This window comes from Lolium perenne, chromosome 6 (assembly GCF_019359855.2).
Source record: "Lolium perenne isolate Kyuss_39 chromosome 6, Kyuss_2.0, whole genome shotgun sequence".
Lineage (NCBI taxonomy): Eukaryota > Viridiplantae > Streptophyta > Magnoliopsida > Poales > Poaceae > Lolium > Lolium perenne.
Window position 1 is genome coordinate 218386961 of NC_067249.2, and position 72089 is coordinate 218459049.

A 72089-nucleotide genomic window follows, 5' to 3' on the forward strand; every position below is an offset into this window, starting at 1 on the left:
TTTCTAAAGAACCACAGATCTTATGATTGGCAAAAAACAAAAACACGGAGATTCTACATAAAAGTTGTTTGTATTTATTTTGAATTATTGGGTTGCAATTTTTGAAACTGCTCATGGCCAATATGAAAATCCTTGATCGCTCCATACCCACAAAGATCACGGTATTTTCAAAAATTCATAAAGTGGATTTGAAATTTAAAACATATCCTAATAATTCCATGATTTATTCTATTAACTTGCAAGATCTTGGAGCGAAAGAGCTTGTATTAGTCTCATGAAATAATACCGATAAACCTGTCGTTAACAAGAAATGAAGGTTTATCGTTCGTAGAGGATGCCATGTGGGACCCATGAGACAGATGGCGTCCTCAACGTTTCAAAGAAAAAGGCAAGTAGCCCGAAAATAGGGGTAAAAATAAATCCTACAAAGGAAACATTTATAGTTCATAGAGGTCGACATGTGGGACCGATCTGCCACCGCATCCTCATCATTTCGAAGTCGGCAGGATCGTAAGAAAAAGGCAAATAGCCGAAATTAGGGGTCAAAAATAAATCCAAAAAGGAAACTTTTATTCTTCATAGAGGATGACATGTGGGACCGACCTGCCAGAACGTCCTCATCGTTTCAAAGGCCGCAGGGATCAAAAGAAAAAAGGCAAATAGCCGTAAATTAGGTAAAAATAAATCCAACAAAGGAAAGGTTTGTTGTTCATAGAGGCTGACATGTGGGACCCATGAGCCAGCGGCGACCTCAATTTCAAAGGCGGCATATGATCGAAAAGAAAAAGGCAAGTTAGCAAAAATCAGGGGGTAAAAAAATCTAAGAAAAGAAACTTTATTGTACATAGAGGATGACATGCGGGTCCCATGAGCCAGCACCTTACTCAACGTTTCAGAGGCGGCATGAGATCAAAAGAAAAAGGAAACTGACCAAATATCAGGAGCAAAAAATAATCCAAGAAAAGAAACTTTTATTGTACATAGAGGATGACATATGGGTCCCACTTATACAAGCTCTTTCGCTCCAAGATCTTGCAAGTTGATTGTACATAGAGGATGACATGCGGGGCCCTTGTGTCAGCAGCTTAATCAACGTTTCCAAGGCGGCAGGGGATCAAAAGAAAAAGGAAATAGCCAAAAATAAGAGGGTGAAAAAAATCCAAGAAAAGAAACTTTTATAGTATAGAGGATGACATGTGGGTCCCATGAGCCAGCAGCTTCCTCAACGTTTCAGAGGCTGCATGAGATCGAAAGAAAAAGGCAAGTGACCAAAAATAAGAGGGTAAAAAAAAATCCAAGAAAAGAGACTTGATTGTACATAGAGGATGACATGCGGGTCCCATCAGTCAGCAGCTTACTCAACGTTTCCAAGGCGGCAGGGGATCAAAAGAAAATGGAAATAGCCAAAGATCAGAGGGTGAAAAAAATCCAAGAAAAGAAACTTTTGTAGTACATAGAGGATGACATGCGGGTCCCATGGGCCAGCAGGTTCCTCAACGTTTTCAAGGGCGGCATGAGATCGAAAGAAAAAGGCAAGTGACCAAAAATCGTAGGGGTGAAAAATAATCCAAGAAAAGAAACTTTTATTGTACATAGAGGATGACATGCTGTCCCAACGTTTTAAATGCGGCTTGAGATCTAAAGAAAAAGAAAGGAGACGTAAATTAGGGGGTTAAAAAAAATCCAAGAAAAGACACTTGATTGTACATAGAGGATGACATGCGGGTCCCACGAGTTAGCAGCTTACTCAACGTTTCCAAGGCGGCAGGGGATCAAAAGAAAAAGGAAATAGCCAAAAATCAGAGAGTGAAAAAAAACCCCTAGAAAATAAACTTTTGTAGTACATAGAGGATGACATGCGGGTCCCATGAGCCAGCAGGTTCCTCAACGTTTCAAACGTGGCATGAGATCGAAAGAAAAAGGCAAGTGACCAAATATCAGGAGCCAAAAATAATCCAAGAAAAGAAACTTGATTGTACATAGAGGATGACATGCGGGTCCCATTGTGCGGTAGTGGTCCCAACGTTTCAAATGCGGCTTGAGATCAAAAGAAAATGAAAGTAGCCAGAAATTAGGGGGTCAAAAAAAAACTCCAGGAAAGGAAAGCTTTATCGTTCATACAGGCTGACACGTGGGACCTATGAGCCAGCAGCTTACTAAACGTTTCAAAGGCGGCAGGGGATCAAAAGAAAAAGGAAATAGCCAAAAATCAGAGGGTGAAAAAAATCCAAGAAATCAAACTTTTATTGTACATAGAGGATGACATGCGGGTCCCATTTTGCAGCAGCGGTCTCAACGTTTCCGAGGCGGCACAGGACCAAAAGAAAAATGAAGTAGCCAGAAATCAGGGGGTGAAAAAAATCCAAGAAAAGAAAGATTTTAATTGGGCTGCATCTGGACATCTGGGCCTTCGAACTATCCTTCTGGGCCTTTTGACTCGTACAATTTCAGCCCACTCCAGAACATGAAAGTTCGGATTTTTCTCAAAAAAAAAACAGGAAAGTTCTATGCTTCGCCAAAACAAAAAACAAGGAGATTCAAGATATAAGTTGTAAAAATAAAGATTTATTTATCCATTTGCAATAGCTCAGAGCGAAATACACTGTTTATTGTCTGCAAAATAATCAAGATATCACATGTTTCTTGTACAGGGAGGCTGACATCAGGGACCCATGAGCCAGCAGCGTCGTCAACGTTTCAAAGGCGGCAGGGGATCGAAAATAAAAATAAACCAAATATCAGTTGGTAAAAAAATCCAAGAAAATAAAACATTTATCATTCTGAGAGGATGACATGCGGGACCGATGAGGCAAGAAAGCATCCTCAACGTTTCCAAGGCGGCAGGGGATCAAAGAAAAAAAAGGAAATAGCCAGAAATTAATTAGGGGTTCAAAATAAATCCATCAAAGGAAAGTTTTATTGTTCATAGAGGATGACATGTGGGACCGACCTGCCAACAGCGTCCTCATCGTTTCAAAGGGGGCAGGAGATCAAAAGAAAAAGGCAAATAGCCAGAAATTAGGGGTAAAAAATAACTCCAAGAAAGGAAACTTTTATTGTTCGTAGAGGATGACATGCGGGACCCATGAGCCAGCAGCTTACTTAACGTTTCAAAGGCGGCATGAGATCGAAAGAAAAAGGCAAGTGACAAAATATCAGGAGCCCAAGATAATCCAAGAAAATAATCTTTATTTACATAGAGGATGACATGCGGGTCCCATTTTGCAGCAGCGGTCCCAACGTTTCAAATGCGGCTTGAGATCAAAAGAAAAAGAAAGTAGCCAGAAATTAGGGGGTAAAAAAAACTCCAAGAAAAGAAAATTGATTGTACATAGAGGATGACATGCGGGTCCCACGAGTTAGCAGCTTACTCAACGTTTCCAAGGCGGCAGGGGATCAAAAGAAAAAGGAAATAGCCAAAAATCAGAGAGTGAAAAAGAAACCCCTAGAAAATAAACTTTTGTAGTACATAGAGGATGACATGCGGGTCCCATGAGCCAGCAGGTTCCTCAACGTTTCAAACGTGGCATGAGATCGAAAGAAAAAGGCAAGTGACCAAATATCAGGAGCCAAAAATAATCCAAGAAAAGAAAGTTGATGGACATAGAGGATGACATGCGGGTCCCAATTAGCAGCAGCGGTATCACCGTTTGAGAGGCTGCACGGGATCGAAAGAAAAAGGCAAGTGACCAAATATCAGGAGCCAAAAATAATCCAAGAAAAGAAATTTTATTGTACGTAGAGGATGACATGCGGGTCCCATTTTGCAGCAGCGGTCTCAACGTTTCCAAGGCGGCACAGAACCAAAAGAAAAATGAAGTAGCCAGAAATCAGGAGGTGAAAAAAATCCAAGAAGAAAGATTTCAATTGGGCTGCATCTGGACATCTGGGCCTTCGAACTATCCTGCTTGGCCTTTTGACTCGTACAATTTCAGCCCACTCCAAAACAGGAAAGTTCCGAATTTTCTAAAAAAACAGGAAAGTCCTATGCTTCGCAAAGACAAAAAAACAAGGAGATTCAACATATAAGTTTGTTTATGTAAAAATAAAGATTTAATTATCCGTTTGAAATAGCTCAGAGCGCAATACATTGTTTATTGTCTTCAAAATAATCAAGATATCATATGTTTCTTGTACGGGAGGTCGACATCGGGGACCCATGAGCCAACAAATAGTCCAACGTTTTAAAGGCGGCAGGGATGGAAAGAAAAATAAACCATAAATCTGTTGGTAAAAAATCCAAGAAAAGAAACATTTTCGTTCTGAGAGGATGACATGCGGGACCCATGAGGCAGCAGCATCCTCAGCGTTTATTGTTCATAGAGGTTGACATGTGGGACCCGTGAGCCAGCAGCGTCCTCAACATTTTAAAGGCTGCACGTGATCGAAAGAAAAAGTAAGCCAAAAATCGTTTGGTCAACAAAATCCAAGAAAATAAACATTTACCGTTCTGAGAGGATGACATGCGGGACCCATGAGGCAGCAGCATCCTCAACGATTCCAAGGCGGCAGGGGAAATATCCCGAAATTAATTAGGGGTTCAAAATAAATCCATCAAAGGAAACTTTTATTGTTCATAGAGGATGACATGTGGGACCGACCTGCCAACAGCGTCCTCATCGTTTCAGAGGGGGCAGGAGATCAAAAGAAAAAGGCAAATAGCCAGAAATTAGGGGTAAAAAATAACTCCAAGAAAGGAAACTTTTATTGTTCGTAGAGGATGACATGCGGGACCCATGAGCCAGCAGCTTACTCAACGTTTCAAGCGGCATGAGATCGAAAGAAAAAGGCAAGTGACAAAATATCAGGAGCCAAAGATAATCCAAGAAAAGAAACTTTATTGTACGTAGAGGATGACATGCGGGTCCCATGAGTCAGCAGCTTACCCAACGTTTCCAAGGCGGCAGGGGATCAAAAGAAAAAGGAAATAGCCAAAAATCAGAGGGTGAAAAAAAAATAAAGAAAATAAACTTTTATAGCACATAGAGGATGACATGCGGGTCCCATGAGCCAGCAGGTTCCTCAACGTTTCAAACGTGGCATGAGATCGAAAGAAAAAGGCAAGTGACCAAATATGAGGAGCCAAAAATAATTCAAGAAAAGAAAGTTTTATAGTACATAGAGGATGACATGCGGGTCCCATTTAGCAGCAGCGGTATCACCGTTTGAGAGGCGGCAGGGGATCGAAAGAAAAAGGCAAGTGACCAAATATGAGGTGCCAAAAAAATCCAAGAAAAGAAAGTTTTATAGTACATAGAGGATGACATGCGGGTCCCATTTAGCAGCAGCGGTATCACCGTTTGAGAGGCGGCAGGGGATCGAAAAAAAAAGGCAAGTAACCAAATATGAGGTGCCAAAAAAAACTCCAAGAAAAGAAAGTTTTATAGTACATAGAGGATGACATGCGGGTCCCATTTAGCAGCAGCGGTATCACCGTTTGAGAGGCGGCAGGGGATCGAAAAAAAAAGGCAAGTGACCAAATATGAGGTGCCAAAAAAAACTCTAAGAAAAGAAAGTTGATTGCACATAGAGGATGACATGCGGGTCCCATTTAGCAGCAGCGGTCTCAACGTTTCCAAGGCGGCAAGGGATCAAAAGAAAAAGGAAGTAGCCAGAAATCAGGGGGTCAAAAAAAATCCAAGAATAGAAAGAATTTTGGTTCATAGAGGATGACATGCGGGACCCATGATCCTGCATCGTAAACGGCTCGATCGGAGAACGTTGAACGAGATGGCGCGATCGAGAAAAAAAACAATGCCAGAGAGACTGCCATCTGGGCCCTACATCCCTCGGCGGTGCGGATTTGCGTTGACTCGGCCGGCGAACCCGAGATTTCGAGATAAACCACGTCCCGGGCCACCATACGCGACGTTTTGGCCGCTTTCGTCGGGCTAGGTGGCCTCAAAAACGAGAAAAAAAAAGTTTTGACATGCACCACGGAGGGACCCAAAATCGTCGGCCATGGTACACCAGCAACCACGGCGCGACTTCAACTTCGTCGGCCATGGCAACTTTTCTTGTAGTGCTTAAGGTACCACGAATGCAAGTTACGCATACATGTTGGTACCTTCCTGAGATTCTCGACCAAATCTTTCCCTTGAACAAACTGATATGCTCGTTCAGCGAAGGCGTAATCAGTTGCGTCTTGTCGAGAACTTTGAACGGTCTTCCCGTCAAACACCTTGAGAGGGGCGACCGATTGAACGGGTTGTTGTCCGAGCTGGTAGACACTGTGTATCCCTTTTATCTCCGTGATACCCGATTGAACGGGTTTTGTCGCCTCGATCATCTTGTCATACGACCTTTCAATAGAACGCGCATAGTCAGATGGCGGCGATGGTACAGGGTCATATAGATTGTCAACGGTACGCACAACTTTCACCGGATCTAGTGTCTTCTCGAAAGGTATCTCTGGCACTTTCGGTGCAAACCATTTCTTCAACTCGGCCTGAACGGCCTCCGCGTTTTCCTCTGGAGTTTTTTCCCAAGGTAACTTCTCAGTAGGCGGCAGTTGTTTCTCCTTTCTAGCTTTCTTCCTAGGCGGCGTACCGTTCCGCTTAACGGACGCTGTCTTACGTCGCGGAGGATCTCGAGATGGTGGACTCACGCTGGGGTCCCTCTCAGATAGGTGTGGACTTGGCTGCTCACCAGGACTGCCACCAGGAGGAGTCGATGGCATTTGCTGCTCATGTGTAGGAGTCGGTGGCCTTTGCAAAAGGACGACGTACTTCTTCGGCCATAGGGCGAAACCGTGCTTGACATCGGCCAGTGTCCTCTCATCTTCACCTCTAGGAATATCAAGCTCCACTGTTTCAAAACCTGGAACAACTTCATCCACCCCGACACGAACACAGCCAGGTGGAATGGGCATATGATGGTGCATTGCTCCATCTTCACTTGGGTACACATAGCCGACCGCCACCTTAACGGACGCGGTCCTGAATAACATATGTAGCTCGCAATCTGTCTTCTCCGTGACATAATCCACGGGGTAGCTTCCTCCACATCCGTCAAGATGCGAGGAACCGACACTGCTTCTTCGCTGAGATGGGGCAGCATCGGCTTGTGGATCCTGTAGAAACAGCGGCTGATCAGGTGCCCTCTGATTTCTCTCAAGAGCCTCCACCCTAGTTAACAATTTCGTTACAATGTCGGCGTCCTTTTTCTTCTTTCGCGAACGGCTTCTATAAGTGTCAGCGCTGTCCGGCCACGCTTCCTTCATGGTGAGACCTGGGCGAGCTCGTACCCGTCCAACATGTTCAGGGTTCCCCAGAGCGAGTGTCAGCTCGTCATTCTCTCGATCGGGAATGTACTCTCCTTTCGACCTTTTCAATTGCATCTACAAGCTTCTCTACAATTCCCTCAATTTTTTCCTTCCATTTTCCCTTCGCAACGATCAGCCCTGTCTTTGGGTCCAACCCTGCCCCATGAGCGAACAACCAGAACTTGGACCGTTCGGGCCAGTCCCATGTCTGTGGAGTGATTCCATGATCCATCAGTTTATTCTCAAACGCTGTCCACTTCGGAATGGCACTCTTGTAGCCACCTGACCCCAAATGATGCGGAAGTTTCTTCTTTGCAGCATTTTCGGTATTTTTCTTCGATCGGGACACAAAAGTAGATGATTTCTTATACTCCTTAAATGCGGCCCAGTGATCTTTTATCTTCACTAGATTATCATCGAATAATGGATCTTCATTCTTATATTTGTCCCATAAATTTTTCTTGAAGCTCTGGAATTGTATGGCCATCTTCTTCAATGTCCATTCCTTGACTTTATTCTTCTGGCCTTCCGTCATGTCTTCCGGTAGGCTGAACTTTGTCAGTAGCGTGTCCCAAAGAAATTTTTTCATCGTGTCGTTGACATAACTAGCACCACTCTCCGGGTTCTTCGGCTTATGCCACTCTTGAATGCTGATCGGTACATGGTCCCTAACAATAACTCCGGATTGACATGTAAATTTGCGGCAAAACTCCTTGGGATGAACTGGTTCACCATTATCCTTGAATGCCGTGAGGGCTAACCTGCCCTCGCCCTTTAGCACCCGCGTCGGGCCTCGTTTTGTTCTAACAGACTTGCTCGATGATCCAGAAGGCTAAAAGAAAAAATTATTCGTTAATAAGTGCAATACAAATAAATGAATGCATCTAGGGATGAACACAGACTAATTGATACATAGATATACACCTCGCCGGAGTTTGTGATGGACACTTCATTGTCTTTTCTAACTTGTTCAGACTCAAGTCCCTCGCCAAAATCATTCAGAAAGTCTTGGTACTCGTTGTCATCTCCATCGTCGGGTTCCGGACCACGGGCACTCTCATAGATCAATTTCTGCACCGCTTCTTCCCCCTCCTCATCTCGGACGAAGGTGCCGTCCTCCATACCTCAATGTCACTGCAAAATTAAGAAAGCAATTGTATTTCATTCATCATGTCATGATCATATAACAGATTGCTAGATGGATAACAATTGAAATGAAGAAAGCAAAAAAAACCCTAACGGACCAGAAACCCTCTCACTTTGCAAGTTTTATTTTGGATAATTCAGAGATGATGCCAATGATGCATGAGAATGCAAGATTTGAAATTCTCTCACTTTTCTGGTGAGAATAGACATAAAGTTTGTAGCATTTGGAATTGTAGAATTGAAGTTATGAATTATGCCATATTACTCAAATTAATTCAGATTTTAATTTTGTTCAAATTTTAGTTAATCAAAACCCAAAACTAAGTTCGTAGTTGGATAGAGCATGAAAAGCTGATCAATTTGGATATATCATATGTCAGATTTGGAATTCATAAAGTTGATTTTTAAATCAAAATAAAAAGGTGTTGTAAGTAAAACACTACAACAGTAAAGGATAAAGGAATTTTCCAAAAAGGTGGTTTAGTGCGCCGGCCAGGATTTGAACTCGTGATGTGCACACCACTTTGCAAGTTTTATTTTGGATAATTCAGAGATGATGCCAATGATGCATGAGAATGCAAGATTTGAAATCCTCTCACTTTTCTGGTGAGAATAGACATAAAGTTTGTAGCATTTGGAATTGTAGAATTGAAGTTATGAATTATGCCATATTACTCAAATTAATTCAGATTTTAATTTTGTTCAAATTTTAGTTAATCAAAACCCAAAACTAAGTTCGTAGTTGGATAGAGCATGAAAAGCTGATCAATTTGGATATATCATATGTCAGATTTGGAATTCATAAAGTTGGTTTTTAAATCAAAATAAAAAGGTGTTGTAAGTAAAACACTACAACAGTAAAGGATAAAGGAATTTTCCAAAAAGGTGGTTTAGTGCGCCGGCCAGGATTTGAACTCGTGATGTGCTGTGCAATGAAAGGAACAAAACCAGAGTCGTAAATGCAGTTGCAGAATTTGATAAGGTATGGACTTCGGACAAAGTAAGCTATGCAGCGCAGTTAACTGAATTAGACACTGAAATCTGAAAAACGTGACAGCTGCGGATTCCTGTAGATGCATTCCTGCACGAAATTTAAAGCGACGATGGCGACGAATCTGGGCAGAGTTACGAGGGTATCTCGACGAGTTGAGCAAGAAGAACATGCCGAGATTGTAAAGGAAGGGGAAAGGATGGATTTGGTGCACTGTGGAGGCGATGGCGCCCGTCGGAAGTCGGACCCGTGTGACAGCGACGAACAGCAGAAACTGAAAAAGGTTTCTGGTCCCAACTTCGAGCGACGATCGGGCGGCGTCTGTCCATCACCACACCACCCTCCCCACCACACCACCCTCCCCACCGCGGCTCCTATCGCAGGCGGAGAGCTGCTCAAGGGAGAGAGCCCCGACGAGAGGGCCGGCCCCATGAACGCCGACGCGGAGCTCTGGAACGGCCGCCTCGCGATGCTCGGCATCGTCGCACTCGCTGCCACGGAGTACCACACCGGCGCACCCTTCGTCGACGTCGCGCTCGCTGGCAGGGACATTTGACCGAACACCCTAAGGGCGTGGGCGTCCAGCAGGCGGCATTGGCGAGGCGGCGTCGGCGTCTGGGCGTCTGGGCGCGTCTGCGGCGAGGCGACATCGGCGAGGCGGCGTCGGCGAGGCGGCATCGGTGAGGGCGTCGGCGAGGCGGCATCGGCGAGGCCGCGTCGGCGTGCGCGTGAGCGGGGGAGGGAAAGAAAGCCGGGACGAAGGACTTACTGCGGCGCCAGGAGCGGGCGGCGGCCGACGGCGAGGCTGCGACGGCGACGGCGAGGAGCGCGCGTGGTCTCTGTGCGTGGACGACGGCGACGGCGAGGAGCGGCGCGGGATCTCTGTGTGTGGCGCGCAGAGGATTTGGGGGAATTTGGCCCGCGCCGCTAAGTTAAAACGTTAAGGAAGACCCTTTGGTACCGGTTGGTACCACCAACCGGTACGAAAGGCCTTTCGTACCGGTTGGTGATACCAACCGGTACCAAATGCTTTTACTGTTTTCTTTTCTTTTGCTGTTTTTTTACTTTTACTGTTTTCTTCTTTCTTTTCTGTTTCTTTTTTCTTTTATTTTGTGTTTCTTTTCTTTTCTTTTCATTTTCTATTTCTTTTCATTTTCTATTTCCTTTCTTTTCATTTTCTATTTCTTTTCATTTTCTATTTCTTTTCTTTTCATTTTCGTTCCCCTTTCTTTTGTGTTTCTTTTCTTTTATATTTCTTTTCTATTTATTTTGTTTTATGTTTCTTCTTTCTTTTCTTTTCTGTTTTTTTTCTTTTCTTTTGTGTTTCTTTTCTTTTCTTTTTATTTTCTATTTCTTTTCTTTTCTATTTGTTTTCTATTTGTTTTTCTTTTTTCGTTTGTTTTCTTTTCTATTTGTTTTCTATATCCTTTTTTATATTTCTTTTCTATATATTTTCTAATTCTTTTCTATATATTATCTACTCCTGCCACGACGCCGTCCGCGCGGGAAACTTTCCCGCCACGTACGACGGAAAAAGACGGGAAAGAAAGGGCGGGAATAAAATTTTATTACGAGTGAACTCGAATTAAAAGTACATAGCTTAACTGAAAATTAAAGATACATGGCCAAATTCTATTGTTGGAGTCATTCAGTCATACTCGTGCCTAGCCCTGTAGTAGTCGCCACTGTAGTCGTCGTAGTCGCCGTCATCATCGTCGCTGGCATCGGGGTCGCGGTACTCGAACGTCGGCGGGTGAGCACGCGTGGGCTGGGACTGAGGGTAGCGCAGGCGGGGGCCACGGTAGGCCATGACGCCCTGGAGAGTCCGGCCGCGCCACCACAGCCGACGGCCGGCCTCGTTGAAGTTCGGAGGAGGCGGGCCGCCCTCCTCGTGCCTGGCAAGCGCCCTCTCACGCCGATTGATGAAGAAGCTTTCCCAAGTCGGGCTGTAGTCGGGATGCCACTGGGGATTCCTCCGCTGCTCTGGCGTGAGCTCGAAGTAGTAGTGGTTCGTGATGGCCATCTCGCGCGCCACACCTAGAGGGACTGGAGGGACCGGTACGCCTCCGACGCTTAGCAACCAGCCGGTTGGGACGCAGTAGCCCGGCGGGCAGGGGTAGTTCGAGGCGCAAAGCGCCTCCGCCTCCCGGGGGGTTAGAGATGCGATGGAAGCCATGGGAGAGAATGATGAGGTTTGCAGATATGAGTCTAGATGTGATATGTAAATGGTGGCCAAGCCTACATATATATAGTGAAAAAATGGCGGGAAGACAGAGGCGGAAACCGGTGGAAAGCGCGGGAAGAAAATAGGCGGGAAGACAGAGGCAAACCTTTAGTACCGGTTGGTGGGTGCAACCGGTACTAAAGCTGTCGGCAGGATAAGGACGCCCTGCTCGATGAGATAAAGTATGTAGCGCACGACGCCCTGTCGGTGGGATAAGGACGCGTGGGTAACCTTTAGTACCGGTTGGTGGGTGCAACCGGTACTAAAGCTGTCGGCGGGATAAGGACGCTCTGCTCGATGAGATAAAGTATGTAGCGCACGACGCCCTGTCGGTGGGATAAGGACGCGTGGGTAACCTTTAGTACCGGTTGGTGGGTGCAACCGGTACTAAAGCTGTCGGCAGGATAAGGACGCCCTGCTCGATGAGATAATGTATGTAGCGCACGACGCCTGTCGGTGGGATAAGGACGCGTGGGTAACCTTTAGTACCGGTTGGTGGGTGCAACCGGTACTAAAGCTGTCGGCGGGATAAGGACGCTCTGCTCGATGAGCTAAAGTATGTAGCGCACGACGCCCTGTCGGAGGAAGAAGAAGACAAAGTAGAAGCAGCGCCGTGCCTATAAAAGGAGCATCGATACACCATGGGAAGCAGCTGAACAAGCCAACATGGATGGAGAGTTTCATCACCATGGATGGAGGAAAGGGTTGGGAAATCTCCCGTGGCGGAACTTGTCGAAGATGCCCTTGGTGCACACGCCCTATGGCATCTTCGGAAGTTCCGCCTCGGAAATTTTTCCCTGCAAGCCCGTGGAAGACTCCATCGATCTCCTCTAACAATGTTGGGGAAAGGGTTGGGAAATCTCCCGTGGCGGAACTTGTCGAAGATGCCCTTGGTGCACACGCCCTATGGCATCTTCGGAAGTTCCGCCTCGGAAATTTTTTCCTGCAAGCCCGTGGAAGACTCCATCTCCTCTAACAATGTTGGGGAAAGGGTTGGGAAATCTCCCGTGGCGGGACTTCTCGAAAATTCCCGTGGTGCACATGCCCGTTATATGGGATATTCGGGAGTTCCGCCTCGTAAAAATTTCCCTGCAAGCCCGTGACTTAACTAGTAAAACAAGCCAACCATCTCCATTGTTAATATCTTACATACAGTAACATCATTACACAAAAGTGATTTCCATATTGAGATACACAAGTTATGATCCCTATATGTAGCTAGCTAGTCTTCTGAGTTTTCTTCGCCCGTTTCCCTTTCTTCTTACTGCGACGCAACCATGGACAATCTTCATTGTTTAAGATGATGCTTGGGTCAATTTTTACCTTGAAGGGTGGAATATCATCAAACTTATTATAATCTTCTGACATGTCTGTCTTGTCCTCTACTCCCACGATGTTTCTTTTTCCTGAAAGAACTATGTGCCGCTTTGGCTCATCGTACGATGTGTCCTCTTGCCTTTCTTTTCTTTTTTCGGTTTGCTAGACATATCCTTCACATAAAAAACCTGAGCCACTTCACTGGCTAGGACGAATGGTTCGGTGTCGTACCCTAGATTCTTGAAATCCACTGTAGTCATTCCGCATCGCGGGTCTACCCGTACCCCGTCTTTCAAAGTTGAACCATTTGCACCGGAACAAAGGGACCTTGAAATTAGGTCCATAGTCAAGTTCCCATATCTCCTCTATGTACCCATAATATGTGACCTTGTTCCCATTGCCATCTTCTGCATCAAAGCGGACACCACTGTTTTGGTTGGTGCTCTTTTTGTCTTGGGCGAAAGTGTAAAATGTGTTCCCATTAATCTCGTACCCTTGAAAAGTCGATATAGTAGAAGATGGTTGCTTGGCCAACAAGTACAGCTGCTCGTCATCGGTGACATTCATGAGACGTGTTTGCAACCAACCGCCGAAAGTCTTCATGTGTTCTCCATCAATCCAATCTTCACGTTGCTCCGGGTATTTAGAGCGTAAGATCTCCTTGTGTTCCTCTTTGTACGGAGCCACCAAGATGGAATTATGTAGAACTGTGTAGTGTGCTTGAGTGAAAGAATGTCCGTCCATACACGTTGCTGATTTCTTTCCTAGCGTGCCTTTTCCACGCAGTCTCCCCTCATAGCGCGATTCAGGAACACCGATCAGCTTAAGGTCAGGAATAAAGTCAACACAAAACTCAATGACCTCCTTTGTTCCATAGCCCTTGGAGATGCTTCCTTCTGGCCTAGCACGGTTATGAACGTACTTCTTTAAGACTCCCATGAATCTCTCAAAGGGGAACATGTTGTGTAGAAATACAGGACCGAGAACGCCAATCTCTTCGACCAGGTGAACTAGGAGGTGTGTCATAATATTGAAGAAGGATGGTGGGAACACCAACTCGAAGCTGACTAGACATTGGACCACATCCTTCTGTAAATTTTGTAGAGTAAGTGGATTGATCACCTTCTGAGAAATTGCATTGAGGAACGCACATAGCTTCACAATGGGTACTCGAACATTTTCCGGCAGAAGCCCCCTCAATGCAACCGGAAGTAATTGTGTCATAATCACGTGGCAGTCATGAGACTTTAGGTTTTGAAACTTTTTCTCCGACATGTTTATTATTCCCTTTATATTCGACGAGAAGCCAGACGGGACCTTGATGCTACTCAGACTTCAAAAAAGATCTCCTTCTCCTCTTTGGTAAGAGCGTAGCTGGCAGGACCTTGATACTTCTCACGGATTCAGGTTGTTTCCTTCGTGGATACTTTGCTGGTCCTGCCGTGCATCCGGTGTATCTTTTGTCTTCCCATACACGCCCAAGAAGTTTAGCAGGTTCACGCAAAGATTTTTCGTCACGTGCATCACGTCGATTGCAGAGTGAACCTCTAAGAATTTCCAGTAGTGTAGCTCCCAAAATATCGACTTCTTCTTCCACATGGGTACGTGTCCGTCAACATCATGCGGAACAGATTGTCCGCCGGGACCCTTTCCAAAGATCACTTTTAAATCCTTGACCATATCATATATAACTTCCCCAGTAGGGCGGGTAGGCTTCGTTCGGTTATCTGCCTCACCTCCGAAATGCTTTCCTCTCTTTCTTACGTGATGTTGTTTTGGAAGAAATCGACGATGCCCCAGGTACACATTCTTGTTTCCCAAATAATTACTGTCAGTCTCACCTAAACAGTGTGTGCATGCATTGTATCCCTTGTTTGACTGCCCTGAAATGTTACCAAGAGCAGGCCAATCATTGATGGTTACAAATAACAACGCTCGTAGGTAAAATTCCTTTTGTTCGTGCTCATCCCACACAGGTACACCTTCGTCACGCCACAACTCTAAAAGTTCTTCAACCAATGGCCTCAGGTACACATCAATATCGTTGCCGGGTTGCTTCGGGCCCTGGATGAGCACTGGCATCATAATGAACTTCCGCTTCATGCACAACCAAGGAGGAAGGTTATAGATACATAGAATCACTGGCCAGGTGCTATGACTGGAGCTCTGCTCCCCGAAAGGATTAAAGCCATCTGTACTTAGACCAAATCTTAAGTTCCTTGCGTCATTTGAAAATGACTTGAACTCTCCGTCGATTTTTCTCCACTGTGACCCGTCAGCGGGGTGTCTCAGCATCACATCTTTCTTACGGTCCTCTTTGTGCCATCGCAACAACTTGGCATGCTCTTTGTTCTGGAACAAACATTTCAACCGTGGTATTATAGGAGCATACCACATCACCTTCGCAGGAACCCTCTTCCTGGGGGTGGACTCACCCTCAACATCGCCAGGGTCATCTCGCCTGATCTTATACCTCAATGCACTACATACCGGGCATGCATTCAAATTCTCGTACTCCCCGCGGTAGAGGATGCAGTCATTGATGCATGCATGTATCTTCTGCACCTCTAATCCTAGAGGGCAGACAACCTTCTTTGCTTCGTACATGCTAGAGGGCAACACGTTCTCCCCTGTAAGCATCTTCTTTATTATTTTCAGCAACTTTTCAAATCCCTTGTCAGAAGTACCATTCTCTGCCTTCCACTGCAGCAATTCCAGCGTGGTACCCAGCTTTTTCTGACCATTTTCGCAATTTGGGTACAACAGTTTGTTGTGATCCTCTAACATTTTCTCCAACTTCAACCTCTCCTTTTCATTTCCGCAGTTCATCTTCGCATCAAGAATGGCCCGACCCAAATCGTCATCCGGGTCATCAAAAATCGGCTCATCGAAAATGGGCTCTTCTTCGCCTTCGTCTTCCCCATTCTACTACCACCGTCTTCGTTGAATAAGGGATAGTTGTCACTATCCTCTTCTTCTTCGTTGTCTTCCAATATAACCCCTCTTTCTCCGTGCTTGGTCCAACAATTATAGCTGGGCATGAAACCGTTCTCCAAAGCAGTGGACGTGAAGGGTCTTCGAGGTAGAGTAATCCTTCATATTCTTACAGGAACTACATGGACAATACATGAAACCATTCGACCGCCTGTTTGCCTCAGCCACGTTGAGAAAATAATGCATGCCAGTAATGAACTCGGGATGGCACCGGTCACCGTACATCCATTGTCGACTCATCTGCATTTTATATGTATATCAAAAATTATTAAATACACAACATCATGGATATATGAGTGACCAACTTAATTAATATTCAAGTTCATCACATAAAACTAATTGTTTTTTATAAAAAAGAAGAGGGGCTCACCGAGGTGGTACCGTGCCGGCTAGGGGACGACGCTGGCGATCGACAGATGTAAGGACTGTGATTATACTAATTAAAACCTACAAAACATACCATAATTTCAGCTCAAATTGCATATAAAAAAATAAAATCACTAACTTAGGCATTTCATCGAACACCTTGCTTGCACTACAAAAATAGTACGAGTTAAAACTACCAAAGAACTGAGCTAAATTAGGAACGCCGGAAGGAAGGATGATATTGCTAACCCTTGGATAGATGTATGCCGTTAATCTTGTTAAAATGGTGGAGAAAAATAAAAATTATTGGAGTGTGAGAGGTGCAAAATATTTGGAAATGTGAGAGGAGAAGTGAGAATGAGATATGCAGGGAGCCTGAGCCGCCGCGCGCTCATATAGGGCACAGACCCTTTAGTACCGGTTCCTTACACGAACCGGTACTAAAGGTGCAACCCTGGCCCCACCACCGCCTGGAAATCGGGCCCAAACCCTTTAATACCGGTTCGTGTTACGAACCGGTATTAAAGGTCCATAACGAACCGGTATTGATGTCCCACGCATGGAACCGGTATTAATGCCCCCTTTAGTACCGGTTCGTAAGGGAACCGGTACTAAAGGCTTAGATGGATGAGAGGTTTTCTACTAGTGGACCCTTTTGTCCCGGCCCGATCCACCACCCGCGGTAAAAGGTTCCTAACAGACCGGGACAAAAGGCCTCGTGCCCTCCAGCTGGTTTCGGGGCGACGTGGCCAGGCCATTTGTCCCGGCTCCAGACTGGGCCGGGACAATGGCGCAGAGCTCAGTTGGTGGTTGGGCCTATTGCCTAACCGGGCGGAGCTGCTCGTAGACTTAGATGAAGATTCAACCAAGATGAAAAGGCAGACACACGCCACCTTGCCCAAGGCGGAGACTTGGAAGACAAGATGATCGCTATGCGTATTAGTCTAGGCCTCCATTGTCCATCCGACAAGGACTATCCAGTAACCCTAGGACTGGGCACATATATAAACCGGCCTGCAGGAGCCTTTAGGGCATCGCAATACCGGAAGGAATTAGTCTCCACTAGCATAATTCAAAGAACGAACAAGACATCCTTGAAATGACACACTTGTTACCACCAAATGTGACGTTCAGGAGAGATCTTGTTGGTCCTAGGCTAGCATCTTGGAATGCTTTGCTACATCGTCTGGCTTTCGTCCAGTTGACTCCCGGGATAGATGAGTTTCGTTGGAATATTCATGAGAATGGTATCTTCTCTGTGAATTCCATGTATAAAGATTTAATCTAGCCAGAGTTGCCAGTCGACAACAATAGTAAAATCTTGAAAATGAAGATTCTATCAAAAACTAAAGTTTTTTGCATGATATATTCGTAGAGGTGTAATCCCCACTAAGGATAACCTTGTTAAACGCAATTGGCATGGAAACTTAAAGTGTGTCTTTTGTCCAAATGACGAGACGATTAAACACTTATGTTTCTAATGTAATTTTGCTAGATCTATGTGGTCAGTCATCCAAATAAGTTCTACCTTATATCCGCCACGTAGCGTTGCTAATGTCTTTGGCAATTAGCTAAAGGGGGTTTATAATAGGTTTAAATTACTTATTAGGATGAGAGGGTTAGCCGTTATTTGGTCGATATGGCTATGTAGAAATGACAAGGTTTTTAATAATAATTTTTTCCCTTTATGCAGGTTATCTAACGGTGTATGGTTACACTTCGTTCTTGGTCGTCTCTGCAGCGATCGACACCCAATTTATGAAGGTGTCTACACGGTTGGAGGACATGGCGAAGCATACTTTTATCTAACATGGATGGCGGTGTAACCTTCGGATCGGTCATTCATCTCCCTAGGCGGCTTTAGAGTTCAGTTTACTTGTAAAGTGCCTTTCTTATGTTTTTTATATTTTGGGTTTGTGCGGCTGTGTGCATCCTAATTATGCAGATGCCTTGTGTAATGATTAATACTTTAAATAATAAAATACCCTCTATAAAAAAAATTGTTACCCGCATAGTGATTTATAGCAGGAGTAGGATCTCACCACCATTGTGAGATCTAAACATGGCTAACTAGTGTCACCCCGTCCTAGACGCTCCTTACCTTAAACATCTCTCACTTTCTCCTAGTCCCAAGGTGCTCCTCGTGGTGGAACCGTCAATAACGCAACGACAATAAGCAAATACAATTGTTTGGTGTAGGTGTAGTGGTAAGGAGCTCGATCTGCACGTGGTTCAAGGGTCGCAGGATCGAAATCTTCACAGGACTACTAGGTGTAGGCACAGAGCTCTGACCACTTGTCCGAGCAAGCAATACTATGTGTAAAAGCATCTCCACTCGTCTCCCCGAGAAGCCCCCCCACGAGCCGTTTTTTACATCCGGACGGCGAAAACCGGTCCAGTCGCGCCCCCGGTTTCTCGATTTCGTCCGGATTTGGGCCTAAATTCATCCGGCGATCCCACGCCATCCCCGGCCCCCCGGGGAGCGCTCGGGGACTCCGGATGGAGCAAAACCAACCGCCCACGCCCACGTGTCTCCTCTTTCGTCCGGACTCCCCGGACCATCCTCTTTTTCCCCGAGAAACGCCGCTTGGGGAGCACACGACTGGAAATATACTGCCCCCCATGCCAAAAATTGATCCAATCCGGACGAAAATTTCGCCGGATTTGGGCGTGGGGAGCGCCAACGAGTGGGGATGCTCTAAGGGATAGAAGTTTTAGTTGTTTTGGGGCAAAAAAAAATTGATTACAAAATTCGTTTGACACAACTCGGACGGTAAAGAACCGAAAATTGCGAGATTTCGCGGTAACCAATAACTTCGGTGCCCTCCGGTAAAAAAAAAGGTGGTTCGAGAAGAAAAAAACCTTGAGTCAAGCTCGGGTGACATTGGTCAAGCAGGCAGGTAGCAAGGCGGGAAAAGATTATCTAGGTCGCCCGATGCGCCATGCCCGTACTCGGCACGTCGCGCGTTGAGCGAAAGAGGCATGATTACCCCCGTCACCGGCCTTGGAACACGATGATGGAGGAGAAAAGCTAAAGACGAGTGTTTTGTGCTGGAATGAATTAGCCGAGCATGCGTGCATGCATGCATATGCACGGCTTGTCCTTGCGAGTTGCTAATTAAAGATGGTGTGGATACTGAGTGACGCGGAGAGCGGCAAATTAATTTGGCGTGCATGCTAAAGAGCGTGCATGTACTGTTTTCGCATTCCGTTTCGTCACATTTCATGAACATCTTACAGATTGAAACAGAGAAGAATGGGATGAAACATTGCACGCTATCTAGCATGCATGACGCAAAGACATTTCTCGGTGACACGAGTTTGTACCAAGGTTTTTTTTTTCTCGGTAGGCAAAAAATATCGGTGGGTACCGGTATTCCGGTATTTTGAAAATTTTGGAAATACCGGCCGAGATTTGTCAAACCAACTCACTATTTTGTTCAAAATTTATTTAAATTTTTTAAATTTAACCAAATTATTTAAACACCTGAGAATTTCGTTCGGTATTTCTTTTTCTCGGTGGCAGCCTTCTCCTCCGCCGAAGTTAGTCGGCCAGATTACGCTGGTTGTGGTGATCTAATGATTTTACATCCAGTCCTAGCAGCGAGTTGGGGAGACGTGGCAAGCGGTGAAAATCGAGCTTCGTCTCCTGTTATGGCTAGCGATGGCAGTGTCGATGCGCTTATTACCTTACTGAAGCCATCGATGTCGCAGGCTCGCATCCAATGTCTACTTGTGTTGCTCCAGGGGAAACTTCAGAGCTAGGTATCTCGATGATCGACGCTGTGTGATGGAGCCATGGTGGCATCGATGACAAGTCTCGCAACAGCAGTGTAAATCTTTTTTTTTTTTTGCGGAGGCAAAAGATTTGCATCATCCATTAATTAAAAAGAGAGCCCAGTTAATTAGTGGAAAACTGGGCGAAAACCATCTCAAAACCGTTGAGCGGCACACACACTAATACCCCAGACACACCCTTCCAAGGAGGATCTCGTCGATCCAACACACCGGTGTCATCGTCATCACTTCTCCCCTAGTAGGCAGTGTAAATCTTTGGCATGAAGTTGGAACAACGGTTGATGACGGTGACGGCTTCTGAATCGAGTGCATGAGGTTGCCGCCGAGGGTCTGTTGGACTGGATGTGTGCGCCTGTTTTGTCATAAGGTGACTCGATGATGCCTCAGGAATTAGTTGTTGGGCCGTTCTTTGTGTTTAGGGCACAAGGCCTTGACGACATGTTCTTCACCCATTAACGGTTTCCAATGATGCCTTCGGGCTTTATGGTGTATGCGTTTGATAGATGTTTGTTAAATAAAATCAAAGTAGAGATCCTATGTATCTCCAAGTTTATGTAAGATAAAATTAGAGGCTCATCGACTCAATTTTTGTAATTGGATCGAGAGAGCGCCTAGGTTTTATCTTAAATAAACTTGTAAACGATGTGCTCCATATTTAAAATTAACAAGGAGCTAGTCATATTGCTTCTCTAAAAAAAAGGACTGTATTATGCATCTGCCATCCCTGCGATGCAGATGCAGGGATCTGAACCTCCTTCCGGGAGACGATAATCACACCGTACACGAGACGATATATATAGGCAGAGACGTACGTCGCGATCGATGGGTCCAAGTGGACATGGGCAGAGCGGCGGCATCGATGATCGATCATGTATGTGACGGCGAGCAACAGCGACAGGACGAGCGACCGAGCCGCGCGCCCGCGAGGCACGCGTTGGGCTATCGGCGGGATTTGACGGCGAGCTCCCGGATGGGCGGACCGCCGGCCCTGTGCGCGCCGTGCGCCCATCGAGCGGCGGTCAGGCGCGCGCGTGCATGCATCATTCTATCCAGCTGCAGCCTGCAGCTGCCTGGCATGGGGATTCGGCCTCCCATCCGTCCGTGTCCGCCCGCCACCAGCCCAGCCTCGGGGCTCGCGATACGTCTCGCCTGTTCCTCAGACTACTGCATTTTGGTGACATGGCATGATAATAAATAAAGAAAGAGAGTGAGGTGGTAACTAGCTATGTTACCATAACATCACACTTCTCAATACAAGTTGAGTCTACAATTTAATAAATATAACATGCATGATACCACATATAAGTAACTATCCACTATGGAGGTAGTAACATAGGGTAGTAACATGCACCATGTTACTACTCTATGTTACTCCCCACTATGACTAGTCTCAGGGCATCTCCAGCGGCGAGTCACGTCCGTTGGCCTCCCCAGGTGAAAAATACTCTGGCACCACCTTTAGCGACGCGACGCATCGTGATCGGACAGTCTGCTGCGACGCAACCTGGCTCATATTTGCGTCTGGAATGCGTCGCGGCGGACGCTGCGGACACGCAAAGTGCTCGCTCGCGTCTCCACGGGCCATCTGGCAGCGAGCCTGTATCGAGGGCATCGCTTCCGCGGCCATCACTTCAGTGATCAGCGCTTCCGCGTCTACGCCGTAGCCTTCGCCATCAATGTCGCGGCTGCCTCTTCTGCGCGCGTACTGGCGAACGGCGGCTGGGGTTTTGCGCCGCCTTCAATGGCATCGTTTTTCGCGCGCGGCCGGCCTTAAAAGTCCACCGGTACCGTTCCTCCATCGCCCACACCTCCACTCGCACCACCACCGCCGCAACACCATGTGGAAGAAGAAGAACGACTTCGAGGCGTCCGGCAGCGGCACCAAGAAGGAGGAGCGGCCGGGCAGGGTGCCGCTGCCCGTCAGCATGGGGAGGCTGATGCACGCGAACTGGACGCCTTGCGACACCTGGAGGGACGTGCACATGCCTGGCGGCTGGCGGCTCAGCTACCGCCGGGTGCCCGTCCCTCCGATGCCTGCGCGCGAGCCAGATAGGAGTGTCGAGATCCAGCGAAGGAGGCGGTACCTGCCGCCGGACCTCAGCGCCGATCCGGCGTACGTCATCGACTTCGATAGCTGACGCACGTACCTCGTGTCCGAAAGGGATCGGAGGAGGATGGCGGGCTTCATGAGCGACAGGGACTTTCCCTTCGACCGTCCACTGCCGCCTCGTCCTCGAAGACAGCAGGCACCGACGCCTGCGCAGTACGACGACGACTATGACGAATACGACGACGACGACTACATCGAGGCACTGGCGTACCACAACGAGGAGGTCAAGGACGACAGCGACGACTACGTCGCGGTCGTGTTCCAGGATTGGCAGCTGGCCATGGCGGAGGGCCACAAATTTGAGTTCCCGGACAACATGACGGCGATGAGATGGCGAAGCTCGACGTCCTCGTCTCCGAGAACGACCGACCGGTGCAGCCGCCGCTGCCCCGGTACGCCACCGGCTTCATGCCGCCGGGCCTGTCGGAGGACGGAGTCATACGACTAGCACTCCAGGACTCGGCCACGCCACAACCGCCGTCGTACAACCCCTGGGCTCCTCCACCTCCGCCACATCCCTGGGCGCCTCCACCTCCGCCACAACCACAGGACTGGGCTCCTCCACCTCCAGCACCGCCGGCGTGCCCGGCGTACGTTCTGCCGGTTCCCAACTGGCCGTGGATGGTACCGGAGCTCATCGTGCTCGATAGCGACGAGGAGAAGCAGTAGACGCATGCGTTTTAGGGTTTATTTCCATGTGTTCAACTATGTAAATTATTTTTTCATGTTATAAAAAAATAATTCGGACAAAAAATGCGTCGTGTCGCTGGAACCATCCCCAACGCAAACAAAGCACGCTCGATTTCGACTATTTCAGCCGACGTAAAAGGACGCGCGTGGATATTTTCGGACGCTAAAATGCATCTTACCTTGCGCGCGAGCGCACTTTGGCGCAAATGTAAGATCAGGATGATCGGCCGGTCGCTCTCGGTCCATGATCGGCCGAATCTCCCCCCTCTTTTTGTTGACGGCCGGCCGGCCGTCACTAGGGTCAACGTGCTGAGTCACCAAATCAGGAACTTGGCCGAGGTATAGCGATCCGATTAAGCTTGCTATTACATTAAGTAATCGTATTGGCGCCTCTTTTCCGTGCACTCGTGCGACAGCGCAACGACTCTGGTCCCTCCGTCATACTTCTATCTTTTCCCGTCGAAACTTCTACAAAATAGTTGCAACATACATGGCAGTATATCGGTATATTACGAAGCTATATTTTAAAATGGATCAAATGATACTAATTTAGTGTAATAAATGTGGCTATATTTTCCAATAAATTTAGTCAAATTTGAGAAAGTTTGGCTCAAGACAAAGGGTACGAGTACAATTATTTAAGGATGGATTTTCGCAAAAAAAAAAAATATTTAAGGATGGAGGAAATATGTCATATATCCTGGTTAATGACTTCAATTTTAAAAAGTTATATTTGCAGAAACGTGCCCATGGTAAGGACTTGGTGCGACAAAACAAAGTTGACATGGTAATTTTCCAATAGGCCCTGGCAATTTCGATATTTTTCAAAATAAAAACTGAGAAAAGCGTGGCCGTGGCTGCCCCTAGATGCTTGGATGGGATTACGTCGCGCCGCGGTGCCTAATCCCGAACATTCGCTAGCGATTCCGTTCCTTTTTTTTTACCCTTTGATAGTTCCATGTTGCGCGAGAGTTAAGTTATTTCTAGATCGACTCTAGTACCGCTTAATTTGTATCGTGATTCGTGAACATGTGTAATTGTACATGGATGTATAATTGTGCATGAGTGTGCAATTGCACATCTTTTTTCTTGGTTCACATTCATTACACATAAAATTTACTAACCAAGAATTAGGTTAGTTCTAGGTCGGTCCAGAACTAGCCACATCCTATTTTTAATGTGAAATTTCGAAGAAAAATGGAAAATAGAAGAGAGGTTAGTGGAGCAATTTGCTTGGCACCTTTGTTATTGTATTTCCCTGAGATGAGATGTTAATACAAGTATGTTTGGGGAAGATGGTGGTCACTAGATCCAATACCAAGGGTCGTTGAATCCTTTGGCATCAAGGCTTCGACAAGTTTGGTTTTTCATCGCCGAGTTTGACAACGGCGAGCTCGTTGGTGGCCTTTGTTTTTCGATGTTACATACGGGGTTGAGTCTTGGTACATGATGTTCCTCTTTTTGGTTGTGTAAGTATGAACAAAATGCTACAATAATTTTTGTGTGTATGCTACAAATATATTGCTTCGGTGTTACATACGTGTTCCTGAAATGTTGGAAAGAATCAAGAAAAATTGTTGGATGTCTTTATTTTTTTGTTGGACGATGGGATATGATTCTTACATTTTACTGCAAACAATTTGGGATATTTTACATATGGTATTTTCTTGTGCTACATGGGCATGCTCGACGTGTTACAAAAGTGTTTTTGCTACACGTCTCAAGTTTCTACGGATCCCAGCAAAAATTTGCAAAACAATGTCGTAATTTTGAAAATTCTACATACAAAAAATGTTACATTCGGGATTTTTTTTTTTGCAGCATTGTCAGGATTTTTCGCGACTTTTGCATACTATTGAAGAAATGTTGCAAACCGATGCTACATACTCTGAAAAAATTGCTACACGCGAAACACTTTTGCTACATCGATCAAACGCGCTAGATTAACTCACTTAAGTGCATCGAATACCTTTGGAGGCAGCTGATTCCTAGCGTTCACGGTTTTCTTTATCAAGAACCAATACCGAGGAACCATGATATATTTCTCTTTGTTTAGCATCGGCCATGATAAATTTCCCTTTTTAGCCATGATAGTATTTCCTGAGCACAGAAATGGCAGCCTGATCCTTTGTTGAACAAAATTAAGTTCTTTTGGGCTGCTTGTTCAGTGGGCCTAGTTTGTGAGGCAGGAGTTGGCCCAGTAACTGTCCTAGGTTCCTCTTTCTACATGGGCTCGTCTTACAAAATATTTGCACGGGCCGGACCCAACTCTACCGCGCTTGTTACCCATCGCAGAAGAAAGAAGCTCTACGATCCGGCGGATCCTATACACCGACCAGGTCGGTGTATACGGAGTGCCGCACACCCCCACGTACCTTTTGGGCCGGCCCAATATCTCGCTAGTATTCTTCTTCTTCCCGATCTCCGCCGCTGAGCGACCGAGTCTTCGATTCTTCCGCCCAGTTCGTTCCTCCGCATCAGCCGCTTCTTCGCCCGAGTTCTGATTCCTTCTTCGCTGGAGTACTGGTTCCTTGGGGCTCTACTTCATTCGTCTCCATCGATGGCGGTTGAAGGTCTGTACAGTTCCCGTCTTCTCCCCATAGCGCACTGCTAGATTCGTTCTGATTAGGGTCTTTTCGGATGAATTTGGGGGTGGGGGAGGTGCAGATTCGCTAGGATGCGTACTGTTTCGAGGTTCCCCTAGGCTTATTCCATGGCGAGCCGCCGATACCAACATCTCACACCCATGATAGCTTCACTCCAACGCCGAGCATTTGCTGTAGGTCAATAGCAGGTTTTATAAATTTGCGGTGAGCTGTTTCTGTATATGAGCTTACATTATACTTTCCCTTTTCACACCGATAATGCATATTTTATTTGCATTTCATATCTATAATATCTACTCTGTAGGTCTTTTCTTTTTATAAAAGTAACCTGATTCTTCTTTTTTGTGTAGTAAGAACCAGTGAAAGAGTTAACGAGTTTAGCGATGGTTTACTCAATATAGCTATCTCTAATGAAGAGGTAGTTGAAGGATTTGTTTCAAATACTTTGTCAGAAACTAATCTATTATCCAGTCAAGATTTGTATTAAGTAATTAATTTTTCTTTCTTTTAAGCTTGCCATTATTTCTATAAGGGAGGAGGCTATATATTAACCTCATAATGATCTTTACACACAGAGGATCCCATCTATAGATTCGGCAAAGGAATAGGAATTGCTATGTCTTACAACCAGTTTCTTGTGATCAATATAGTAGGACTAGCTGCAGGTACATGCCTAGAATCCGTTTCCTGATTAATTATGTTGAAGGCATGGATTTTGTTCATGATTTTTTTTCAAGGCGAGAAACCATTCATACTAATAATCTGTTCATGCTTCTTAAATGTTCAAGGTTAGCAAAATGACATCATATGATTCCGTTTTTATGCTTCTTATATGTTCAAGGCATTGAATCGGTCATGCCAAGAATCCGTACATGTTTTTTTTATTCGAGGATGAAATAGTTAATGCCAAAAATCTATTCATGCTTTTATTTTATGTTCGATGCAAGAAACTGGTCAAGGGATGAAATATATTTATGTTCTAGGTGACAAACTGTTCATACTAAGAGTCTGTTCATTTTTTTAGGTTCAAGGTCAGCGAAAGGACATAATATGATCATGTTTTTATGCTTTTTTTATGTTCGAGGCATGGAATCGCTCATCCCGAGAATTCATTCATGATTTTTTCCATTCATGATTTTATTATGTTCAAGGTAGGAATCCTTTCATGCTAAAAATTGTTTCGTGGCAAGAATCCGTTCAAGGTAGGAATCTGTTCGTGCTAAAATTCATTGATGGCAGAAACCATTCATGGTGCCAAGAATCCATTCATGGTAGGGGAAACCGTTCATGCTTTTAAAAATGTTCAAGAAACCATTCATACTAATAATCTGTTCATGCTTCTGTTTCTATCCTTGTCTAGTTTATCTATTACTCTGTTTTTGCAAAGAGTTGCAAAAATCTGCGAGTTGGTTTTGTCCAGTGACGATTATTATCTTCACTTTTTGGTTGAAACATAGTTCATTATGTCAACTAAATAATCTACTGTGAGGAGACACTTTTTTTTTTTTGTAATAAACAGCCCTACCGGTTGTGACAAAACATAACCATCTGTACTACTTTTTGTCCTAGTTTTTGGGGGAATGCTGACTGGATGTATAATTACTTTTTTATTTAAAGAATGCTCTATGAATTTTTCTTACATGTCTGTTATCCAGAAATGCCAAGAACAATTTTGTCTTTCCATATTCAGGAGGACCATTTGTATGCTCTTTTTTTAGCAAAGATGCTAAGATTTATCTCATGATTTTTGTTCATGCAAAGATAAAACGAATTGGTTTTTGTTACAGGCTAGTTGAAATTGCTGCCTCCAGTTTTTCCAGACAACTATAGGCAATTTTTCTTGGCATGCCAGGATGCTATTGGTCCTCTTAGAATCTGTTTTGAACTTTATAGAATCCTTTTTATGTTCAAATAAGGAAAAATATCATGCTAAGAATTATTTTCAATGTTTCGAATGGATTCTTGGAAGTAACCGTTCATGCCAAGAATTCTTTCATGATTTTTTTTATAGTTCAAGCAGGGGAACTGTTCATGTTTTTACTAATCTTCAAGGTATGATACCATTCATGCCAAGATTTTTGTTCATTGTTTTTTAAATGTTCAAGGGTAGAAATCGGTTCATGCTTTTTTTGTTCAAGGAGAGAAACCGTCCATGCCAAGAATCAGTTCAACGTAGTTTTTTTTAAACAAAGAAGCTATTTCATGGCAAGAATCTGTTCGTGTTTTATTTTTTAGTTCAAGGAGGGAAACCGTTTGTTCCAAGAATTCGTTCATCGGATTTTTTTTGTTCAAGGAAGAAAACTGTTCATGATAAGAATGCTTGTTCGTGCTTTATTATTTAGTTAAAGGGAAACTGTGCATGCCAAGATTCCGTTCATCGTAATTTTTTGTTTCAAGAAGGAAAACGTTCATGCCAAGAATCCGTTCGTGTTTAATTTTTTAGTTCAACGAGGGAAACCGTTCTAGATAAGAATTTGTTCATGATTTATATTTTAGTTCAAGGAGGGAAACCGTTCATTCCAATCCGTTCATGGGATTTTTTTATTCAAGGAAGGAAACCGTTCATGATTAAAATTCGTTCGTGCTTTTTAGTTTAGTTCAACGCGGGAAACCGTTCATAGCCAAGAATACGATCATTGGATTTATTTTAGTTCAAGGACGGAAACCGTTCATGATATGAAATTGTTCATGCTTTACTTTATTAGTTCAAAGAGGGAAACCGTTCATGCTAAGATTTCGTTCACGAAAATTTTTTAGTTGAAGGAGGGAAATCGTTCATGCTAAGAATCAGTTCATGCTTTATTTTTTAGTTCAAAGAGGGAAACCGTTCATCCCAAGAATCGGTTCATCAGTTTTTTTGGTTCAAGGAAGGAAACCGTCAATGCCGAGAATTCGTTCATTGTTTTTTTTTGTTTCAAGAAGGAAAACAATCATGGCAATAATCTGTTCGTGTTTATTTTTTTAGTTCAACGAGGGAAATCGTTCAAGATAACAATCTGTTCATGCTTTACTTTTTAGTTCAAAGAGGGAAACCGTTCATTCCAAGTATCAGTTAATGGGATTTTTATGTTAAAGGAAGGAAATCGTTCATGTTTAGAATCCGTTCATGCTTTATTATTTAGGATTCTGGGATATGATTCTGGGATATTTGTCATTCAGTTCATTAGGTAGTATGACGAAAATCATTCTCAAATGTTAGATTCTAATTCTTTTTCATTATTCAGTATTAACATTATGCATTGGTTTTACATTTAAGTTCTGACATGTTAGAAAAATTTCCATACTACTTATACACTGGTTTTAATTTAATATATATATGTGTGTTCAAAATAGGTCGACCTTCAAGCATCCGTGAAATAATCACTACTCAGATTGTGTTGAACAAGTTTAACGAGCATCAGGTTCCATTGGCTAGACAATTTATTGCTAAACATGTAAGTACATCTCTCTCTGTTCTCATTATGATTCTCTAAGCAGTCAGCAACACACTTTTATACAAAAAAAATACAATCACAATTAAGATTTGCGATAAAACATCATAATGACTATTTACTTTGTTTCGTAGGCTCCACACCTCCTTCATTGATCAAAATTCACATCTTCTTCTAGTAGTAAAAGATGAAAATCCACCAAAGTAAGTTTCTCATTATAATCAGTCCATCAAATTCTTTTGTTCCAAAAAATTCTACAAAATTCATCTAGTGGTAACTTGTTTTCCCTATTTTATTTGGACAGGTATTAGCAAGACAAGAACACACCAGCAGCTATCCAGGAAATGCTTCTCCTACAAGGCAAGAAGAGGCACATAACATTTGGGAATGAAAGCATGAAAATTGAGTTTCAGTGAATCAGAACAATAGTTAGGGGGATTAGGCAAAAAATAACAAATGGGCATGTGCTGTGTTTGAAGTGATAAACATGAATTCAGTGTACCTTGGTTGGAATTATTTCTGTCTATTCTTGTCAGAACATACTGTCAATATTTCACATTCCTGTGTTTCTCCCTATAGGAGTTCATTTCACTACTTAGTTACAAACTGTATTCATGGTCACTACTTAGTTTCTAGGCAATGCAGAAATGTGACAGCACGAACTGTATTCATGGTCATGGAGAAAAAGCCCCCCGATTCTAGAAGAAACAGTCACAGAGAATAAGCTAGCAACCATCGAAACAGAAGAAAAGAAGCGATACTCCTGGTCGAGCGAAACAGCCGGAAACGAACTCAAACAGCGATACTGGGCCAAGCCCACAAACGACCAGGGGGTGTGCGGGACCTGGTCGGCGCCGACCAGGTCGGCATATAGCACCTCCCCTACGATCCGGGTCCACGCGCCCTGGTCCTGGGCGGTGTTCATTGGAAGAACACAATGGTCACTCGACAGGTCCGCGATGCAAAGAAAATAAGGCACACAAAGAAACAAGAGAGCGTGGGTTGGCGGAAGGGTGAAGAAACAGGACGAACACAAAAGGTAGGTGACCGCCTCCTTCCTCAAATAAATAAACCACCAAATCCCTGCGATTTACTGCCGTTTCAACTCGTCAGATTCGCAGCTTCCGGGGAGAGCAGGGCTGCGGGAGGCGCAATGGGGTCCGGATCTTTCCTCAAGGTGCTGGTCAGCAACCTAGATGTTCTCGCGGGGTACGCACTGCTTCTTTCCCCTTGATCTGCTTCCTCTTATCTCCTTGGACGGATTGGTTTCGAGTTCTTGGTATGAATGGCGTGCCGTCGATGCCGGAGCAGCCGTTCTATGAGTTCTGTTCAGAGGGCTAAGGGAAAGCGTGCGCGAATCATGGCATCCGTTCTTTAGGCTGCAGGCCGTAGTGTCACTCAGAGTCAACTCAGTCAAGACTCTCGCCCTAAATTAGTAAATCCCCACTGGTTTGTGGTAGGAAATTCGATTTTGGAGTATATAGTGGGAAATTTTGCATATATGGTTGGATTTTGGTTCAGGGTTCAGGGTTTTTGGTTCATCAGACATTACTAATGCTAACATAATTACTTGAGTACTGATTTATAAGGGGGGCACTAGTGAAACTCTGGAAGGACCTACAGAATATTGGTAATTTAATACTATAATGTAATGTCATATAATCATTTGGCTTAGGACTTCAGCATATTTTATCCTGGAAGGATTGGCCCATTTGCAACATTGTAGCCAAGTTTTCACTGAAGGCTATGTCACATCAGCAACTAGGTTGATCTTTATGTTGAACCATATTTGATGCTTGAGCTAACAATCTGTGACACATCTAACAATGTAACACCCCTTTCATCCTTTTCTTTCATTTAATATAAAAATCACACAAACCCCTACGGTGAAGTTGTCAAAAGAAAAAAAAATCCCCTTTCAACAAGAACAGGCCACATTGTTTAGCATTTATGATTTTGCATCTTCTGCACAACCTACAAGAATGGAATCGTCTTGCTTATTGTAGTACTATAATCAGCACAACTTTGCATTGTGTAGAACATGATACCACATAGCTATGTGCTATCTGCAGAATATGGCTACATTATTGATTCGCAAATGTGTTACATTTAGCCGATGTGAGATTTATTTCTGTTGCTAGTTTAGTGGCACTTGTTAGTTCAGTAGGTGTTACGACAGTTTCCATCCCTCTGTAAGTACTGAGATGCTTTTATTTTTCTGGCAGGCCCCTGGTTTCACTCGCTTATCCTCTGTAAGTAAATTCATTCTCTTGCTAAATAGTAGATACAAACTTAGCACATGCTTCTATTTTGCAACAACTGTCTTTTTCTTTTCTTTTTAAGATTCTCATTGACATGTTTACAGATATGCGTCTGTTCGAGCAATAGAAACGAAATCTTCTATTGATGATCAGCAATGGCTCACGTACTGGGTGTTGTACTCGTTTATCACTCTATTTGAGCTTACCTTTGCTGCAGTAATAGAATGGTAAAGGACTGCTCCCTATATCATCAGAATTTTCTTTTCTGTAAATCCTTCACTGCTTCTTGACTGTTGTGACTATTTGGTCTAATGGGATCAAACCTTGGATCTTAATGCAACATTCACTTACAATCCTGTCTTATGACTAGAGATTTCTTGAAAGAATGGTACAAAGATATATCATAATCTTGAAATAAATTTCTTTGTCTCTTACCTTCTGCTTTAGTAGTATAATTTGTGTTTTGCTACTTTGTTTGTGACAGAGTTATGTTAGTACATTATGAGATGAATGGATATGCTTACTTGTTAGTACAGACTAATCTTTTGCATTCTGCAGGCTTCCCTTCTGGTCTTATGGAAAGCTGTTTTTCAATTGCTGGTTGGTCTTGCCCTACTTCAATGGTGCTGCACATGTTTATGAGCATTTTGTGCGGCCAATGATTGTGAACCAGCAAGTAGTAAACATCTGGTATATTCCCAAGAAGGAAGATTCTGGTCAACCTGAAGATGTAATCTCAGCTGCACAGAAATACATCAAACAAAATGGATCAGAAGCATTTGAGGCTCTGGTCAACAAGGTATTTTCTATTTTATGCTGAAGTTTACAATACTCATTGTGAATATGGTGGCAAGAGGGCAACTGTTCTCCTGTGTGCAGCAAGAATCGTCGGCAATATGCCTCTGCATTCTGCAACGATACTGCCTTGGTGATTGCAGTTAGGTTTTTGTAATACATGATCATGTAATTACAGAGTTTTAGTTATCAAGTGTCGAGCAGTCTATACTAGATGCTAGATGTCACATGGTTATTTTATTCAGTAGATATCACAGTTATCCTATTCACCCACTACATTTTCTGTTACTGCAGATCCTATTAACGATATTCCACATCCTTAGGACCTTCAGGCTTGGACTATAAAATGATTATCAAAATGCCCTTTTCCATATCTACACAATAGATTGTTTTCAGTCCACACTCGTAAGATACTGATCTACAGAAAATCTGAAGTCCTTGGAAGTGACTATTGAGCAGTGGTGACTATACACACTGATTTTGATGTCAACTGACAACACAAAGTTGTGCAAAACACTATTTAGTTTTGTTACGTTCATCAGAAAAATCATATTATTACTAGGAATTTAGGTTTATTGACATCACATGTTTTATGGCAAGCATCGCCACTGTTGGTAGGTTTAATGTTTTTTGACCTCTTATCGGTTTAGAATATGTGTCCACTCACCCTGGTAAGCTGTCTTAATAAGCTTAATTAGTTGGCTTATGTGATAAGCATAGTGAAAGAGCAAAGTTCTTGGTGGCAAGTGTTTTATCCCTTCGGTTAATTAGAAGACCGTACTCCATCCTTTCCTTTTTGTTCACATCCGAGATGTGCTCATTTTTGTGTTTAACATCCTGTTTGTTCAATCCAACAATATGATGTGTTTGCATGGATTAATCTCAGGCACATGATTCTTTTTAATTTCACTCGTGCAGTTTAAGACTTCAAATGCAAGGCGCTCAATTTTGGAGGAGGTAGAGGTGGAAAGGAGAGCCAGGGCTGAACGAGAATTTGAAGCGAGGGATGTGAATCCATTCTTCCACCCAAATTACTGATTACTGAAAGCTCCTCTGTTCAGACATCAGCTGAGCAGAGTGTATGTTAGCCTGATGAACTGCTAGTTCCTTCTAGCTTATAGTATTGAGTTTATTGTGGTGCTTCGTCTTCATTGTCTTTCATGTAAAATTGGTCAGACCAATTTGTGGGCACAAGTCTAGAGGGCCATATTTAGATTTAATACTGTTACGTAGCTGAACAATTATGAGATGTATATATGATCTGGCTTTGGATGGTTGTTAGAGCCTGGACTAAAGGGAAATACAATTTGGCCCAAATGCATGTTAACCCATTACGTGAAAACACATTTTGAAAAGTCAAAATTCTGAAATAAAATTTCACATCTATGTCCAGATGCTCGCACACAAGATTTTGGGAAAACTTGTGTATTGTTCATGTCTTCAATCTTTTGAATGCAACTGAATTTTATGTACGCATGCCATTGACCATAATCTTGCAATCAGGCCTCCCAAGTAATTTGCCTAGCGGCACAAGCAGCGAATGGAACAAAAAATGGCAATGTATTTAACAAGCTGCCTAGTTGGAATATACACTTGAATATGGCAGTAACACAAAGCATCAAAGTGATAGTAAAACGTACTCTCCCGCCAGACATGTGACATGTTGTCAAGCATAAGCTGTTGACATTTTGAGTGCAAATCTAGCCTACAAACACTATAACAGTAATACACTGTCAAAATCTTCAAATCTTGCTAATAACTGAAGATATCTCTCCAAAAAGAACTATAATCTGAAGAATTGTAGAGCAGCAAATAATGACAGGCTGCATCCAGTTCTTCTATCTGTATGTACCACTATGCTCCAAATATTGCTGACCAAATCTGCTCATATTTGATGCCAAATCAGGTTCTATTCTGGCTTTGTTGCAAGCAAGTTCAACCCTGCCCCTTCTATACAATGCATGCCCTTCTCCATATAGTTGCTTCGGTCAAAGTTGGTCACTGCATTTTTGCCACGTATCTCTATGGCAGCAATATCATAAGCTTCTGCAGCTTCTTCCTCAGTTTCTAGTTCAAAAAAGAGGAAATTCATTAGGAAAATGAAATGAAGTATCTGTGAAGAGAGATAAAGGGAATATATCAAATTTAGGCATGTGTAGCATACTGAAAGTTCCAAGGTAAATGTCTCTAGTTCCAGCAATCAGTCCTATGCGTGCTTGCCATCTCCCGTCTTTTTGCCTCCTATGATAGGGACATGGTTACATGTGAGCTTAAGTAGTTTTGAAGAAGAAAAGCTAGCCTTTCGAACAAACTAAACAAAATGAAAACGAGAGTTCACCTTGTAACTCCTCTGTAAACAGAAGCCCCTCTTGAGAAGCAGCTACTCCTTCTGCATGATAGCCCAAACTTGTCATGATAGCCCTTCTCCAACAGTAAAATTGAATGAATACAAATATGATATACCTTCTCAAGTATGTCACACATTCCTCTGGAGACATGTCTTTCGTGTCGGCCAGTTCCTTTTCGTATTCAGAAATCTGATAGAATATTGACCCATGAGATTATCATGTCCTTTATATATAACAGGGGAACCAAAATAAAAAATAAATGAAGAAAGACTTACTGGGAAGTTCAGCTTAGTATTTAGGCCCCAGTATTTAAGAGCTGCAACATCATACGCCCTGGCAGCTTTTTTCTCAGTATCATAACTTCCTGCAAAGTAGGAAATTAGACAAAGAAAAAAATTAGAACGTAAACATACAAAACTAAGACATTATGTTTGAAACGAATAATTCTTACCTAGATAAACTGAAGCACCACCGCATGGGAACACCACAGCAAGAAACCATCAGTAACGAGTCAGAAACAATTACAGATAAGGAAAATAACGAAGCTACACGAAAAAAGCTAACATGCTATAGAAACTTTGGACAATCAAATGCTACCTAATTCTAAACCAATTCAACGAAAGCTAGTATCTATTACTTGCTAAGAATATCCTCTTCTAGGCACAGATTTACAAACAGGGGCAGATATACAGTTCAGCAAGGGGTAAACAGCGCTAGTGCCATAGTGCTGGAACCAGTCTGGTTAACACGAGTGGATCGTAGAGACAAAAATAGCCGAAATGTTTTTAGTTAAAGTTGGTATCCAGCCCCCGACCTCATTCTCTACCTACTCACCCGAGTTATGTCATTTTCCAGAATGGTTTTCCAACTTAAAATAGAAAAGGCATAAAAAAGTTAAAGCTGCATATTCGAGTGTTAAAACAATGTTTGGCCAGAAAATCAGTGAACTTGTCACTTGAACGGTTAATTATACTTTTTGAGTTGTAAAACTATGTTCCTAGCCTCCTAGGTCTTATGGATATAGCACACAGAACTCCAGAATTATATGTTAGAAATAAGCACTCCTTAATTCATAATGCAATTACAATATTTCTCGTGCCGAATAAGAGACATGGACAATTTTAAAAGGTGTCTCTGCATGGGAAGTGTGTTAGGATCTCACAGCCCACTAAATGCATGCTAAATAACAACAAATTCTATCATCCCATTCACAGATATGTCTCTTTGGTAGTTTGCTTATTTGTACTGAGGGAAAATAATCAAGATGGTTAGAAGTTGGGACCGGCTGATGTGGAAATAGTAACGTGCGACAGAGCTATGCCAAGTCCGTACAATTTGCTAGCGATAGGACATAGTATAAAGGAGTCTATTACCGCAACCCAAGCATACAATGTCAGGATGATCAGATCCAACTAAAAGGACATATAACAAATGAGGGATCTGGACAGATAGCAAAATCCGTATCATGCAGAAATAAACGAAGTGATACCTTGATAGCATATACCACCATAAATGTAAAATAACTTCACAGAGAATTTGCCCGCAAAATAGCACGCTAGAAGAATAAATTACATGTTTAACCTTTTGCACCTAAGAAATAAATACGCCAAACACAGCATGTTCCGGAGCTAAATAAACCATACGTCTATATATCGTCTACTAGCACATTAAATTGTCAGAGCAGCCGAACTTATATGACCAATTTTCTTTGTAATACTATATAACAAGGTCTTCATCAATGAAGGCAAGCAAGAGTTATCTATGTATTCATATCTCATGCTTCTCTTTTTATTGTGTGAACTGTGAACCTCTCCTGGGGACACGCTTCCCTACACACTCCACCACAGAGCCTCGACAGTGATGCAGTAAGCATAAGCCCCTCATCTATCACGACGAACAGGTAATCACGACTGAGCCGTTCCGGAACAGGTCGTGGCACAATCAAGTATATACAATTGCTCCTTAGATAGTGCTAAAATAAGAAGGCATACCTTGCCTTCCTTTCCTTCTCCGTCCTTCTACTCTGCAAGTACTGTCCCACAAATGAGCTTCATATTTGCCACTCCACCTATGCCTGCACAATTGATGATACTTTGGTAAGCATCTGCATCTACGACGTGTTCAGTTGACGTGGTGAAACACACTATTTTGTTTCCACTGATCAGCTACAAATTATAAGAACACAGAACAAAGGGAAGTTTACCTGGTCACACCATGGAAACAAGATGACCGGGTACCAGGCGTTCGCACCGCGGTAATTCCAGAAGTAGAACCTGAGGCGCCCTTCTCGTCTCTATACGCCGCGATTGTTACAGGATTGATAGCTTCGACAAGTTCCTCCTCTGACTCATCCTTCTTGACAATGCTGAGAACTTTAACTCTCTCATAATCATTGCCACCATCAGCGTACCCTTCATTTTCTGGCACAGCTACCACCAAAGCATCCTTCAATTCGGCGTGGCTCTCGCTATTCAAAGGGTCAACCGAGTTGTTCTTCACATATGCACAGACCTGAACTTCAGCTTCGTCGACTTGCTCGTTCTTCGGGACCTTCTTCTGATCAGTAGCGCTGGTCTTATGATCATCTCCTTTTTGAGTGCTTGAACCATTGGCCTCTGGCGCAACTGCAGCGTGCAAGACTTCAATCTCCGCTGTGGAGGCAGACACTGCTGGCAACGAATTCAGATTGATAGAGTGGCTCCTCTTTATCTTGGGCTCATCAACGGATTCCCCAGCAGCAGCCTTCTCCTCCAGAGAACCGTCCATTTGCTGGTCCAGACTAACTTCTTCCCCCGATTTCATCATCTATGATGGGAGTGGGAGCAACAATTGAACAACTTTCAGAACCTAGCCTACCTCCTCACAAACTATCTGAAAAAGAGGAAAAAGACAGAACATCGCGAACAAGAACCACACGGTTAGATCCCAACTAGGCAATCATTTCATAATTCGAAAAAAGACGCCTTTTTTGTTGTCTGCCAGAATCGGGAAACAGGAAAGCGGCGGGTACCTTGTGCCAGCGCCGCCCAGCAGCGATCGAAAGATCCGGAGGCCTCAGAAGGTTGGACGCGCGCCCAAGAAAGCAGGGAAAGAACAAATATCCCCGCGCAGCGCAGATATTAACAAGGCCCGCCGGGCAACAAAAGTGGGAAAAAAATTATCAGGGGAAGAAATGGATGCCGAGGCAGGAAATAAATATCGGGCGGCGGCGAAATTGGGAAGGAAACGACGAGCCGAGTCCAGCGCGAGCGAGCGAGGAGGGGCGGCTTAGTGGGGAGTGATGCCGGAGACACCAAACCAATCGCTGGTGGGGAACAAAAATTTGGACAAATCGAGAGAGGAAAGCGGAGTGGGAAAATCGCGGAGGCGGATTTACCTGCGGATTGTCGTGGTGGAGTAATGAAGTTCGAGGCAATTTGGGGAGTTTTTGCTTCGTGGGCGACGCCCTCGTGATGCGTGCCAGCCTGGGGACGGGACGGGCCGGGCGGCCGTGCCAATGGGAGCAGACCGCGCCTTGTCCTTGTGGCACCAATACCTGGACGGACAGCCGTGTGCTACCTGGGCCTCTGACAATATCTCAGCCGTTGGGCATCTCCAGCCGCGTCCCCCAAAGCGTCCCGAAAGGGTTTGAAGCGCGCCGGACCAAAAAACCGTTCCAGCCGCGTCCCCTAAAGCCTATTTTTGTCCGACGCGCCCCATACGGTGTCCGGCGCCCCGAGCCCGTCCCCGTCCCACAGGGGACGCTCCGGGCACGCCGGACACAACGAAAAGCGAGACGAACCGACGCGGGCCCGACGCGTCAGCGGCTCGGAAGGCTAAAACCCCGTCGTCTACCTTTGGTCAAGCGACGTTAATGGCGTCCCTGTTTTCCCAGGCGAAGCAGGGACGCGTCTCGTCGTGCATGGCCGCGTGGCCGTCCGCGCCGGCGTTATTGTGTGCAACTACCCGCTATCGCCGCTGTTTAAAGACGACCTACAGTTCTCACCGCTCACAAACCATCACGTCGCCGCCGCCTCCCCCTCCCAGATCTTCTTCTCGCCGCTCCAAAAATGTCGAGCTCGTCCTCCCGCGATGATGAGGACATCCCTACTACACCACTACCTCCGTCATTAATAAATGAAGATGAACCTGCTGTGGAGCTCAAGTCCAATGAAGTTCGGATTGGACCAATTATAAGGGCTCGTGCAAAGCTACTTAAACAACAGGTGAACTTGTTTCTAAACGGTACTTTGATTGACGAGAACTTTATACTGCTTAAGTCCTATTACTTATGTATCATCAGGTATCAAGAAGAGACGAGCATCGCACGAGGAGGAGAGGAGCGGCTGGACATGAAGACGGACGTCAAGATGGACGTGAAGCTGGACATGGAGCTGGACATGAAGATATCTCATGGACGCGCGAGGGAGGAGCGGGAGGCATGCGCGAGAGGAGAAGAAGACGTCGAGCCGGTCCAAAGATTCGGCCGATCGGCCACAGACGGCCAACCTGGCCACAGACCCGCCGACCGGGCGCCAACCGGACGAGATTTATCGTGCGGGATGAAAACCGGAAAACCTCGCAACTATCCGGTTGCCGCTGACCGGACCCCGACCGGCCGACCCGGTTGCCGCCGGTTGACCGGACCCCAGACCGCCGACCGGTCCCTGGCCCGGTTGACCGGATTCCAGACCGGATTTGTCCGAGTCTGTCTCGACCAGATCTATTCTGGGTCGGTTATTTTTGTGTCTTTTCGACCAGAACTCGTCCCGGACGCCTATATAAGTGCCCAGGACGCCCCCCTAGCTGCTTTAGACCATGTTTAAGATAAACCCTATTTCTTAGTTGTTTGCTCTAGCAAAACTATTGAATCCCTACACCATATTGCTTGATATTGTGTAGATCCTGAAAAAGTCTTGTGTGATCTGCTGTTCCATTGGGAATTAGACGGTTGCAACTTACCGCTTCATGGTCGACGGCTACGTGCGCAAGTGTGTGGAGTTGCGAATATCTTGCAGGGTTGAGAGCTGTTGCATTGGCGACAGGGACCAATCGAGAGATCTCGTTACGTCATACAAGTTATCATCCACTTCATCATCGTGTATCTCCGCTGCCATCACCCCGTGATCATCATCACCATCGTTGCTTACTGAGAAGATCGGGCCACCCCTTATCATCTTGGTATCAGATTTCCAGTTTTCCTCGGTAAGCCATCTACAATCCACCCCATAGTTGAGTTGTGAGTGTTTCCTATCTAGAAAAAGCCAAAAAAAATTAGGGTTAGGGTTTGTCATAGCTTTAGATTGCACTAATTTCAAGTTTTAGTTGCTTTTCGTAGTTGTTTTTGCGTATCTTTTCTTTCCATCTAGTCTTTTAGGGTTTGAGTTTACTCTATCATCTTGTGTTACTTTATCTTGTGGTGTCAGTTTTTGTTGCTCCGAGTCCACATAGCGTACAGTGTGCTTGTTCCCAACCATAGACACAGCCTTTCGATATAACGTGACTAGGAACTTCCCCAGAAGAGACTAATTTTACCGCTCGACAGACTGCTCGTTAGGTTATCGGTGCTTTGCATATTTCTGTTGGCCGTGTTATCAAGGAGTTGTGTCGGAAAATCAAAAAAAAAATTGAAAAGAAGCAAAAAGAGCTACATAGCTGCGTGTGTTATATAAAAGAAAATTCCAAAAAAAAGTGAAGTGCTAGTTGAATCAAGTGAAGGCCTAAGTTTACTTTCCTGCACCTGTAGTTGAGCAATCTTGTGCCTGTCTCGTTGAGCTTTGCTAGCGTCTCTCGTGTGCATTGCAACCTTACCCACATATAGTTGCATTGCCCCATTATATCGCCTTGTGTGAGTATCATTGGTTGTCTACGGTCAGCGCTAGAGCTTGTTATTGGTGCAAATAGGTAGCCTACCTACAGCCCCACATATACCCTGCTTTGTCGTGTGATTTGTTCTTATACCCTTGATATTCGCTTCGCTACATCAGTGCACTAGTTGTTACTACAAGTGGTAAGCAACACTAATTTACTTTGGAACGGTAAGATCTCCTTTTCTTATCAGTTTTGAGTGAGTTGTGAGAGTACCACCATATATTTTTGATTTAGTGCACTAATCTACTAACAATGTCTGCTAGTGATCATAGAATTGTTAACCAGGAAAACAAGAGTGTTGCAGATATTATCACATGGAGGGAGTATGAGGCTCTTCGTAATGAGATGCGACGTGAATTCCGCGCTCAGGACGAAGTGCTTAATGGGAAGATTGATGAGATTTCCCAAAAGCTGGATGCTACTCAGGTGTCCGTCACGGCAATGCAAGATCAAATGACGGATGTACAACGCAATCTTGCTGATTTGCGCTTAGCTGTTGAGAATTTGACCGCGCAACAACAACAAGAAGATGACGATGATCCTGAGCTTCAAGATGACGCACACAATGCTCGTGATGCGCCACGTGGTAATCGTCCTCGCGGTTGGGTTCCACTTGCCCGCCATGGTCGTGGACAAGATGAAGAAGATGGTTTGGGTAAGCCCAAATTTTCTATACCCAAGTTTGAAGGAGGAGCTGATGTTGAAGAATACCTCACTTGGGAGCTGAAGATTGAGAAGTTGTGGAGCTTACATCCGCATTATACTGAAGACCAGAAGATCAAGCTTGCTTCTTCTGAATTTGATGGCTATGCTTTGCGTTGGTGGGATGCTTTTGTTCGTAACCGCGAAGAGGATCGTGAGTAGCCTATACGCACTTGGCGTGCCATGAAGGAGGCGATGACTGCTCGCTTTGTGCCTACAAATTACTTGCGGAATATATATGATAAGCTGACTCTTTTGAGACAAGGTGTGAAGACTGTGGATGAATACTACATGGAGATGGAGATGCTTATGCAGCGTGGCCGTGTCCGTGAGTCTCTTGAGATGACAATGCAGCGTTTCCTCAATGGATTGAAGTATGACATCAAAGGCATTATTCGTCACTACAGCTACACCAATATGAATCAATTGTTACATCATGCAAGAGAAGCTGAATCACAGTTGGCTGACGAAGCAAAGATCAAAGGACGAGCTACAGGAGCTGGGCGTTTCACACCCCGCGCGGCCCCATCTATGGCGCCGGCGCCTTCGACGCGCTCCGCCCCTCCGCCTAGTAAGTCGGTCTCCAATGTGTCTAACACAAAGAAGTCCGAAGCTGCTGCAAGTACGAGTGGCTCTAATGTGTCTACTGCACGTAACCGTGATATGGTTTGTCGTACATGTGGTGGCAAGGGTCACTTCAAAAGAGATTGTCCTAACCGCAAAGTCATGGTTATCAATGAGGACAATGAGTACGAGACTGGAGATGATGTTGATCCTAATGCTCCAGAAGATGATGACTATGACATTGATGGTGAAGATGCATATCCGTCTGATGCTCGCACCATTGTTGTGTCGCAGCGTGCTCTTAATGTGTTGCCTAGTGCATCTACTCAGCGCTGCAATTTGTTCCAAACAAAGGCTTTAGTTGGTCCTGACAAGGCTTGCAAAGTCATTATTGATGGCGGGAGTTGCCACAATTTAGCAAGCAAGGAGTTATGTACCAAGCTGAAGTTGAAGTATCTACCGCACCCGCATCCATACTATATTCAGTGGTTGAGCGACAATGGTGAGATGAAGGTAAACCACATGGTGCGTGTTGAGTTTGCTATTGGACCGTATAAGGATTGCATTGATTTTGATGTCGTTCCTATGACGGTGTGTCACCTACTATTGGGTCGGCCTTGGCTCTATGACCGTTCTGTGCAACACAATGGTCGTGCCAATACATATCACTTGGAGTTCAAGGGCAAGAAAATCAATTTACAACCTATGACACCACAGCAAATTGTCAATGAGTCTCGTCAGAAAGTTGAAGTCAACTTGGAGGATGCTTCTTTAGATAGGCGAGAGAATTGTAATGTTGTGAGTGATATAACGAAAAGTGAGAGAGTGAATTCCTTAGTCTCATTAGCCACCAAAGAATACATGAGAGAATTTAGTGAGGATCCTACAGCCATGCCTCTTGTGCTCTTGTACAGGGGTACGGTTTTGGTTTCTAACGACATGACCCCTCTTCCTCTTGGTGTTTCTAATGTTTTGCAGGAATTTGGCGACGTGTTTCCGGATGAGGTACCCGCAGGACTTCCACCATTACGAGGTATTGAGCATCAAATCAACTTGATTCCCGGAGCTTCGCTACCCAATCGGGCACCATATAGAACGAACCCCGAAGAGACGAAGGAGATACAGAAGCAAGTACAAGCGCTACTCGACAAAGGTTATATCCGCATAAGCCTTAGTCCTTGTGCTGTTCCTGTTATTCTTGTTCCTAAGAAAGATGGTACATGGCGTATGTGCGTAGATTGTAGAGCTATAAACAATATCACTATTCGATATCGTCACCCTATTCCCCGTTTAGAGGATATGCTAGATGAATTGAGTGGTGTCTTTGTGTTCTCTAAAATTGATTTGCGTAGTGGTTATCATCAAATTAGGATGAAAGAAGGGGATGAGTGGAAAACTGCCTTTAAAACAAAATTTGGTTTATATGAGTGGTTAGTAATGCCTTTTGGTTTGACTAATGCACCTAGCACTTTCATGAGACTGATGAACCATGTTTTGCGTGAATTTATTGGCAAGTTTGTGGTTGTGTATTTTGATGACATATTAATTTACAGCCGCAATGAATCTGATCATATTATACATATTCGACATGTTTTGCAAGTGTTGCGTGATAGTAAACTCTATGGTAATCTTGAGAAGTGCACATTTTGCAAAGATAAGGTCATATTTCTGGGTTATGTTGTCTCTAAGCATGGAGTAGAAGTAGATGTGTCTAAAATTGAAGTTATTCAAAATTGGCCTACTCCCATGAATGTGAGTCAAGTTAGGAGTTTTCATGGTCTAGCTGGGTTTTATCGCCGTTTTGTGCCCAATTTTTCTACTATTGCTGCACCGTTGAATGAATTGACTAAAAAGGGTGTTGCATTTGAGTGGGGCGTTGCCCAAGATCATGCTTTTGATGAACTGAAACGATTGTTAACTTCTGCACCGTTGCTTGCACTTCCTGATTTTAATAAGCAATTTGAGATTGAATGTGATGCTAGTGGTATTGGAATTGGTGGTGTGTTGATGCAAGAGGGTCGCCCAATTGCATATTTTTCTGAGAAACTTTCTGGTGCTAAGTTGAACTATCCAATATATGATAAAGAATTGTATGCTTTGATTAGAGTTCTTGAGGTTTGGCAACATTATTTGTGGCCAAAGGAATTTATCATACATTCTGATCATGAAGCTTTGAAATATCTGAAAGCCCAATCTACTTTGCATAGGCGTCTTGCTAAGTGGGTTGAGTTCATTGAGTCTTTTCCATACATTATTAAGCATAAGAAGGGAAAAGATAACATTGTTGCTGATGCTCTATCTAGGAAGAATATGCTATTAACTCAACTTGATGTTAAAATTCCTGGTTTAGAGGTGTTATGTGATTTGTATGCTACTGATCATGATTTTGCTGAACCATATCGCTTATGTGCTCTTGGTAAAGCATGGGAAAAATATCACATACATGATGGGTTCTTGTTTCGAGCTAACAAACTATGTGTTCCGAGAATCGTACGTGCGTTTGCTCTTATTGCAGGAATCACATGCTGGAGGTTTGATGGGTCACTTTGGGCGTGAGAAGACGCTACTCATGCTCGCTGATCACTTTTATTGGCCAAAGATGAGGCGGGATGTGGACAGGTATGTGAAGAGGTGCATTACTTGCAACAAGTCCAAGTCCAAGCTGAAGCCTCACGGTTTGTATACTCCATTACCGGCACCAACTACACCTTGGGAAGATATTAGTATGGATTTTGTGTTGGGTTTGCCGCGTACTAAAAGAGGCCATGATTCTATATTTGTGGTAGTGGACAGATTTTCTAAAATGTCACACTTTATTGCCTGCCACAAAAGCGACGATGCGTCGCATATTGCTAACCTGTTTTTCAGGGAGATTGTTCGACTACATGGAGTCCCGAAGACTATTGTTTCTGATCGTGATGTGAAGTTCATGAGCTACTTCTGGAAGACACTTTGGGGAAAGCTTGGGACAAAGCTGCTATTCAGTACTACTTGTCATCCCCAAACTGATGGTCAAACTGAGGTGGTGAATCGAACCTTGTCACAACTGTTGAGATCCATGATTAAGAAGAACCTGAAGGCGTGGGAAGAGTGTTTGTGTAGGGATTCGTTGCATAGAAAACAAAAAAATTGCCTACCGCGAGAACACAATCCAAGCCAAGATGCAATCTAGAAGATGGGAGCAACGAGGGGATGAACGAGGCTAACCCTTGAAGATTTCCAAATCCTATAAGAGTAGGCTCTTATTGCTGCGGTAGACGATCACTTGCCGCTTGCAAAAGCGCGTAGAAGATCTTGATCACGGTGCCACGATCGGGCAGCACCTCCGTACTTGGTCACACGTTCGGTGTTGATGACGACGTCCTTCTCCCCGTTCCAGCGGGCAGCGGAAGTAGTAGATCCTCCTCGGAATCCCGGCAGCACGACGGCGTGGTGGCGGTGTCGATGGAGATCTCCGGCGGAGCTTCGCTAAGCATATGCGGGAGAAGTAGTGGAGGAGGGGTGCTAGGGTTTGGGGAGAGGGGGTGCCATGGGCGCCGGCCTCAAGGGGGCAGGGGTGGTGCGGCCAAGCCATGGGCTGCCCCCTCCCTCTCCTCCTCATTATATAGGTGGAACCCCAAGGGTTTGCCCAAAGTCTTCGAATAAGACCCCAACAGAAAAACTGCCTTATGGACGAAACCTAGAGGGACAGGGACTCTCCCCTTCCCCCTTTTCTTGGCCGGCCAAGGAGGTGGAGTCCACCATGGACTCCACCCTCCCACTTGGTTGGCTGGTTAGGGTTTGTGGAGTCCCTCCGGGACTCCTCCTTCCATAGTAATTTATTTCCGGATAATTCTAGAAACCACCTTCCATAAATTCACCGGATCATTTCCAAACTTGGAAAGTGACTTCCTATATATGAATCTTATTCTCCGGACCATTCCGGAACTCCTCGTGATGTCCTGGATCCCATCCGAGACTCCGAACAAAACTTCGAACTCCATTCCATATTCCATATCTACTTAAACGACATCAAACCTTAAGTGTGTCACCCTACGGTTCGCGAACTATGTAGACATGGTTGAGACTTCTCTCCGACCAATAACCAATAGCGGGATCTGGAGATCCATAATGGCTCCCACATATTCAACGATGACTTTAGTGATCGAATGAACCATTCACATACGATACCAATTCCCTTTGTCACGCGATATTTTACTTGTCCGAGGTTTGATCATCGGTATCACTCTATACCTTGTTCAACCTCGTCTCTTGACAAGTACTCTTTACTCGTACCGTGGTATGTGGTCTCTTATGAACTTATTCATATGCTTGCAAGACATTAGACGACATTCCACCGAGAGGGCCCAGAGTATATCTATCCGTCATCGGGATGGACAAATCCCACTGTTGATCCATATGCCTCAACTCATACTTTCCGGATACTTAATCCCACCTTTATAACCACCCATTTACGCAGTGGCGTTTGATGTAATCAAAGTACCTTTCCGGTATAAGTGATTTATATGATCTCATGGTCATAAGGACTAGGTAACTATGTATCGAAAGCTTATAGCAAATAACTTAATGACGTGATCTTATGCTACGCTTAATTGGGTGTGTCCATTATATCATTCACATAATGACATAACCTTGTTATTAATAACATCCAATGTTCATGATCATGAAACGATGATCATCTATTAATCAACAAGCTAGTTATACAAGAGGCTTACTAGGGACTCCTTGTTGTTCACATAACACACATGTATCAATGTTTCGGTTAATACAATTATAGCATGGTATGTAAACAATATCATAAACTCAAAGATATTATAATAACCATTTTATTATTGCCTCTTGGGCATATCTCCAACAGTCTCCCACTTGCACTAGAGTCAATAATCTAGTTTACATTTGTAAAGATATAACACCTTGGCCTTCCGGTGCTTTATCATGTTTTGCTCACGGGAGAGGTTTTAGTTAACGGATCTGACATGCTCAGAACCGTATGTATTTTGTAATTCATTTGCGTCTCAACGCATCACTCATTTCCAAATGAGTCGGCATTAAATATGTTTGGTCTTCTGGTGGAACCTTAATTCCGCGGTCTGAAATATGTCACTAATATTGTCACACACAATATAGCTTCAAAGTTCTGCGCCACCATGTCTTCTTCCTCCTCTGCTTCATCGGATCTTTCCACCCAGTCCTCTTCCTCTCGCGAGCCGACGCCGGATCCGAACCCGGCGGAAGTTCACGCGGCCAACACCCGCCGTGCCATTGAGGCCGGGGAGGAGTCTAGTCATGACTTCTCCATCTGGTCAGAGGACGACAAGTCCCTGACCGACGGGGAGAGCGACCTCCGCTTCCTCACCGACGGGGAAACGGAGGAGGAGAGCGACGATGATCGCTTCTCCTGCGACGACTTCACCTCCCCTGAGGAGGAGGAGGAGGAGAAGGAGGAGGAGGAGGAGGAGGAGGACGACACCCCCTCCGACGAGCCGCCGGCCAAGCGGTTCTGCCCCTGGCCGGGGAACCTCAGCGACTTCGATAGCGACGACGACGACGCTGACGAGGAGGATGAGGACAACGAAGGCCCGGTCGGCGGCCACTGGAGCAGCGACGACGAGCCCGCCGGGAGTAGCGCCGACAGCGGCGACGATGGCGATGACGAGGGCAGTGACGGCCCGTAGATAGGACTTCTAGCATAGGACCAGTAGTAGTAGATGGGGCAATGTACCCCCTAGTATTTCCTTTTGAGAGCAATCAGCTCTTTATGTAAGAAATCTTGCTTATCAATGAAGAACTTCTCCTAATTTGATTTTGCCGATTTCCTTTGAGCTTAAATTAGCCGATTCCCCTTTATACTGACCTTGCCGATTTGTCCCCTTAGCCAATGCGTACTGAGCCAATAGCAACACATCGGTCCTTTAAAAGTCATCCTTTAATTCTTCAACTGAGGATCTTGAAATCTAGCGGATAATGTAGAGTCTTCAGGAAAGCCTTTAAATTCTTCCAACCAGACCCAATGATCTTCTTCAAACACTCATCATTTTGTGAAGAAGGTTGCAACGAAGGATTAGCCGATGGTATCCCAATCGGCTCCTAAACAGAGCATCTATCAGGCCTGCTGCCCCCCGAGCCTTACTCAAGGCGAGAATGTCGATGAGGATGCACCAAAGCCGATTCACCTTTCTTCCCTCGAAAGCCGATATATCTCTTCTGACAGCACTGCTGAACTAGCACCAAGGGCTGAAAATCCTCGACAGGAAGGTTCAGGCACCAGAATCGGCTCAAAGTAGCTGAGGAAGCTCTCATTGTTTTACTCCCTCGAGAAAGCAGAAGGCCCCACAGCTGAACTGGACTTGGTGAAGATCCGTGCTTTGAACACGCAGCCAGTAGATCCTGCGCAGTTATACTAGAGTCGATGGCTGTGCATCGGCTTTGTCTCTTAGTTCTAAAGTCGATGTCCGCATCGGTTGTATGTCATAATTTTTTTTTTTAATGGCCGATTTCTTCTATCGGCCCCAAATGTTTCACTGCACACATGTTCATCTGCGCATGTTCATCTGATTAGATGCCCCCCGAGCCGAATCTGTCAGGTGACTACAGATATCGGCTCTGTAGTTTAACCAAGGCATTGTACTTGTACATCGGCTCCGATAGGATTCGTGTTGACTCTCTTCCGCCGACGTAACCGCTGCCCAGTAGATCGATGCTGAACACAAGCAGAACATGTGATGAGGATAATTTTGGCCGATTGCTGGAATCGGCCTCCATATTGAATTGCTCAATGAAGGCTTTGTAATTTTCCTTCATAGATTTTTTGGGGCCGATCACAAGGATCAGCCTCGCCACGTTTGCTCATTGGTTTGCTCCAGTTACATGGTCAGGCCGGTGGATAAGACCAGCTTAACCCTTCCCTTTGTCACGTCGATGCGCTTGCAGTCGTCCAAATTGATACCTGAGAGTGGCTCTTGTCCTGCTGCTTCCCAAGCGTTCATGCCAGCCGCTGAAATTTCGGCTGAGTCATCGGCCTGGACGACCTCTACTTCATCTCCATCCCACTGTATTATGCATTGGTGCATCGTGGAGGGAATGCAGCAGTTGGCGTGGATCCAATCTCTTCCTAGCAGAATAGCATAGGTGCTCTTGCTATCGACGATGAAGAACGTCGTAGGGATAGTTTTCCTTCCTACGGTCAGATCCACGTTCAGAACACCTTGTGCGTCAGACGCTTGGCCGTTGAAATCGCTCAATGTCACGTTGGTCTTGATCAGATCTGAGCTAGAGCGTCCCAACCTCTGTAGCATAGAGTATGGCATAATGTTGACTGCCGCTCCGGTGTCCACCAGCATCTTATTGACAGGCCTCCCGTCGATATAACCTCGCAAGTACAAGGCCTTCAGATGTCTGTAGCTTCTTTCTCGTGGCTTCTCAAAGATAACCGGCCGTGGGCCGCAGTCAAGTTGTGCCACAGGTGCCTCATCTAATCCTGGAGCACTGAACTCCGAAGGAAGGATGAACACCATGTTTGTGCCAGCCGATGTTTCATCATCGGCTTTCCTCTGCTTGGGGCGCCACTCCATTTTCCGTGGTCGACCCTCTTCATCCAGGGTTCGCTGAACTTTCGCAGCCAGATCAGGCCGCGCCTTCCTTAGCGTATGCAGGTATAACCTTTCGGCTTCCTCCAAGCCACGCAATCGCTGAACCCTACGCTTTTGGGAACGACTGAGTCCATCAGGGCACCACCTTGGACGGTGGTACCTGTCTTCTTCTTCTTCTCCCTCGTCTTCCGAATCCTCGAGATCTTCCAACCGAGGGGACTCAGCGCGTTTGCTTTGTGTTGGGAGAGGCCCTAGACGTTTGAACACGGACACGTTGGCTGCCTCCTTCTTCTTCTGGTTGCATTCTGGGCAATTGCCGATTGTAGGCAATCGGCTCATTCCTGAATCCCAGCAGTGTCTGAAGAAGGGGCAGTCCCAATGCCTATCTTCGTCGCCTTGCTCCCTTGATTTTTCTCTGGCACGGCGCTCGTACCCCTCCTCATCGCGATCATGCCGACGATGTCTTCTGGCTTCTCTAGCCAGACGATCTCTTTCCTCATTGCTGGATCGTCGGCGTTGGTCATACTGACTCACATACTTGTTGAGGAGGTGATCAGAGAGGGGTCGCTGATATCTTATGTTCTTCACTTCTCCCTCTGTGACGTAGCGCTTGCCATCGTGACGGAGCCGATCGCGTGGAGCGGCTTCCTCTGTGTCCTTGCTACGAGAGCAGCTGCCCTCGTCTCCATCCTTGCCAGAGTGGTGCCCAGGTCCTACCATGTTGATACTGAACGAGGATCCTGGCTGGCAACCTTCAGGGTAAGTGCACTCCACCATGTTAACGGCGGGAAAGGGGTGGGTGTCGACCTTCATGGCGTACTGGTTGAAAATCAGTCGTCCTTGTTCTATCGCCATTTGGATCTGCTGACGCCACACCCTGCAGTCGTTGGTGGCATGGGAGAGCGAGTTATGCCATTTGCAGTATGGCTTTCCGTTCAGCTCCTGTGCCGTGGGGAATTTGAGACCTTCGGGTATCTTCAACTGCTTCTCCTTGAGTAAGAGGTCGAAGATTTGCTCAGTTTTGGTCACGTCAAAATCAAACCCCCTTGGCGGGCCTGGTGGCTTTACCCATTTGCAGGACACGGGGGTTGCCCCCCGAGTCCATTCAGCCACTGCTACCTCTTGATCTCCCGCAGAAACTTCGTCTTCCTCTGCCTCGACCAAGACTACTGCACGCTTGAATTTGTCCTGGTACAAGTCCGGGTGGCGCTGTTCGTATGCCGATAGTTTCTGAACCATGTGCGCCAGTGAGGGGTAGTCTACTTGGGAGGCCATGTCCTTGAGCGGCGCTGCAAGGCCCGCCACTGCCAACTCGACTGCTTCCTTTTCAGTCACACGAACCGAATAACATCGGTTCCTAAGATTCCTGAAGCGCTGGATGTATTCTGTCACAGTTTCTCCACGCTTCTGACGCATTTGTGCTAGATCGGCAAGGCCAGACTCGGAAGCCTCTGAGTGGTACTGCATATGGAACTGTTCTTCCAACTGCTTCCAAGTCCGGATCGAGTCTGGTGGCAACGAGGTGTACCACCCGAAAGCCGATCCCGTGAGGGACTGTGAGAAGAACCTCACGCGTAGTGGATCCGACACTGAGGCCGTTCCTAGCTGTGCCAAATATCGGCTCACATGCTCGATGGAGTTGGAACCATCTGATCCACTGAATTTGGAGAAATCAGGGAGCCGATATTTAGGTGGTAGCGGGATCAACTCGTACTCGTCAGGGTACGGCTTGGAATAGCCGATTGCCCTCCTTTTCGGCACCATGCCGAACTGGTCTCTCAGTATGGTGCGATCTGATCCATTGTCTTTGGGCCGTCGGAGTTGAACTCTGAAGATTCGCCGGGGTGGTGTACTTAGCCAGCCATGCTTGCTTTTCCAGCTCTGAGCCAACTGCAGGAGCTGAGCTCTGGAGGTTCGTCGGGGTGGCATATTTAGTTAGCCACGTCTGCTTCTCAAGATCTGTTGCTGACGTTCCTCCTGCTTTCCCAGAAGTCCCTGCTGTCGCGGCCTGGTTTGTGAGTGCCCAGTTACCGCAGTCTGGCACATACGTGCACATGTACCCGTGAGGGATCTCCTTAGGCGCCTCCTGCAAGAACTGGCAGTCACTAGGGTCACCACCGATCTTGTAGACGACGAATGCCGGTGAGTTCGGCACTTCTGGTGCTGCCAATGCAAATGGCAGCGCTGGACGGGACTGGAGTGGCAACTCTCCTTGATGTGTCCTGAGAGCTGGTCCTGACGGCGAGTACTGGTGCCTCATGATCTCCTGGATCACCCGAAGAGCGACACGCTCCAAAGTGTTCACCAGGTTCTCGGAGTGGCGGTGTAGCGAGTGAGCCACCATGTAGTTGATCTCCTGCCGCAGGGACCTGGTGCGTTCTTCTGATGGGGCAGAGAGGTCTATCCCATCGAGCGCACCGTCAGGCGAGAACCCCTTCCACCTGATGCCATGTGAACGGGTTCTGTGAAAAGAGCCGATGAGATCGGCCTCGAGGATAGCTTTGACCTCGTCATACTTCTTCTTGAGCTCGTCGGTCAGATCCTCGTACGTGACTGGCGTGCCGTCCGCCATCTCAGATGTAGATGGCGATGTGGTTGACGTCGAAGCTTGTCCCACCGGCGTGCTGTAATGTGTTGCGGTCGAAACCCACCGGCGAGCGGCGACGGGCAACACAGTAGAGCCGGGAACAACTTAGGGCTGCGGCTGGCCCTGGTCCCTCCGAGCGACGGCCCGCAAAGCCTCTGGTACACACGTCCGATGCTGGTGCAAGGGCGTGCCACCTGACCTATACCTGGTCAGGAAGGTGATGGAGATGCCTCGCTTAGTTTCCTGCATGGCATACACGTAAACATTAAATACGAGCCTCGATCGGCTCTCAGGTTATCCTGTGAATCGGCTCAAGGAGCCGATCCACCCATGATTCGTACGAGGTGCACGAATATATGGTGGTCCTGCTTGATCAAGATAAAGCTAAAGCGATCTACGACGATTTAGGGTTTTCACCGCATAATCGGATCATCCTACTCACGATTGGGCCTCGCGGCCACGCACGGTGATCGTAAGCCGATCCTAGATAAGGCCTAAAAACCAACACGAGGTTGATCCCCGGAACATCCTGTCTAGGACTAGCAAACGACACCCTACGTGCCGCTGGATCCTCCAACCCTTTGTAAGGCCTAACTATTGCAGATATTAAACTAATCCTTGAAGAACAAGGAGCAACCGTAACGGATCGGATCTACTAAATAATGATCAAGCGGGGTGCCGCCCCTACACCTAAGATAGGTGTAAGGGCGGCTAGATATGCAAGGGTTGCACTACGACAGCATATGATACGAAGAACAATGCTAACCCTAACATATCTAAGATAACTACGTTGCTCGCCATCAAAAAGGCTTCAGTACGAGCAACGCGTGAACAACATAAAGCTTATGCTGCCTAGATCGCAAGATGCGATCTAGGCAGCATGATGCTTACCGGTAGAAACCCTCGAGACGAAGGAGTTGGCGATGCGCCGAGATTGATTTGTGGTTGAACGTTGGTTGTTGTTTTATTCCATAAACCCTAGATACATATTTATAGTCCAGGGGACTCTCTAACGTGGGAATAATCCCAACCGTGCACGAGACAAACTCTAACTAACCGACACGTATCCTAATATGTTACAGATACACGGGCCAACTAGCCCACACTTTGCATATAAAGGCCGATTCACGTTTTTCCTTCCATGTATATCTTCAAGTCCATCTTGATCGCGGCCCACCTCTGACTCGGTCAAATCCTGGTGATAACACATGCCCCCCTGGTTTTGGAATTGATAATTCCAAAATCACTCTGCTCTCCCTTCGTTGGGTCATGTCGTGGCAGAACCGTCGCAGTATCCTTCATCATGATGCCTTGCCTTCTCAACTTCTCCGCGTGACCTGGCAATTTTTTTTTTCCTTTTAAGCACCACTTCCTCGGAAACTGCTGTGGCATTGAATTTCCACTATATCCCTTTTTATTTAACCGCTCCGCACAGTTTACTTCCACATCCCCTTCGCATTAGCACTCCAAAAGCCCTCCTGCGCCACCATGTCTTCTTCCTCCTCTGCTTCATCGGATCTTTCCACCCAGTCCTCTTTCTCTCGCGAGCCGACGCCGGATCCGAACCCGGCGGAAGTCCACGCGGCCAACACCCGCCGTGCCATTGAGGCCGGGGAGGAGTCTAGTCATGACTTCTCCATCTGGTCAGAGGACGACAAGTCCCTGACCGACGGGGAGAGCGACCTCCGCTTCCTCGCCGACGGGGAAACGGAGGAGGAGAGCGACGATGATCGCTTCTCCTGCGACGACTTCACCTCCCCTGAGGAGGAGGAGGAGGAGAAGGAGGAGGAGGAGGAGGAGGAGGACGACACCCCCTCCGACGAGCCGCCGGCCAAGCGGTTCTGCCCCTGGCCGGGGAACCTCAGCGACTTCGACAGCGACGACGACGACGCTGACGAGGAGGATGAGGACAACGAAGGCCCGGTCGGCGGCCACTGGAGCAGCGACGACGAGCCCGCCGGGAGTAGCGCCGACAGCGGCGACGATGGCGATGACGAGGGCAGTGACGGCCCGTAGATAGGACTTCTAGCATAGGACCAGTAGTAGTAGATGGGGCAATGTACCCCCTAGTATTTCCTTTTGAGAGCAATCAGCTCTTTATGTAAGAAATCTTGCTTATCAATGAAGAACTTCTCCTAATTTGATTTTGCCGATTTCCTTTGAGCTTAAATTAGCCGATTCCCCTTTATACTGACCTTGCCGATTTGTCCCCTTAGCCAATGCGTACTGAGCCGATAGCAACACATCGGTCCTTTAAAAGTCATCCTTCAATTCTTCAACCGAGGATCTTGAAATCTGGCGGATAATGTAGAGTCTTCAGGAAAGCCTTTAAATTCTTCCAACCAGACCCAATGATCTTCTTCAAACACTCGTCATTTTGTGAAGAAGGTTGCAACGAAGGATTAGCCGATGGTATCCCAATCGGCTCCTAAACAGAGCATCTATCAGGCCTGCTGCCCCCCGAGCCTTACTCAAGGCGAGAATGTCGATGAGGATGCACCAAAGCCGATTCACCTTTCTTCCCTCGAAAGCCGATATATCTCTTCTGACAGCACTGCTGAACTAGCACCAAGGGCTGAAAATCCTCGACAGGAAGGTTCAGGCACCAGAATCGGCTCAAAGTAGCTGAGGAAGCTCTCATTGTTTTACTCCCTCGAGAAAGCAGAAGGCCCCACAGCTGAACTGGACTTGGTGAAGATCCGTGCTTTGAACACGCAGCCAGTAGATCCTGCGTAGTTATACTAGAGTCGATGGCTGTGCATCGGCTTTGTCTCTTAGTTCTAAAGTCGATGTCCGCATCGGCTGTATGTCATAATTTTTTTTTAATGGCCGATTTCTTCTATCGGCCCCAAATGTTTCACTGCACACATGTTCATCTGCGCATGTTCATCTGATTAGATGCCCCCCGAGCCGAATCTGTCAGGTGACTACAGATATCGGCTCTGTAGTTTAACCAAGGCATTGTACTTGTACGTCGGCTCCGATAGGATTCGTGTTGACTCTCTTCCGCCGACGTAACCGCTGCCCAGTAGATCGATGCTGAACACAAGCAGAACATGTGATGAGGATAATTTTGGCCGATTGCTGGAATCGGCCTCCATATTGAATTGCTCAATGAAGGCTTTGTAATTTTCCTTCATAGATTTTTTGGGGCCGATCACAAGGATCAGCCTCGCCACGTTTGCTCATTGGTTTGCTCCAGTTACATGGTCAGGCCGGTGGATAAGACCAGCTTAACCCTGCCCTTTGTCACGTCGATGCGCTCACAGTCGTCCAAATTGATACCTGAGAGTGGCTCTTGTCCTGCTGCTTCCCAAGCGTTCATGCCAGCCGCTGAAATTTCGGCTGAGTCATCGGCCTGGACGACCTCTACTTCATCTCCATCCCACTGTATTATGCATTGGTGCATCGTGGAGGGAATGCAGCAGTTGGCGTGGATCCAATCTCTTCCTAGCAGAACAGCATAGGTGCTCTTGCTATCGACGATGAAGAACGTCGTAGGGATAGTTTTCCTTCCTACGGTCAGATCCACGTTCAGAACACCTTGTGCGTCAGACGCTTGGCCGTTGAAATCGCTCAATGTCACGTTGGTCTTGATCAGATCTGAGCTAGAGCGTCCCAACCTCCGTAGCATAGAGTATGGCATAATGTTGACTGCCGCTCCGGTGTCCACCAGCATCTTATTGACAGGCCTCCCGTCGATATAACCTCGCAAGTACAAGGCCTTCAGATGTCTGTAGCTTCTTTCTCGTGGCTTCTCAAAGATAACCGGCCGTGGGCCGCAGTCAAGTTGTGCCACATGTGCCTCATCTAATCCTGGAGCACTGAACTCCGAAGGAAGGATGAACACCATGTTTGTGCTAGCCGATGTTTCATCATCGGCTTTCCTCTGCTTGGGGCGCCACTCCATTTTCCGTGGTCGACCCTCTTCATCCAGGGTTCGCTGAACTTTCGCAGCCAGATCAGGTCGCGCCTTCCTTAGCGTATGCAGGTATAACCTTTCGGCTTCCTCCAAGCCACGCAATCGCTGAACCCTACGCTTTTGGGAACGGCTGAGTCCATCAGGGCACCACCTTGGACGGTGGTACCTGTCTTCTTCTTCTTCTCCCTCGTCTTCCGAATCCTCGAGATCTTCCAACCGAGGGGACTCAGCGCGTTTGCTTTGTGTTGGGAGAGGCCCTAGACGTTTGAACACGGACACGTTGGCTGCCTCCTTCTTCTTCTGGTTGCATTCTGGGCAATTGCCGATTGTAGGCAATCGGCTCATTCCTGAATCCCAGCAGTGTCTGAAGAAGGGGCAGTCCCAATGCCTATCTTCGTCGCCTTGCTCCCTTGATTTTTCTCTGGCACGGCGCTCGTACTCCTCCTCATCGCGATCATGCCGACGATGTCTTCTGGCTTCTCTAGCCAGACGATCTCTTTCCTCATTGCTGGATCGTCGGCGTTGGTCATACTGACTCACATACTTGTTGAGGAGGTGATCAGAGAGGGTCGCTGATATCTTATGTTCTTCACTTCTCCTCTCGTGACGTAGCGCTTGCCATCGTGACGGAGCCGATCGCGTGGAGCGGCTTCCTCTGTGTCCTTGCTACGAGAGCAGCTGCCCTCGTCTCCATCCTTGCCAGAGTGGTGCCCAGGTCCTACCATGTTGATACTGAACGAGGATCCTGGCTGGCAACCTTCAGGGTAAGTGCACTCCACCATGTTAACGGCGGGAAAGGGGTGGGTGTCGACCTTCATGGCGTACTGGTTGAAAATCAGTCGTCCTTGTTCTATCGCCATTTGGATCTGCTGACGCCACACCCTGCAGTCGTTGGTGGCATGGGAGAGCGAGTTATGCCATTTGCAGTATGGCTTTCCGTTCAGCTCCTGTGCCGTGGGGAATTTGAGACCTTCGGGTATCTTCAACTGCTTCTCCTTGAGTAAGAGGTCGAAGATTTGCTCAGTTTTGGTCACGTCAAAATCAAACCCCCTTGGCGGGCCTGGTGGCTTTACCCATTTGCAGGACACGGGGGTTGCCCCCCGAGTCCATTCAGCCACTGCTACCTCTTGATCTCCCGCAGAAACTTCGTCTTCCTCTGCCTCGACCAGGACTACTGCACGCTTGAATTTGTCCTGGTACAAGTCCGGGTGGCGCTGTTCGTATGCCGACAGTTTCTGAACCATGTGCGCCAGTGAGGGGTAGTCTGCTTGGGAGGCCATGTCCTTGAGCGGCGCTGCAAGGCCCGCCACTGCCAACTCGACTGCTTCCTTTTCAGTCACACGAACCGAATAACATCGGTTCCTAAGATTCCTGAAGCGCTGGATGTATTCTGTCACAGTTTCTCCACGCTTCTGACGCATTTGTGCTAGATCGGCAAGGCCAGACTCGGAAGCCTCTGAGTGGTACTGCATATGGAACTGTTCTTCCAACTGCTTCCAAGTCCGGATCGAGTCTGGTGGCAACGAGGTGTACCACCCGAAATCCGATCCCGTGAGGGACTGTGAGAAGAACCTCACGCGTAGTGGATCCGACACTGAGGCCGTTCCTAGCTGTGCCAAATATCGGCTCACATGCTCGATGGAGCTAGAACCATCTGATCCACTGAATTTGGAGAAATCAGGGAGCCGATATTTAGGTGGTAGCGGGATCAACTCGTACTCGTCAGGGTACGGCTTGGAATAGCCGATTGCCCTCCTTTTCGGCACCATGCCAAACTGGTCTCTCAGTATGGTACTGATCTGATCCGCTGTGCTGGCTGTCGGAGTTGAACTCTGAAGATTCGCCGGGGTGGCGTACTTAGCCAGCCATGCTTGCTTTTCCAGCTCTGAGCCAACTGCAGGAGCTGAGCTCTGGAGGTTCGTCGGGGTGGCATATTTAGTTAGCCACGTCTGCTTCTCAAGATCTGTTGCTGACGTTCCTCCTGCTTTCCCAGAAGTCCCTGCTGTCGCGGCCTGGTTTGTGAGTGCCCAGTTACCGCAGTCTGGCACATACGTGCACATGTACCCGTGAGGGATCTCCTTAGGCGCCTCCTGCAAGAACTGGCAGTCACTAGGGTCACCACCGATCTTGTAGACGACGAATGCCGGTGAGTTCGGCACTTCTGGTGCTGCCAATGCAAATGGCAGCGGTGGACGGGACTGGAGTGGCAACTCTCTTTGATGTGTCCCGAGAGCTGGTCCTGACGGCGAGTACTGGTGCCTCATGATCTCCTGGATCACCCGAAGAGCGACACGCTCCAAAGTGTTCACCAGGTTCTCGGAGTGGCGGTGTAGCGAGTGAGCCACCATGTAGTTGATCTCCTGCCGCAGGGACCTGGTGCGTTCTTCTGATGGGGCAGAGAGGTCTATCCCATCGAGCGCACCGTCAGGCGAGAACCCCTTCCACCTGATGCCATGTGAACGGGTTCTGTGAAAAGAGCCGATGAGATCGGCCTCGAGGATAGCTTTGACCTCGTCATACTTCTTCTTGAGCTCGTCGGTCAGATCCTCGTACGTGACTGGCGTGCCGTCCGCCATCTCAGATGTAGATGGCGATGTGGTTGACGTCGAAGCTTGTCCCACCGGGCGTGCCAGAATGTGTTGCGGTCGAAACCCACCGGCGAGCGGCGACGGGCAACACAGTAGAGCCGGGAACAACTTAGGGCTGCGGCTGGCCCTGGTCCCTCCGAGCGACGGCCCGCAAAGCCTCTGGTACACACGTCCGATGCTGGTGCAAGGGCGTGCCACCTGACCTATACCTGGTCAGGAAGGTGATGGAGATGCCTCGCTTAGTTTCCTGCATGGCATACACGTAAACATTAAATACGAGCCTCGATCGGCTCTCAGGTTATCCTGTGAATCGGCTCAAGGAGCCGATCCACCCATGATTCGTACGAGGTGCACGAATATATGGTGGTCCTGCTTGATCAAGATAAAGCTAAAGCGATCTACGACGATTTAGGGTTTTCACCGCATAATCGGATCATCCTACTCACGATTGGGCCCCGCGGCCACGCACGGTGATCGTAAGCCGATCCTAGATAAGGCCTAAAAACCAACACGAGGTTGATCCCCGGAACATCCTGTCTAGGACTAGCAAACGACACCCTACGTGCCGCTGGATCCTCCAACCCTTTATAAGGCCTAACTATTGCAGATATTAAACTAATCCTTGAAGAACAAGGAGCAACCGTAACGGATCGGATCTACTAAATAATGATCAAGCGGGGTGCCACCCCTACACCTAAGATAGGTGTAAGGGCGGCTAGATATGCAAGGGTTGCACTACGACAGCATATGATACGAAGAACAATGCTAACCCTAACATATCTAAGATAACTACGTTGCTCGCCATCAAAAAGGCTTCAGTACGAGCAACGCGTGAACAACATAAAGCTTATGCTGCCTAGATCGCAAGATGCGATCTAGGCAGCATGATGCTTACCGGTAGAAACCCTCGAGACGAAGGAGTTGGCGATGCGCCGAGATTGATTTGTGGTTGAACGTTGGTTGTTGTTTTATTCCATAAACCCTAGATACATATTTATAGTCCAGGGGACTCTCTAACGTGGGAATAATCCCAACCGTGCACGAGACAAACTCTAACTAACCGACACGTATCCTAATATGTTACAGATACACGGGCCAACTAGCCCACACTTTGCATATAAAGGCCGATTCACGTTTTTCCTTCCATGTATATCTTCAAGTCCATCTTGATCGCGGCCCACCTCTGACTCGGTCAAATCCTGGTGATAACAAGAATCCGTCACAATATTTAGAACTCTTCTAAATCTAGCATAGACAACTTCTAGCTCATTGTGCTACCTTTTAAACAACACTTAGTCTAATTTGAAATTGAAATTTTATTTTCATATGTGACAAACCAAATATCGGTGCAACACTTTACAGCGATTTGTTTGTCATTTCTTCATACAAAAACTATATATATATATATTCTTGGTTCTTCTTAAGTACTCAAGAATATTCTTACTGTTTTTCAATGATCATCACATGAATCATTCTGGTATATGTTCCTAACTTTTTAGAGCACAAGATATCTGATTATGTACATATTATTCATGATCTAAAATCACTCACGTGTTTTTACTCATCGAGTGTCAGATACACTCAAGTCTTGTTAAACCTTCACATGACAAGAACATTTTCTTAATATTTCTATATTGAACTACTTCAATATCCATTCTATGTACTTTGACTTAAACTTATTATGTGTTTCAATCTATCTTCATAGATCTTGACACTAAATTTGTTTCAGTCCATATCCTTTCATTGAAGTTAATTTCTCAATGAAACCTTTTTAATCAAGTATATAATTACATCATTTATAACAAACTATATGTCATCTACATAAAGTATTACAAATATGTCTCAGCACTCCCACTTAATTTCTTGCAAATGCAAGCCTCTTCATCGTTTCTGATGAAATCAAAAACTCTTTGACTATTTCATCTGGTGAAGATTCCAACTCCGTGATACTCACTTCATCCAATTGAAGTTTGTATACCTATCTAGTATTCCACGGACTAGCAAAACAATTGGTTGTATCTTGTATACACCTTTAATACATACTTCTGTTAAGTAGTGTATTTTGCCATCCTACTAGCATATCTCATAAAAGAAATATGTAGTGGTTACTAGAATAATCCACATAGACTATAAGCATTGCTACGGAAGATCTAATCTTATCGTAGTCAACTCTTTGAACTTTTGTTGTAAACAACTTTTCGACAAGTTGAGCTTCTTCAAGGATACTTCATCCAAGTCCATCTATTTCATAGATCCATTTACTTTCAAAAAGTATTCATCTATTATGGATTTCATGGCGCATGGCCATTTTAACGGAGTCAGGGCCCATCATAACTTCTTTGTTTGTAGCTGGTTTATCATTGTTCAAAATCAATCCTTTGTTCACAAATCATTTATTTGATCACAAAGTAAACCATACCTACAAGGTTCAATATGTACTTCGATCTCCATGGCTAAAACACTTTGTAGTCATGGGAGCCATGATCGTCGTGGCCGCTTCCGGAACCAATTCCGATGCTGCGCTACTCTGATCATTATGCTCAGGTTCATAAACCTTATCAAGTTCTATTGTCCTCCCACTCAAATATTTCGCTAAAAACAATTTCTCGGAAATAAGAAACATTGACAAACACTTTTGTTTTTGTCTCGTGGGAAGAATTCCCAATTAAATCTCTGGGATAACCAATAAAGATATTTATCCGATTTTGGTTGTAAACTTATTTACTTATGCTATACCAAAGTTTAAGAAAAGACTATCAGGTTTCATACCCATGCCATAACTCGTATGGTGTCATTTCAACGGATCATGATGATGCTCTATTTAGTGTAAAAGCGGTAGTCACCAAAGCATAATCCACAAAAATATAATGGCATTAATATTTTATCTCATCATTGATCCAACAAGGTTTGGATACATCTCTTGGATACTTCATCATCACTATGATACTCCAAGAAACGTGAGTTGTAGAACAATTTCATAACTCTCTTAGATGTTCGCTAAAAACTCGTAATTCAAATATTTCCACCATGATTCAATCATAGATATTTGACTTTTCTATTACGATGATTTCCACTTCATGCTGAAATTTATTTGAATCCATTCAAATGTTTCAAACTTCTTCCGTATCGAATATATCCACATATATATAATCAATTCATTGTTGGAAGTTTTCATGAAGTAGAAGAATCTCCCGCACACAACTATGCCCAGTGAACCACATATATCATTATGTATGTTTTCACTAAGTTAGTTGCCCGTTCAACTTTTGGCCTATGAACGGTATTTTAGTCATTCTCTTTTAGAAAAGATTTTGCAAGTGCCAAATGATTCAAAAATCAAATGTCTCCAAAAATCCATTTGCATGGAGTTCCTTCATGCGTTCCTTTCTAACATGACCTAAATGGCGGTTCCACAAATAAGTGGAATTCAAATCATTTGCCTTATGGCATTTTAGCGTCAGTGTTATGTATGTGTGTTTCACCATTAAGATTTATAATAACTTATCCATCGTACATGGAGTAATGTCATAATTTGAACAACTCATTGTTTTCATTTGACCAGAGCAAAATAACAATTATTAAGTTCTTTATTATAAATTCTAAGGGCTAGATAGAATGCTAACGACGAACATAATAACACTTTATTTTGTTCCAGACGTGCATTCCTATCATATTCCTTGTCAGTCACTTAGGCCATTGTATTCTTGTATTGCGTTGTTTTGTATGACACTTCATACCAACCAATATGGTACAATTACCCAAGAATTTCATTGTGTGACCAAACGAGGAATACATTCATAACATGTATATCATTTATATACACCTGAGCTAGACTTTCTAGTCTTTTCTTTCTTTCTGCCAATATATCTTTTGCAGTTTCTCTTTTAGTTTTCCTCATTATTCAGAAAAATACTTCAACATCATTAACTTATAGGTTTGTTGGTCAAATACCAATAACCTTGAGGTTCTTACTTTGAAGTTCATCATCATATGACAAGTGTTCTAGATTTCACTATTAGTAACTTTGTAATATGATGAATAATTTCACTCATAATTTTATCCATTATATCATGACGACTTTCCGAGACCATGTCTGTGCATGCTAGGCTCGTAAAGTTTAACCTCAGTATTCGCATGTGCAAATCTGGCTTGCACCCGTTGTATGCACACGTAGAATCTATCACACCCGATCATCACGTGATGCTTCGAAACGACGGGTCTTAGCAACGGTGCATACTAAGGATGATAACTTCATGGATATGCGAATATTATTAGTGCCCCAATAGTTGGAGGATTGTGACGCCTGGCGTCTTCAACCTTCATACATTCCCATAAAACTTATGAGTTTATGTAGTCTCACCAAATTATATTCTATCATCTTGCAATAAGGTTTTAGATATCATATATATCTCATACCTTGATTATTTCTGAAAACTAAATTTTCAGCTCCTTACTTTTCAAACAAATTTGAACTTCAAGTTTCACGGAGACAAGATAACTTTAGGTACTAATTGAAACCATAGCTCTTTGAATCAACAATGTGAGGTTTACTAAAAGTTTGCAATATGACTTAATCAATTCTTGATTCTTTAACAATACGGTACCAATCCGTAAAGTTTCTTGTCAGATTTTTAACAGTATTTCTATCTCAATTACAAGACTAGCGCATGGTAGAAAAACGGATGCCAATACTACAAAATTAATTCAAAATACTACTCAGACTATGTTTATGATAATTAGTTCATGTTTTAATCTAATTACTAATGATCTCCCACTTAATACAACATCCCTCATAGTTGTTAAGTGGTACACGATCCAAATCCACTACACCAAAAACGATCATCACGTGAGATGATGTAGCTTCAATGGTGAACATCAACATGTTGATCATATCATCCATATGACTCGTGTTCAACCTTTCGGTTTCTGTTGTCCCGAGGCCATGTCTGTACATGCTAGGCTCGTCAAGCAAACCCAAGTATTCCGCGTGTGCAACATGGCTTACACCCGTTGTATATGAACGTTGAATCTATCACATCCGATCATCACGAGATGCTTTGAAACGACGAACTGTACAACGGTGCATACGAGGGGAGAACACTTTATTATCTTGATATTAATGTGAGGGATCATCTTATAATGCTACCGTCGCGATCTAAGCAAAATAAGATGCATAAAAGGATTAACATCACATGCAGTTCATATGTGATATGATATGGCCCTTTTGTCTTTGCGCCTTTGATCTTCATCTCCAAAGCACGGACATGATCTCCATCATCTTCGGGCATGATCTCCATCATCGTCGGCGTAGCGTCAAGGTCCATGGTGCCGTCTTCATGGTTGTTCACCTCATGTAGCAACTATTACAACTACTTTGAAATACTACTCAACATGAAAATTAAAAGACAACCATAAGGCTCCTGCCGGTTGCCACAATACAATAATGATCATCTCATACATATTCATCATCACATTATGGCCATATCACATCACCAAACCCTGCAAAAACAAGTTAGACGTCTCTAATTTGGTTTGCATATTTTACGTGGTTTAGGGTTTTCGAGAGAGATCTAATCTACCTACGAACATGAACCACAACGGTGATACTAATGTTATCAATAGAAGAGTAAATTGAATCTTCACTATAGTAGGAGAGACAGACACCCGCAAAGCCTCTTATGCAATACTTGCATGTCGAACGAGGAACAAGTCTCATGAACGCGGTCATGTAAAGTTAGTCCGGGCCGCTTCATCCCACTATGCCACAAAGATGCAAAGTACTCAAACTAAAGACAACAAGAGCATCAACGCCCACAAAACCATTGTGTTCTACTTGTGCAACCATCTATGCATAGACACGGCTCTGATATACCACTGTAGGGATTCGTTGCATAGAAAACAAAAAAAATTCCTACCGCGAGAACGCAATCCAAGCCAAGATGCAATCTAGAAGATGGGAGCAACGAGGGGATGAACGAGACTAACCCTTGAAGATTTCCAAAGCCTATAAGAGTAGGCTCTTATTGCTGCGTTAGACGATCACTTGCCGCTTGCAAAAGCGCGTAGAAGATCTTGATCACGGTGCCACGATCGGGCAGCACCTCCGTACTCGGTCACACGTTTGGTGTTGATGACGACGTCCTTCTCCCCATTCCAGCGGGCAGCGGAAGTAGTAGATCCTCCTCGGAATCCCGGCAGCACGACGGCGTGGTGGCGGTGTCGATGGAGATCTCCGGCGGAGCTTCGCTAAGCATATGCGGGAGAAGTAGTGGAGGAGGGGTGCTAGGGTTTGGGGATAGGGGGTACCATGGGCGCAGGCCTCAAGGGGGCAGGGGTGGTGCGGCCAAGCCATGGGCTGCCCCCTCCCTCTCCTCCTCATTATATAGGTGGAACCCCAAGGGTTTGCCCAAAGTCTTCGAATAAGACCCCAACAGAAAAACTGCCTTATGGACGAAACCTAGAGGGACAGGGACTCTCCCCTTCCCCCTTTTCTTGGTCGGCCAAGGAGGTGGAGTCCACCATGGACTCCACCCTCCCACTTGGTTGGCTGGTTTGGGTTTGTGGAGTCCCTCCGGGACTCCTCCTTCCATAGTAATTTATTTCCAGATAATTCTAGAAACCACCTTCCATAAATTCACCGGATCATTTCCAAACTTGGAAAGTGACTTCCTATATATGAATCTTATTCTCCGGACCATTCCGGAACTCCTCGTGATGTCCTGGATCCCATCCGAGACTCCGAACAAAACTTCGAACTCCATTCCATATTCCATATCTACTTAAACGACATCAAACCTTAAGTGTGTCACCCTACGGTTCGCGAACTATGTAGACATGGTTGAGACTTCTCTCCGACCAATAACCAATAGCGGGATCTGGAGATCCATAATGGCTCCCACATATTCAACGATGACTTTAGTGATCGAATGAACCATTCACATACGATACCAATTCCCTTTGTCACGCGATATTTTACTTGTCCGAGGTTTGATCATCGGTATCACTCTATACCTTGTTCAACCTCGTCTCCTGACAAGTACTCTTTACTCGTACCGTGGTATGTGGTCTCTTATGAACTTATTCATATGCTTGCAAGACATTAGACGACATTCCACCGAGAGGGCCCAGAGTATATCTATCCGTCATCGGGATGGACAAATCCCACTGTTGATCCATATGCCTCAACTCATACTTTCTGGATACTTAATCCCACCTTTATAACCACCCATTTACGCAGTGGCGTTTGATATAATCAAAGTACCTTTCCGGTATAAGTGATTTATATGATCTCATGGTCATAAGGACTAGGTAACTATGTATCGAAAGCTTATAGCAAATAACTTAATGACGTGATCTTATGCTACGCTTAATTGGGTGTGTCCATTATATCATTCACATAATGACATAACCTTGTTATTAATAACATCCAATGTTCATGATCATGAAACGATGATCATCTATTAATCAACAAGCTAGTTATACAAGAGGCTTACTAGGGACTCCTTGTTGTTCACATAACACACATGTATCAATGTTTCGGTTAATACAATTATAGCATGGTATGTAAACATTATCATAAACTCAAAGATATTATAATAACCATTTTATTATTGCCTCTTGGGCATATCTCCAACAGTTTGCCGCATGTAGAGTTTGCTTACAACAGGGCGGTACATTGTACCACGGAGCTATGTCCTTTTGAGGTGGTGTATGGTTTTAAACCCATTACCCCACTTGACTTGTTGCCTTTGCCCATACATGAGAGAGTTAATATGGAGGCATCCAAGAGGGCAGATTTTGTGCGAAAAATTCATGTGAAGACTAAAGAGTTGATAGAAAAGAAAGGCAAGAGCAATGCTTCAAGGATGAATAAGAAGCGCAAAGAGATGTTGTTCAAGCCTGGTGATATGGTCTGGGTACATTTTCGCAAGGATAGGTTCCCGAAGCTGCGGAAGTCTAAGTTGAAGCCTCGTGGTGCTGGTCCTTACAAAGTGTTTGCCAAGATCAATGATAATGCATACTCGATAGATCTTCCAGTTGATGAGTTTGGTGTCAGTAATTCTTTCAATGTTGCTGATTTGACACCATATGACGGAGAAGACCTTGGAGCGTCGGGGTCGACGCCTTTTGAAGGGGGGGAGATGATGAGGACATCCCTACTACACCACTACCTCCGTCATTAATAAATGAAGATGAACCTGCTGTGGAGCTCAAGTCCAATGAAGTTCGGATTGGACCAATTACAAGGGCTCGTGCGAAGCTACTTAAACAACAAGTGAACTTGTTTCTAAACGGTACTTTGATTGATGAGAACTTTATACTGCCTAAGTCCTATTACTTATGTATCATCAGGTATCAAGAAGAGACGAGCATCGCACGAGGAGGAGAGGAGCAGCTAGACATGAAGACGGACGTCAAGATGGACATGAAGCTGGACATGGAGCTGGACATGAAGATATCTCATGGACGCGCGAGGGAGGAGCGGGAGGCATGCGAGAGAGGAGAAGAAGACGTCCAGGCCGGTCCAGCACCCGGTCCGACCGGCCGCCAGACCGGCCAACCCGGTCACAGACCCGGTCGACCGGGCGCCAACCGGACGAGATTTATCGTACCGGATGAAAACCGGAAAACCTCGCAACTATCCGGTTGCCGCCCGGTTGACCGGACCCCAGACCGGCCGACCCGGTTGCTGCCCGGTTGACCGGACCCCAGACCGGCCGACCCGGTCCCTGGCCCGGTTGACCGGATTCCAGACCGGATTTGTCCGAGTCTGTCTCGACCAGATCTATTCTGGGTCGGTTATTTTTGTATCTTTTCGACCAGAACTCATCCCGGACGCCTATATAAGTGCCCAGGACGCCCCCCTAGCTGCTTTAGACCACGTTTAAGATAAACCCTATTTCTTAGTTGTTTGCTCTAGCAAAACTATTGAATCCCTACACCATATTGCTTGATATTGTGTAGATCCTGAAAAAGTCTTGTGTGATCTGCTGTTCCATTGGGAATTAGACGGTTGCAACTTACCGCTTCGTGGTCGGCGGCTACGTGCGCAAGTGTGTGGAGTTGCGAATATCTTGCAGGGTTGAGAGCTGTTGCATTGGCGACAGGGACCAATCGAGAGATCTCGTTGCGTCATACAAGTTATCATCCACTTCATCGTCGTGTATCTCCGCTGCCATCACCCCGTGATCATCATCACCATCGTTGCTTACTGAGAAGATCGGGCCACCCCTTATCACGCAAGATCACCGCGGCGAATGGCTTCGGCCGCGGCAGCCTCACCGTGGCGGAGGCGTGGGCGCTGTACAACGTCCGGTATCCAGTCCCGCCGGACATGCGGCTGCCAAGCAGCGGCGACTGGAAGATGGCCGTGAACGGCATTGGCGTTCTGCCGCCGCCGAAGCCGCGCACGGACCAATGGAGGGACACCATCAAGGCCCGTCGGGCTCAACTCACCGCCGAGGAGCGGTTGGATCCGACGTGGGCGGCCAACAACAACGACGCCTGGTGGACGACGTACTTCCAGGCGAAGTACGACGTCGAGATGCACAGCACCGACGGGCTCGTCGGCGGCCCAAATAGCTGGAACAAGGACGGCCGCGCCCTGTTCTGGGGCGTTCCGGGGCGCACCCTCGAGAACGTCATCCGCGGCATCCGCAACGGCGCTCCAAGGCTGGAGATGCCGTCGTCACCGCCGCCTTCTCCTCAATGGCAGCCGAGGAGGACGACGTACACGTCCTCCTCGCACTCTTCTTCCTCAGGACCGGCGCGATCGACGCCGTCCTCGTCGTACCGGTCGGCGCCCTACACCGTCCCCAAACGGGAGATGAAGGAGGAGCCGGCGACGCCCGTCAACACGAGGCGTGGCAGCAGCGGCAGCGGCAGCCGGCGGCAGCAAGGGAGGCGCGGCGGCGCCCTCCTCATCCCGAAGCCGGAGGTGAAGGAGGAGCCGGAGGAAGCGTCGCAGGCGGCGCTGCTGGCGGAGTACGAGCGGCAGCAGCGGCTCATAGCCAGCAGCGACGACCCCAAGGACTGCCCAGGTCTGCGGGCGGCGTTCTTGGCGTCCATGAACGACAAGGACGCCTGGAGGGGCGACCTCGACGCGGCGATCATCATGTCCATCCGCGACTCGGGAAAGCCGCTGGTGGACCTCTCCGACGACGGCGAGGCAGGACCAAGCGGCTTGGTAAAGGACGAGCCCGTCGATGAACCCGTCGACGAGCGCGTCAAGCAAGAGGTCGTCACCGACGACATGTATAACTTCCAGCAGTACTACGACGCCTCCGGCGCGCAAGTGGTTCTAGATTAGGTTTAGTTTAAATTTAGTCAAATTTCGTTCGAATCTATGTAATATATGGCAAGTTTGGATGAATCTCGCTTAAGTTTAAAATTTGCGAAATTTGTTTTGGGGGACGCGACTGGGGAGCGACGTCCCCCAAACGCGACACGAACGAAACACGTCCCCCAAACGCTCAATCCGGTGCGGTTTGGGGGACGGTTTGGGGGACGCAACTGGAGATGCTCTGAGAACTAGAACGATACCCCGCGCATTGCAGCGGATATCACTTTAAAAAATCTAATAAAACACATAAAACTTAGTTCATAGAATATGTAATATTTAGTTGGCAATAGTAGTTGAGACTTTAATAGCCATGAAATGGATAGGTATTTGAAAATTTAAAGATGGTTATATATTCCAGAGGTGTACGTGATTGATTTAGATAAGGTAAAGAACCAAATGATATTGATGGCTTGCATGAAAAATGCATGTGCATTGCCGCATGTTTTTAAAAACATCATATGTGGTTACATATAAGAGAACATAATTATTGACTTTAATTCGCAAAGTTCATTTGGTTACCAAACTATTTCGGTGTTCAAGTTGCGCATGACTTAACTGTGTAATGATATAACAGGAGGGTGCGATATTATCAATCGAGTGGAAAAAAAGATGACATTGCTAGCTTAATGGTTAAAAATAGGTAATATAAATATCTTGCATGTAGAGACAGATAATAAATAAGAACTATTAGTGGGATGAGGTGGACAAATGATTGGCTAAGGGAATAGGTGATGTGGATAGCTTGCATATTGAGATAGACAAATATTAATTGCACTTAGTGGGATTTTGTTTTATAAGAGCAAGTATAATAAGTCCTAATCAGCTGGCTATAAGGGTTAAAATAATATATTCATGCTTATTTGGAGGAGAGAGAGGAGGAGAGAGAAGAGGAGTGTGCTCTCATGCAAGAGCCAGCTCTAGCACGTGCTCCTTGGCACTTTGTGAGAGTGAAATGTGGGCCATCCATTGATAAAGTAGTACATAATTATAGCTCACTATTATACATGTTGGCTCTATGTTAGCTACAAATGACATGGCACATGGCTTATAGCCAGCAGCTGGCTATACTATTAAACTTGCTCTAAGAAGTATAGATGGAAGACCGTGCTAGAACGTTCTAGGGATGTAACTAGGTTGGTGATATGACATGACAATAAATAAATAAAAGAAAGAGTGCTAGTACTAACATAAGTAATAGCATCATACATTTGAAGATAATATGGTTCTACAACTTAGTAATAAATATAACTTTGCGTCGGAGTACTACTCACTATGAATAATAACACCATCATGACTAGTCCAATCTTGAGGTATCACAGTCTCACGGTTGTTACTTTCTTTTCGTTTTCTTTTTCTGCTTTGCTTTATTAATTAATAGATAGGATTATGATCACTTCTTAGAGGATCTGCGAGAAAGCTGGATTACAATTGATTCATAGGCACCTCCTCCTACGAGAACTAGATCTAGCTTGTTAAGCACATAAGTGAGCAACACGATTTGCATCTCGTCTAATGAAGCTAATGCTACAGCTAGAAAAGGCTATCTTAAACTTTGCTATCTCCTCACAAATAGCCATGATCTCCGATCAGTTTGACCCGTCTCCATTGCAAAGATTCATCACCTCTTTTGAGTCACTTTCAATTATGACACTCGTAGATCCCTTCTTTAATGTTGAGTTAACGCCTTCTCTGATTGTCGGGACCTCCATGACACGTGCATTAGCCGCGTGCTGTTTCCATCTCGCTTGAGCCTTGATTGCGTTACCTAGGTGATCTCCCACAACCAACATTGTAGTGCCAGACATAGTATTCCAAATAAAACTTGCATCGGTATTGATTTTCACTGTACCCTCATATGGTGGCTTCCACTTCAGCTTAGGCTTTGGTGTTTTCTTCTCCTTTTCTTTCCCAACGCAAGCTAGATCAATAGTGGTTTGTGGCACCCAACTCACAGATTTAGCCACCAATGTGCCTCCCTCTCCATGCTTGCGCGCATTCCGCTCCATCCATACCACACAACAACCACATAAAATCATAGCTGCATCTTCCTCATTGATGGTCTTATTATCAACCATATCCATAGCCCATGAGTTTGGATGGAAAATAGGAACCTTGACTCCTGCATATCCTTTTAATTCCTCCCAAAATAGTCATGCCCATGTGCGTTCGAACATTGCATGAAAGATGGATTCCTCTTCTACTCCACACCATTGAAAATGGGCAATTCAATCCATATGCCTTTGATTCAAAATTTGCACAGCTGGAATAAATTCCTTGATCACTCTCCACCAGAACGAGCGAACTGTTGGTGGCAGCGAAATCTTTCATAGTTTTTTCCAGCAAGTGTTTACCTCAGTGCCGAAGCTAGATGCTTGATCGTCCAATTGATTTGCAGCAAGCGGGCAGTAAGCCAATCTAATAGAGAACAAGCCATTCACCTATTGCGTCCAGGCCTAGCTTTCCTCCCCTCTAGCTAGGGGTATCTGCCTAATAGCTCTTTGATCGGTATCAATAAAATTGGCCTTTAGCTTAATTATCCTCCTTCCAGAACATCGTCTCCTCATCGTTTAGCTTCTCCACCAAAGTAATTTATGATTATAACCTTTTAAATAATGGATGACCATTCGTGTTTGCTAGAATCCATGGATCTTCAAAAGCACGAATAGAAGATTTGTCTCCCACTCTCTTAATCATACCCTTCTTGAGGGTTTCACATCCATGTAGAATCGCCTTCCAATCATGCGATGAATTCCTCTTCTGCCTGGCCGACATAAACTTGGAGTCATGATAATATTTACCCTTTAAAACCTTTGCACATAACGAGTCAGGTTTCAGGTCTTGTCATTAACCTTCAACCTTGTTTAGCTAACGTAGCTTGATGTGCTTGATTAAAGAGCCGGAAGTCCCGAAAACCCATACCACCGATGGATTTCAGTACTTCAGTGTCACCCCACGTTTTCCGGTGGATTTTCCTCTTCACTTCATTATCTCCCTACCAAAACCTTGCAATAAGGTTTGTAATCCTCTTGCACGTTTTTTTTGGAAAGGCCAAAGCAACTACTAGAGTACGTTGGCAATGGCTTGACAAAGTGCTTTCACCAACACTTCCCTTGCTGCCCCGCTCATCTGCTGCGTTCTTTCTTGTTTACCATTTGGTTGGTTGACAACTATCAAAAAGGAAAAAAATTGTTTGACGAGGTTAAAGAGGTTCAAAACAGGCATAAGTTCAACCTGCTTTTAAAAATGAATTCAAAAGATCTCTAACGTTTGCCGATTCACGTCTCGGTAGTCCGACATTTGGTTTTAATATTGTAGATATTTTGTTTCCATAAATTGAAGTGAATTGTTTTTAGGGAAAATTAGAGGGATTTGTGTGGCATTATCATCTTTGAGGAATGTGTACATACTTGAGAAGTTAGTCTTACCACTCTAGTGTGACCCACAAACAGGAAGGGATTACGTAGCTGCTTTGGACGGATATGCCAAAACCAGATCCATGCCCATATCCATCAGCTTTAATGTGCCCCGCCCATGAAAGTATCCATGGGCATGGATGTCGCTCCAAATCCAAACCCACCGGATATCCGGATATCCATGGATATCC

At 45.5% G+C, this 72089-nt stretch overlaps 2 protein-coding genes and 1 long non-coding RNA gene across 3 annotated transcripts; 2 read left to right on the forward strand and 1 right to left on the reverse strand.

Annotated features, from left to right (window-relative positions):
• The first annotated feature begins 27502 nt into the window (after positions 1 to 27502).
• LOC139832898 (uncharacterized) lies at positions 27503 to 29572 on the forward strand. Its single transcript, XR_011747676.1, has 3 exons — positions 27503 to 28940; positions 29072 to 29140; positions 29242 to 29572. It is a non-coding gene; the product is annotated as an uncharacterized lncRNA (long non-coding RNA).
• Positions 29573 to 29824: 252 nt separating this feature from the next.
• On the forward strand, positions 29825 to 33274 carry LOC127306124 (HVA22-like protein a). Its single transcript, XM_051336731.2, has 6 exons — positions 29825 to 29976; positions 30051 to 30146; positions 31163 to 31189; positions 31303 to 31425; positions 31757 to 31997; positions 32912 to 33274. Exons 2-6 carry the CDS (start codon positions 30091 to 30093, stop codon positions 33029 to 33031), a joined length of 567 nt encoding a protein of 188 aa, XP_051192691.1. The 5' UTR covers positions 29825 to 29976; positions 30051 to 30090; the 3' UTR covers positions 33032 to 33274.
• A 260-nt stretch (positions 33275 to 33534) lies between these two features.
• LOC127306123 (AP2-like ethylene-responsive transcription factor BBM1) lies at positions 33535 to 37861 on the reverse strand. The gene is made up of 9 exons (XM_051336730.2): positions 37352 to 37861; positions 36545 to 37212; positions 36333 to 36415; positions 34793 to 34801; positions 34617 to 34705; positions 34457 to 34530; positions 34332 to 34382; positions 34158 to 34234; positions 33535 to 34060 (listed from the first exon to the last, which is right to left on the reverse strand). The coding sequence occupies exons 2-9, from the start codon at positions 37144 to 37146 to the stop codon at positions 33903 to 33905; spliced, it is 1143 nt and encodes a 380-aa protein (XP_051192690.1). The 5' UTR covers positions 37147 to 37212; positions 37352 to 37861; the 3' UTR covers positions 33535 to 33902.
• Between the last annotated feature and the right edge of the window lie 34228 nt (positions 37862 to 72089).

Coding starts and splice junctions, on each gene's coding strand:
- LOC127306124 (XM_051336731.2), top strand. CDS start 30,091: ATGGGGTCCGGATCTTTCCTCAAGGTGCTGGTCAGCAACCTAGATGTT. Junction 30,147..31,162: donor AACCTAGATGTTCTCGCGGG/GTACGCACTGCT, acceptor TTTTTCTGGCAG/GCCCCTGGTTTCACTCGCTT. Junction 31,190..31,302: donor GTTTCACTCGCTTATCCTCT/GTAAGTAAATTC, acceptor ACATGTTTACAG/ATATGCGTCTGTTCGAGCAA.
- LOC127306123 (XM_051336730.2), bottom strand. CDS start 37,146: ATGATGAAATCGGGGGAAGAAGTTAGTCTGGACCAGCAAATGGACGGT. Junction 34,531..34,616: donor ATACTAAGCTGAACTTCCCA/GTAAGTCTTTCT, acceptor ATATTCTATCAG/ATTTCTGAATACGAAAAGGA. Junction 34,235..34,331: donor GTTTACAGAGGAGTTACAAG/GTGAACTCTCGT, acceptor TCCCTATCATAG/GAGGCAAAAAGACGGGAGAT.